Raw genomic sequence first — 53,834 nt, forward strand, 5'->3', positions numbered from 1 at the left:
GACCCAGGGATCGAACCCGGGTCTCCCGCATTGCGGGCAGATGCTTTTAACCTCTGGGCCAGCAGGGAAGCCCTATGAATGGGGTAGGTGCTGGCAATTAGCTTTGCAGAGGCAAAGCTGAGGCTCAGAAAGGTGTGTTTTGCACCTAAGGTAAGTTGCTATGAGTCCCAAGAACAAAACAACTTTTCTTGAGGGGCTGACTCCTTGCTAGGCCAGGAAGTCAGAGCAGGATCCATCACTAGGCAGGCAGATCCAGGAGACTTCCTTGAAAACCTCTCTCCTCTGCCCAAAACAATCACCAGGAAAGATGGTGCACTCAAGGCTGGGTGCCATCATAATGGGCTAGCTAGAACACTACCTGTCCTCTCCCTCCCAAAATGCCTAAGAATCATTCACGGAACCTCAGTGTTTTATTACTATTTCAGGCACACTGCACAATGGATTAGAACACACCAGCATATCATGACATCCTAGTAAAGACTGGCTAATCTAAGCCACTGTCTTGTCTCCAGACCTAACAAAGAGAAATGAGACTTTCTAGTTTCTATAAAGAGACCAGTTGAAAAGCCCTCACTTCCTTGCCTCCATCAACTCTTCCCAAGACCAAAATCCTTCACTGCTAAGAGTTTTCCATCACGGATTTTACCTAAATGTCTGTCCTCACGAGACACCTTATAGTCAGATGTCCATCAGCAGTGGAATGGATAGGTAAAGTGCAGGATGGTCAGACGAGACTCCACGGCAATGAGAATGAACAACCAATAACTTTGCACAGCAGTAGGGCTAAACCCTGTACTCTTGCCTGGAAAATCCCATGGATGGGAGAGCCTGGTGGGCTACAGTCCATGGGGTCTCTGGGAGTCAGACAGGACTGAGCAACCTCACTTTCACTTTTCACTTTCATGCATTGGAGAAGGAAATGGCAACCCACTCCAGTGTTCTTGCCTGGAGAATCCCAGGGATGGGGGAGCCTGGTGGGCTGCTGTCTATGGGGTCGCACAGAGTCAGACGCAACTGAAACGACTTAGCAGCAGCAGCAACAGCAGGGCTAAACCCTACAAACAACAGTGAGCAAAAGACTCAAGAGAACATGTGCTATAGGACTCCATTTAGACAAAGTACAGCAATAGCAAGCATCTATCTTGTTAGAAGTCAGGACCGTGGTTTTCCCCAAAGGGTGGAGTGACTGAAGAAAAGCACGAACAGCCTTCTGAAATGCTGATACCTTCATCTGGATATTAAACTTTGTGAAAATTCATCAATCTATAAACTTAGGCACATTTCTTTTTATATATTCTATTTCAATAAAGGGTTTGTTTTTTTTTAAAGTTACTGAATGTTTTTTCATGAATCAAGTACTAAAATGAACACATTACTTAATTTCAACAGGCGTTCTCTCATTGAACCAACATACATAGTGATGAATGGGTAGATGCTTGCATCAGCTTTGCAGGTAAGGAAGCTGAGGCTCAGAAAGGTGTGTTCTCTCCCTAAGGACACACAGTGCTCAGTTGCTCAATCATGTCTCACTGTTTGCAACACCATGGTCTGTAGCTCGCCAGACTCCTGTGTCCATGGGATTCTCCAGGCAAGAATAACTGGAGTGGTTTCTCATTTCCTCCTCCAGGGGATATTCCAGACCCAGGGATCAAACCTGTGGCTCCTGCACTGCAAGCAGATTCTTTATCCCTGAGCCACCTAGGAAGCCTTAAGAACACACAAGAAGTGGCAGAGCTAAACAACACAACCTTCCTTGAAGGGCTGCCTTCTTCCCTGTTATACTCGTCCTCAGAATGATGCTGCCTGCTCCCCATTCCTGCCCTGTAGGGGAGCCCGTGTCTGGTCCTTTACCTGCTTTGACGCGGATGTTGGGGCTCCGGATCTTGCCGGCAGCGTTCTCCGCGGTGCAGAAGTAGTCATTGTCGTGGATAAAGCTATTGAAGGCGGAGGGGGAGAAGGGGTAGAGCTGCAGCGTCCCGTTGGCGTGGACGTGCCGGATGTGCGGCACGTCGTAGATGTCGTCCCCCGTGGCCAGGTACCATCGAAGGGCCGCGCTGGGGGAGCCCGCGGCCGGGCAGGGCACCACCACCCCCACGGAGCTGGAGAAGGTCACCTGCTGCAAGGAGTCATTTACAAAGTAGAGGCTGGTGCCGACATCTTCAGGGCGGGCTGCAGGGGAGGGGAGAGAGGAGGAGAGCAGAGAGGCTAGTTAGTGAAGCTAAGGATACCCTCAGGGTCCACAAAGCCTGCAAAGGCCGGCGCTCATTCATAAGACGTTGGAGCACCAGCCATTCAGTAAGTACTGCTGAGCACTGACTATACACCAGGCATTGGCAAGGATGAGAAAGAGACAGTTCCCATCCTGCAGATGCTTCCAGCCTAGCACAGGGACAACAAAATATTGAAACGGCTCATTCTCCACACCAAGCCAAGTCCAAAGCCGTGGTCCACTCCCAGGCAGCCACAGTATAAGAGAGACGCTGACATTGCTTATATAAGAGATGTTTATTGAGCACCTATTAGACGCAAAGATGTTCACACCCAGTCCCCCAGTCCATCTTTATAATCCTGAGAGGGGCTGGCATGGTGTTATAGAAATTAAAATGGAGGAAGTCTTGTTCAGGCTTCAGAAGCAGGAGAGCAGGCCTCTGACCTGCCCGGACACTGCCCGGATTCTGTGCCTGCCTGGAAACACAACTAGTCAGGCAACATTTTGTGTAAGAAAGGGTGTGGGTCTTGGAATTCTTGAGCACTTGGAGGGCAGGCCAACCCCTTGGGGTCTAACAAAATCTTATGACTCACAATGTGAAACAAACAGTATTTTAAAAAGGTTAAAGGAGAACCAGAGCTGTATTTTTGTGCAAACTGATGATGATATCAGTTTGTGGCCCAGGGTTATAAGCAGGAACCCCCAAAACTGCAATTTGCAGTCTTACCTGTGGGGTGGACGCGTTGCCCAGGACCTTTTCCTAATCGGGACTCCAGATTGCTGTACTTGGGACTTCCCAGCATGCCGTTTTAAGTCTGAATGTTGGTCGGCCCAATTTGGCAGTGTACGTGTTGCTGTTGTTATTGCTGTTTAGCTGCTAAATCATGTCGACTCCTTGCGACCTCATGGACTACAGCCCACCAGGCTTCTCTGTCCATGGGATTTCCCGGGCAAGAATACTAGAGTGGGTGGCCATTTCCTTCTCCAGGGGAGTCTTCCTGACCCAGGGATGGAACTTCTGTCTCCTGCATTGCAGGTGGGTTCTTTAACACCGAGCCACCAGGGAAACCTGTATGTGCTGTTCGCTATTGTTTCTCTTTTCTTTTAATGACTGTACATTGAAATTAAGTTAAATAATTCTCTATTAAATATTGAAGTCATGTATTTGTATGTAATGAGTGGTTTCCTTTGTTAACAAATCCTTCAAACCTAAAATAAAGTAAAACTTTTGGCAAAACATATGGCCTCTTTTTCATCATTCCCTTTTGGAGGCTAAGCACAGTTACGTGATTTGCCTGAGATGACAGAGCTAATAAGCTATAGAATTGGAATCTGAACCCAGGGCTCTACATAGGATCTTAGCACACTTTCTAACACACCAGAGCCACAAGGTAAAAGGTCTGAGACCATGTTCTAAGAGGAAGGGATCACAAAGTAGGATGCTGCCCGGATGAGAGAAGGCTGCAGAAGACTCTGGGAGCCGTCTTTCCCCTCCAGAGATCAATTTGGAAAATGTGTTGTCCCAAGGGATGGGATGAGGACTGGCTGCACCATGAATAGATCAATCCAAGCTTAGGAATAAGAGACATCACCGCCTCCCTCAGGTTCTAAAACCATCCCTGACACTGACCGATATGGAATATACTTCCCCTCTCTGATCATCCATTCCTTCATTCATAAGATGGAGGGAGGATCCATGAGACTGCAAAGACCCCCTGAGTCTCTGACAATCGTCGTTGCAACACTCGAGCACACAGGTGAACATGCTCACGACAGCAGCTGCCTGACAACGTCAAGGCCACCTGACAAGGAGGACAGCTGTCTGCAACACTCAGCCCAGCACAGGACCTGTCTCGCCTGCCGTTGTGGGTGACAGCCCTGTAGGATGGAATCAGGACCTTCCCTCCCCACCAAGGAGCCTGCCTCCTTAGGAAGGGCCACCTCTCAGCAGGTGGAGGCAAACCCAGAGGAAGAGGGGCCCAGTCCCAGGTCTCCAGCTGGAAGCCACTCCTTCTCTACCAGGAAGATCAAGGAGCAACCAAACGATTCCGCTGCTTGTTTAAAGAACGTTGCAGGGGACCCAACTTGACCTCAATTTCCACAACTTTATCAGGAGGGGGAGGGCCTGCATCCAGGCCATATTAATATTCTCGGCTTGACTCTGAGCCGAGCCTCCAGGGAGAATATACCGGGCAGCTCGTTGAGGAAGGCCATTAAGGCTCATTGGTCAGAGCAATTCACATCAGCTCATAAAAAGCCGTGATGAAGCCATTAGCAGCAGAGCTGGAAAACACATCCCTGGGCTCCGTGCTGCGGTGTCAGGGGCATCCTCTTAGCAGCAAATGCATTTGCTGTCCCCACCCAGCACTGCACCCTTATTGGCTATAGGGGAGCAATGGGGTGAGGGGGGAATTGGGAAGCACAGCTTTCCTACCCACTACTCACTGCCTCCACTGTAACAGTCCTGGGGATGGTGGCTGAGCAAGTCTGCTCTGTGGAAGAGAAAAGGGACCCTCAGAAGCCTGTCCAATTCACAGGGGCTTAGGTGTTCTCCAAGGCCATGAAATTATACCATTCACAAGTAAGCAGGCTACTGCTTAGCAAGTTTCTTCTCCGATCTACTCTCCCCAGATTCCCAGAAGCCTGCTCACCTTCCAAAGGTTTCTTTACTGACCTTCGATCAACAATTATTCATTAAGCACCTTCTTCCTGCCAGGCCCTGTTGTAAGCCCTTTACTTGTACGACCTCTTTTCATCCTCCCAACAACCCTATGAGGGAGATACTGTTATAATTCCAGTTCACAGATGAGGAAACTAAGGCACTGAGAGATTAAAGCGACTTTCCCAAGATGACACGACTGGTAACCAAGGGCTCCAGATGCAGATGAAGCAATCTGAGTCCAGATTCTGATTTCTTAACACTCAGCTGATGGTAACCAGTGCAACAATAAAGAGGGGGCTTATACAGTTCTGGAAAGAAAAAAAAAAACCACCTGGCCACCAACTTCCCTATTAAGCTGACCACCACCAAGATTTATACATCTGCACACCTGTGTGCACACATGCATCCTGGGAGAGGGGCCCCTGTCAGACTCAACACTTCAGACAACGCTCAGCCTGTGGGAACAGGAACATCACTCTGGGGTTCTGGGTACTTCCTGAGACAACCTAGTTAATCAGACACACTCACCATGGCAGCTTTATGGATTTTGGAAGCCAAAATCCATCAAGAAAGAGAAAGACTCTATATTATGCCTGACAAATGGACTTAGGAAGCCGAGAAAGATCTCTGACAGAGAGGAATTCAGGAACTGTCTGATTTAAGGGGCCGGGTAAGAAAATATTTAAGGATCTGTGTGATGCAGCCCTCAGTGATAAGACCAGCTGCAATAATACTAGCAACCATGGATCTCACTACCTGCAGGCCAGGCTAGGTGCTAGATCTGTTATAGGTGTTCTCTCACTTAACCTCATGACTCTCTAGGTGATGTTATAATTCCCATTGTTGTTGTTTGGTTGCTAAATAGTGTCCGACTCTTTGTGACCACATGGACTGTAGTCTGCCAGGCTCCTCTGTCCATGGGATTTCCCAGGCAAGAATACTGGAGGGGGTTGCCATCCTCTTCTCCAGGGGATCCTCCCCACCCAGGGGTCAAACCTGCATCGGCAGGTGGATTCTTTACCAGGTACCACCTGGGAAATATTCCCATTGCACAGATAAGTAAATTAAGGCTCCAAGAAGTTAACTAACTCACACAATGTAACCCAGAGTGTAAGTGTTGGAGGGGGGCTGGGACCCAACTTTGCCTGACTTCAGAGCCTGGGAATGAAACTGCTCTATTGTATGAAACGTGCTGAAGACAAGAGGAATCAAGCCACAGAATCTGGTTTTCCAGGTTGGATATCGCTCCCCATCCTTTCTTCCCTCCCAAACCTACCCTAAATACACATTCCTAATCTCCTCATCCCTGCCTGCAGAGACAACCCCTGGCCCGGGCTTCCCTTGGCTCTAGGCTTCTGGAAGGACCATCAGCCACAATAGCAACAGCCTTCCTGCCCTCTGGGCCTTGGATCCTGCCAGAGCCAAGGACGTGAGGTTCTCAGAAACTACAAATGGGTGGATGTAATTGATGAATGGACTGGGATTGTCCAGCCACCTGTCAGGGCTGAAGAAACATCAGATTGATAGCAAAAGGTGAGTAGCCTCATATTTCTCCTACCCTGGGATGTGAGCCGCTGTCTTCCGAGTCTGGGGGAGCTGGGGAGGATTAGACAAACCATTCATTTCTGCTTACGGCTCTGACAGTGCATTGCCATTATGAAGCATCACCCTCAGGTGTAAAACAATAGCATTTTGCACTTACGTCGGGTTCATATTTTACCATCACAAGGCACCTGTCAGCCCAGAATGCAGAAGCCCTTAAATAAACATTAATTCAGCCTCACCCCATCTGCCAAGAGAAAGGAGTAAGCAAATCTATAAAGGGGAAACTGAGGCACTAACTCCCTCAAGTCTCCACCACGTGCCCAGATGGTGGTGGGCACAGTGAGCAGCAATGAGCACACTCAGTCACCAGCCATGGGAAGGGAGTAGTGAGGGCCTGGGGGCCTTGACCCCACCTCACAGTCTGGAGAGGATTTGATGGTGGTGGCTTTCCCTCCTTCTCAGGCTCCTGTTTGAATCTTCAGAGCAGTGACAGAGCCCCAGCCAGCTCTGGGGAGCACAGAAGTGTGGGACAATAGTCAGAGACCTAGGACAAGTCTTCACTCCTGGGGCTCATTCCTGAAGTGCTGTGTGACCTCAGGTAAACCACTTAGACTTTCTGAGCCTCCAATGACCTCATTCACAAAAGGGGGAGGACTGTACCATCTTACCTATCCTCCAGGTGAGACAGAATTTGAAAGTGATGGTTCCACATAATGAGGATGCAGCGCTAGGAGGGATGGATTGTTATTAGCTTCAAGTCCCAGAGATTCTCCGAGAAGACCAGGGAGATGAAAGATACAACAAAGGGTGGCCGGGGCCCAGCTCCCCTCTGCAGCTCTGCATTTGCGGCTGACTCCTGCGCCCTCCAACAATCTCCTCTCCCAGGTCCTTCCTGACTCGGGGCCAGGAGACACTCCTTCAGGAGGTCTTTACCCAGCACCAGCCATGTGCTCAACAGGACCCTAGGTGTGGTGAAGAGCATCGAACTCCAGAGAACGTTCCTGCCCTCCCCCCAACCACCACCACCATTCAAGAGCCTGCAGAGGAGACAGGAGCAGGAAAGGGTTAACCCTCTACCCAGGGCAGAGTCTGCAGAAGGGCTCATAGCCCTTTCTCTAATTTCAGTTTGGCTGTCCACCTACTCCCCTGAAGGCTCCCTCTGGCTGATGGTACAGAGTTCTCAAAAGAAAGGAGACTAACACTGATTGAGTGCCTACTGTGTGCTTCAGGGGCAGTTTCTCACGGAATGCCCACGTAGAGGTCCAAGGTGGGCCCTGTGGATCTCATCTCATGTGCACACTGTCACTTAGTTGTGCCCAACTCTTTGCAGCCCCCCAGACTGCAGCCCGCCAGGCTCCTCTGTCCATGGGATTTCCCAGGCAAGAATCCTGGAGCAGGCTGCCATTTCCTCCTCCAGGGGCTCTTCCTGACCCAGGGATCGAATCCCCATCTCCTGCATTGGCAGGTGGGTTCTTTACCACTGAGCCACCTGGGAAACCCAAGTCTCATCCTACAAGTGAGGAAAAAGATGGTAGAGCCAGGAGGCCACCAAGCCAACCCTCAGTCAAGGTCTGCCTGGCTCCCAAGCCTGAGATTTTTTCCAACATGACGCTGAAGAGTTCAAAGTTTGAGGCCTTATGAGAATTCTCTCTTTCATTTCTCCTCTGGAAGCCAGTCCTAATTTGGAAAGCAAATCCTTGGACAGGAAACTCCGACTTTCCCCTTAAATCTCAGCCATCTCCCCCAGCTCTTTCTTTCCTCTGCCGACAGAACCAGGCAGATTTACAGAGAGAATGAGAGGAGGGGGAAACACTTCATAAATAAAGAGAGAGAGATCAGATCAACAGCAAAGCTTCTTCTGGTCAAAGGGGGAAATGGATTTTTAATAGAAAATGGAAGTTATGGGCTTGGTTGTGATGTGACAGACGCCCAGACTTAAACCCATTTAATCTTCTCCGCCGGTTAACATTGAGCACCACCCCGATGCCGCATTTCATAAAACAGGCTCCAAATGGCTGGGAGATTAGAAGCGTAGAAATAGCACAGCAATATTTTTAAACCAGAAATCGCCCCCAGGCATTTGGGCTGCCCCAGGGTCACCCCTGAAACCTGAATATCCATCGTATCAACTCGTCCGCCTGCCCTGTGCTGTCTGGCCATTGGGATTAGTTTGGCGAAGGAAACTCGACACGCGTGCAGTCGACACCCAGGGGCCCCCACCCCACCTGCCTGACGGGATGGAGGTGTCTGGCCAGCTGAAGCTTCCTCCCAGGTGCACACTGAATGGTCCCCATGTCATCGTCTCCAATCACCATAAATGATAACCCGAGGGGACTGACATATTAATGCCTCACCACCTCCACCAGGAGAAGTGAGTCATTATTTTTTTTCTCTTCCTTTACAATATTTACCCATCTCTTTCACTGCATGTTTCATCCAGGAGCATCTGCCGATGCTGGGGCCCCTACCACCTGCCACCCCCTACACCCAGAGATGGACAAGAACCCCCAAGGGGAATCCAGACCTGGGCACAGGCAGTGGGGCTGGACAGGAGCAGGGAGAGGAGGAGTGGGCAGGGCTTCCCTGCAGGACTGTGAGCTGTCTCGGTCACCACTCCGTCCCCTGGGCCGAGCATAGCACCAGGCGCGTAGCACAGAGGTTAAACACCCAGACTCTGATGCCCTTTGCTCTTCCCCCTGACAAGCAATGTAACCTCAGGCAAGATGACCTCACCTCTCTCTGCACCTTGGTTTTCTCATCTGTAAAATGGGGGTGACCATATCTACTTCAGGGGTTGTTAGATTTAGACGAGTTAATATGTAAGTGGTATAGGTAACCACCTAAGTGTTCATTGCTGTTGTAAGTATTATCATGAGAGTGAGCAGACAGGAAGTATTTGTGGAATAAATATCCCTCAGCAAATACTTACCTCTCACCAACAATGATGATGACGATGACAACTTCAGACAGTATCTCCAACATTATTATGTGTCAGAACCACCTGGAGAGCTTGTTACACATGCGCACCCTTAGATACCAGATCCACCACGTCTGTTAAAGGGCCAGGGAGCTCCATTTCTGAGGCAGGTGGTCCTCTGTCTACACTCACAATAATACTCCATAGATCTGCCATACTGGATTTCTACCCACTCTCCCAACAACAGGCCGTTCTCCTGGGCTTGGTTGACAGTATCTTAGCCCTGCATTAATTTCCTTAATTTGGTGATCAAGTTAATAAAATAATAACGGTGTGATCGACAGTCAGGCCATTGCCATACCCACATCTACCGCAGCTCCCCCGGCCTCACACAGAGTTGTTGTCTTAATGCAGATGTGGCCCCTTGAGGTTTCTTGGATTAATTTGCAAGGTTGATTACTCCACTGCAGCTCCACACAAACGTTTTCATAAAAGAGATGTATCATTTGACTTCACTCTGTTCTTGTTCCATAGTTGGAAAAACAGATCTCAGAGAGGACCAACCAATGGGGCCTCAGCTCAACCACCATGTCTATCCAAAACTCAGCAAGGACCAGAGAGACAAGGTCCAGCCCACCGTCGGAAAGCCCCCCATGCTGTATTCACACCTTGGAGACAACCTGAGCTTAGCCCCTGAGGCGGAGAAGGGCCAGTCTCCCCAGACAGCATCCGAGCATTGATACTTTTCTGGGCCAGGATGGTGCAGCTGGGACCAAGTCCCATACCCTCTGTCCCCAAACCTGGCATACCTGCTTCATCTCTATACTCACCATCATCATGGTCACCATTGCTTTTTTTTTTTTTTTTTTTTAGCATTTATTGTGTGCCAGGCACTGTGAGAAGCCCCTTCCTTGCATTATGGTGCATTTAATCGCTACAAGCACCCTCTAATGGAGCTACTGCCCAAGGCCCCATTTTACAGCTGAGACAACAGGGTCTTCGAGAGATCAAGTAATTTCCTCAGTAGCACAGCCAGGGCTGGCAGAGTGGCATTTCCAAACTATCTTACACCCACCAGCTGCGTTTCTCTACGGGAGCATTGCATTCTACTCTCAGAATGTCTCCAAGATGTGATCATCCTTACATGGGGGTTTTCTGATGAACGAGAGCCATTTGGGGGATGACAATTCTGAATTATTTGGGGACCGCCACAGGCATCAGACATTTCATCCCTAATCATCCCTCTCCACCACCCCCCCACTATATACTCCCTACCCTCGTCACTATAACAATCCCAAAGCATCTCCCCCAACTTCCAAACAGTCCTAAGAAAGCAGTACCACCCCAATGAGAAGCAATGCCCCAAGGCCCAAGTGGCCACCTCTCTCCATTAGAAACATGGGGTTTTTTCTTTCCCCCTTAGGATTCTTAGCACAAACATAGGTCCTATAACCAGCAATCAGAAAGCTCTGAGATCCAGTAAAGATCCTTCAACCTACAAGGCCCCTCACCATCAGCTCCATATGGAACTCCAGGAGGAGTTATGAGCAACAGCTGACAGTCAAACAGACTCTAATCTTCCAGCCCCTCCTAGACAGGGCCTGTCAAAAGAAGGCCCCTTATGGCCAGAAAGGTCTTTCCCAGGAGTCAGCTCAGACAGCACAGTTGTCCCCAGAGATTCCTAGATTTAGATTGTTCACGCTGGAGGGACTTAAGAGATTATTTTGTCCAATCTCCTCCATTTACAGATGGGGAGAGTGAGGCCTAGAGAGTCATACACTCCCAGATACACAGCTGGCCAGAGTCCTGGCTGGGACCCAAGCCCTGTCTCCACCGATCTTGCAGTTCTGGCTGCTCCAGCAACCCAGGCATGAAGGACATCATGGAGAAAGGAAGCCACAGCACAAGAGCAAGCGTTAGAGGGGCCAGGGCTGCTGGTTGGCTGCCTAGAGGAGAGGGCTCAGGTGGGCAGGATATCTGTGTAACTAGTGGTCAGTGTCACCAAGTAGAGGATCCATAGATCCCGCCTCCATGTGGCCTAAAAGGTAGGAGCAAGAGTCAGTGAGTAGGAGGTCAGGACCAAGACAGAACTGGCTGATCACAAGGGTGAGCTCTGTAGACTCAGAGATGTCTGGCGGGGAATGGGGTGCCTTGAAAGGAAGGAGTTTCCTGTGACTGGAAGTGCTGGAGCAGAGGAAGAACATCGCTGGGAGGAAAGCGCAGAGGGGATCGGGCAGCTGATGAGGGGATAAATTCAGTGTCCCTGAACGTGACATCCAACCTGGAAGACTTGGACCCGTGGCAGTCACACCTTCAAGGCAGGTCCCCTGTCCTCCTCACCCACAGCTCCGGGAGGCCACTCTAGATTCAGATCCAAGGTGACCATGGCCCTGACTCAGCTGGGTTCTCAGGGCCTGTTGCTGTTCAGTCGCTCAGTCGTATCCGATGCTTCGCGACCCCATGGACTGCAGCACACCAGGCCCAGTCCACCATCTCCCAGAGTCTGCTCACACTCATGTCCATTGAGTCAGTGATGCCATCCAACCATCTTATCCTCTGTCACCCCTTTCCCCTTCTGCCCTCAATCTTTCCCAGCACCGGAGTCTTTTCCAATGAGTCAGCTCAGGGCCTGGACCTCAAACAAGGTCACACAAGATGTGACCCTGTGCCTACTCTCCTTCCCACATACACACACACACACACACACACGTGTGGATTCCCAGCAGGGAAAATACCCTCAAGGAAACGTCCAGAGGACTACGGAGTAAACAGACATCTAAGCATCTAGGGATGGAGGAGAGGTAAGCTCCTTCTACACCCCCAGGCACTGGGGCCACAGGGAATCTGCCAAGACTGCTCCAGGAAGATAGTTGCCAGCCCTGCTGGGTCTCATTGGCTGTTCCCCACGCTGATGAAAAGGCTAGAAAATTCTCCATATGTGGGGCGCCCAGGAAGGGGGAGAGAGCCACACACAGCTGTGAGACCTTCGCTGTTCCTGTATGATGAGATGACAGTAATTATACCTCACGTTTTGGCAGAGCATTTATAAGGCTAAAACTGGTCTGCTGTGGTTTTTCACACGCGTGTGTTTATATGTGGCCCTCGTCAGCTTACAGTGCATTGTCACATGCTCTACAATTGTATGGCTTTCATCCTTGTGCCCAGGCAATACCAACCAACCCCGGGGGGATGGTCAGGACCGGGATTATTTTGCCCGTTTTACAGATTAGGAAGTAGAGGCACATCAACTATTAGGTAACGTGCCTAAATTAGACTGAGCATAGTTTTCTAGGCTTATGAATAACGCTTCTTCACAGACATACACAGAGTGTAACGGAGATGCAACTAGCCTTTGAATAACTGTTCTTAATGAAGATGGTGACCTTGGAAACCGTCAACACAAGCATTAACGAAAGCAAGGGCATGGGGAAGTGGGGCAGGAGGTGGCCGAACAGATAAGGGGAGGGCAGCTGAACGGCAGGGGTGGTGCCCAAGGCTAATGCTATTCACGCTAAAGTAGCGTGGGACAAACATCTGTTAAACAGGGCACACCGGCTGTGCCACAGCACCACCCCCATTCGCGAGCCTGCAGGCCACAGCCTGCCATGAGCAGCACCTGACCTCTGGCTCACTGGCTGCCTCCCGGTGACTGGCTGGGTTATGGAGGGAGGAGTGGTCTGGGGATCCCCAAGGCCTAGGGCTGTCAGTTGTGTTCTCTCTACATGAAACTACCTGAAAACAGCAAAATCCATCTAGCTACAAGGTGGGCGGGGCGGGGGCTCACCCTGAGCAGCATATTTACACAGGTTTATTGCCTGGCAAATCCCATGGGAGGAGGAGCCTGGAAGGCTGCAGTCCATGGGGTCGCTAGGAGTCAGACAGGACTGAGCGACTTCACTTTCACTTTTCACTTTCATGCATTGGAGAAGGAAATGGCAACCCACTCCAGTGTTCTTGCCTGGAGAATCCCAGGGATAGGGGAGCCTGGTGGGCTGCCGTCTCTGGGGTCGCACAGAGTCAGACACAACTGAAGCTACTTAGCAGCAGCAGCATGGCATTAAATCCAGGCTAGTTCTTACTCTGTCCAATCACAGTCGAGATTTACCAGCCAACCCCAACCTTCCTCAGGCAAATATGAGACTGGCCTTTGCCTCACCCTCAAATCCAAATCTGGAGCCCACCTGTGCCCTCACCTTTTCCACAGCTGCCACTAGTTGTGGCTGGGGAATGGGAGTGTGCTGGACACCCGTCTCCTAGGGAAACCCAGGTGCCTGCATGGCCCCAGCTACCTGGCTGAGGATGGATCCTCCCGGCTACCCAACTGATAGATGATAGGAGGAGGCTGTGATGTTCCCTGCCCTGGACACCACTCAGTCTTCTTACTGCTACAAAATCTAAGTCAGTTGGCTTGGCCAAAACTGTGGCTTATTAGTACAACTGACAGAACCTAATAATCAAGCAGGAGATGTGGGTTTGATCCCTGGGTGGGAAAGATCCCCAGATCCCCTGGAGAAGGAAATGGCAACCCACTCCAGTATTCTTAGCTGGGAAAGCTCATGGACAGAGGAGCCTGGCGGGCTACAGAAGAGTCAGACTTGACTTAGTGGCTAAACAGCAGCAGTGGTGGGGTGGGAGTGAGAGTAGTGCAGAAAAAAAGGAGAGATCTAAGCTTTACTGAGAATCAGCTATACTCTAGCTATGCTGTATACATCATGTCCTTTAATCCCATTTCAGAGCTGGGGAAAGTGAGGCTCAGAGGCCAAATGTCCCCTATTAAGGGCAGAACCAGGATGTGAATGAAGGGTTTGCCTTGACTCAGAATATCCACCACACCATCGAGCTGCAATCTCATTTTTCTTTACAATTCTAATATACAAAATGCTCTGGTTGGAAGAATTGAGGGAGGGGAACTTGAAGCTCTGCCCACTGGCCTTCTCTCCCTCTAGCCAACCCCTGAGGCTCCACCCCACATCTTAGGGCTCCACCCCCACGTTCTTCAGAAATATCTGTGGGACCAGAGCCCTCCCAGATCACTGCCAGCGTCTGACTCTTTGCAACCCCACAACTGCAGCCTGCCAGGCTCCTCTGTCCATGGGATTCTCCAGGCAAGAATACTGGAGTGGGTTGCCATTTCCTCCTCCAGGGGACCTTCCCAATTTCCCAACCCAGGAATCGAACCCGCATCTCCTGCGATGGCAGGCACATTCTTTACCACTGAGCCACCTGGGAAGCCCCTCCCAGATCATTAGATGTGCAGAAAAGCACTCTGGGAGGCCTTGGAGCTGCACCTGCCAGGGTGGGATTTGCCCAGGGCCCTGGAAGTGCAGACAAAATAATTCTCGAAGCCACCTCCCTACCTTGGACCTCCCAGCTGGCTCTCTGGGAAGGAGCACAGTAGCTGCCACAAACTGTTGGCTCTTCGAGCATTACTCCCAGCTCTTTATTCATCAGTCCTCTGACCACAGCACCTGCCTTCCTACTGCCCTCCACTCCAACCACTGCATGTGACAGCAGGCACCTTAACGAAGGGAGAAGAAGAAGCTGGGGCCTCTTCCTCTCAGAGGCCACCACCCCCTCCCAGACTGGACACTGACAAACCAAGAGGGTGAAAGGGCATTTTGTCTCACCAGATAGTCCCTTCCCATCAGCTGCAGCTTCTCCACCTACTGACCACAGCCCTAAGCTGCCTCCATGCTGAGGGTGCGCACACCAGAAGGTGAATGTTGGCGCTGAATTCCCATGGCTGATGCACCCCTCTCTTTCTGCAGCACAGGTGGGACAACCCACACCCCAAGTCTGGTCCGCCTTCAGACATCTCTGCCACCGTCACACATTCCATCCCCGTTGCAAGCTAGAGGGTCTGCCTTGCCAGGAGGAGGACTCAGTGCTAAACCCCTGGGGGGCTAAAACTTGGAAGAAAGAAGCACCCTTGAAAACACCCTCCTTCTCCACACTCTTGCCCCACTCCCACTCCACCCAAGGAAAGAAGTCACTGCCTGGCTTCTACTGAGGCCAAGATCAAGAAGCTATCAAGATGCTACCCAAGGCTCCTGGCCTGGCTAGGTGAGCATGCAAATCTGTATGCAAATTACATGCAAATCCAGGGCCTGCCCTTGGGTCCCTGGCACCCTGCCATGTCTGCTGCCTGTGGCTCACCCCATTCAGGCACCTGGGTGGTGGCTAGAATCTACTGAGCTAGGGGCTGAGAAAGCACTTTGGAAGCGGGGGGCTTTTCTTGACTGCTTCCAGTGCCCCCAAGAAACACCTCCTCCAGGATCACATGGGAGGGGAGAATCTCTCCCAGCCTGGTACCCATTCCCCTGAAAAAAAAAAAAAGAAAGCTTTCTGAACATCCACCCTCCCTTCAACTCATCCATAAATAAAATCATCCTTCATCAGGCTGAGCAGGGGACCAAGCAAGTCACAAAGATGGAATCTCCGAAGACCAGGAAAAGGTAAGGGGGCCATGAAGTCTGCACCCCTCTGTTACAAGCCAACAGAGTTACCCTGTGTCCGGACACTCCTAGTCACTCTGTTGGTGGGGATGGGCTTGCTGCTTTAGCAAAGCATGGCTGGGCCAACCCCCACCCCTGCCGCCATTTGCTTGCCCACCTTCTCTTCATTCCTCAATCTGAGAAAAATAAGCCTCTTCAGCCAGTCTCCTGGGATCTGCTCAACTTAAGCACTGCCTTTGGGTCAACTGCTTACTTGCTTTTTGTTTCTAATTGAGCTCCCCAGTCTGCTGCAGAAATACATTCAAGGCAGCTGACTTTGATGCCCAGAAATACGAAACATCTGAAAGGTTTGTCAGGCATCATGACAACCCCATTCTCCCCCTGTGTTATCCAGGCACCCAGGGCTTCTCTGCCTACCTACCCTCTCCCCAGTGCTCATGGGTCTTTCACCTGCTTCCCGAAGTTGTGTTTGTCAGGTCGAGATTTTAAAAACACACTCGCTGAGTGCCCCCCCTCCCGCCTTTAATTAGACTCTGAACAGAGTGTTAGAGATTTTTCTTAATGGTTTGACGAAGCCTTTTAATTTGGTCTTCTCAAGAGAGAGGAACCACGAGTCCCCATCCAAGAGGTTGGGGTGGGAAATGAAAAAATCAATGCAACCCATTATTTTGGCTTTTAGAAAACAGGAATTTTAGTGCCCGGGAAGCTTGTTCTTTTGCACAGTAAAAATGCAAATGCAGGCAACACAGATGCTGGCACGCTGGATGGAACAACAGAGAGAGCCTCACTGGGGTTCATCTGGCTGCCCAAACCTGGATGCGTTTGGCAATAATAAGGTAGTTATTGGAGACTTGATAACCGATTATTAAAACACCTTCCCACTTTAGTTCTGGGGAATCAGTCTGAAGCTCAGGCTTCATAAAAAAAAAAGGTATTTCGAGAGGAATGGAAATAACAGAAGCTTAAAACACATTCAATAACTGCTTAATTCCATCCAGAGGACGCTTCAGCTCATCTTGTTTTCTCCTCTCTCTCCCTGCCTCCTCCCGCTCCTCACAGATGGACGTACAAATTATTGCAAGAGGATATTGTTTTCTGTAACAGGCTCGAACATTCACATTTACATTTTCCTTGGTGCCGCGGGGGTGACTGGCAACGGGAGAGAAAAATACACCAAACCCCATCTTCGCTGCTCTCGCCTCCTCAACATCTCCCCCAGCCGCCTTCGCCACCCCCACCACCTTGCCACCCCAAGCAGAACAGGCCCCCGGGACCAGCCTGGCACCTAAGATCCAATTAAGGCACGAAGGAAAAGAAAGGCCTGTCTGGCAAGTCGCCCTGGCGCCCAACACAGACGCTGGAGCCTCTGAATGGCAGGGGCACCCGGGGCTCTGCAGATCCAAGGCCACTTAGGTGTCGCCTCACCTGGCACCTCCAGCCTCCCACAGGCTCAAGGCCAGAGCGACTTCCTTCTCCGCTGGGAAAAGATTTTGCCCCTCGGGCTGTCCTGCCGCCTCCTGGGCCTTTCTCCACCCCCACCCCCATCTGCCCCTTCCCTATCAAATAGCTTGGGCTTCATTTATTAATGCCCGCCTTCTGAAAGGGGGAGGGGAGAGTCCATCAGGTATTCGCTAAGGGGCCTCTCCTTCGGGGATGGGCTAAGCGGGAAGAGGTCTCCAGAAGCAGCGGGGGCCCGGAGGCGTGTGTGGACCGAGCTGGGCAACAGTGTGGTAGCGGCCTGTGCTTTCTCGTCTGACAAAATGCAAAGGGGTGGCGGGTGGAGAGAAACCGAGAGAGAGAAAGCTGCTGCTCTTCACCTTATGTATTTTTAATATTAATGTAATTAAAGCTGCGAGCCGAGCCAGCCTGCGGGGGCGGAGGGAGGCAGGAAGAGCCTGGGGAGAGGGAGACTGGGGGGTGGGGGGGCGCGGTTAAACCAGAGGCGGGCTTCTGGCTCCATTGAGGTGATATGAGAGGGTGCTGTGCAGGGGCAAGGGGTTAATCAATCTAGACCAGCCTTGGTGTGTCACCCCGTGGACCCCAATGGGTCAGAGAAACTCAACTACTTTGTCCACGGTTCGGAGGCCGCCCCTCGCCCCGCACCCCGGTCTCCAGGCAAACCTCAGCAGCATCTCGGCCATCAATCTGGCTTTGACCCGGCGGTATTTACAAATAAGATAAGGGTCACCTTTCTCCCCCAAAGCCACAAGATACTGCACCCAGTTCCCGCAGGTTACAGACTCCAGACCACTGGGGCGCGGGCAATGAAGGACTAGAGACCGCTCCGGGAGCGCCAACCCTGGGCTGGATTGCCCTTCCCCCATCGCCTAGGGGTCAAGAGTTGCAGCTGGGCCAGCGCAGCCGCCTGGGCAAAGTGGGGGAGAGGCTGTCCCCCAGGGCGCGGAGGAGAAAAGTTGGAGGGCTGAACAGGTAAAGCTGAGCTCGAAGGAGCGAGCGTGTGTGCTCCGCCGCGCAAGGGCGCGGAGTTCGGCCGCCTCCTCTCCCGCCATCCGCGCGCCTGGGGGCACGTCCTCTGCGAACGCCTGGAAGTCCGAGTTCCGGGGACGGCCTGATGCCGACTTGGTGCCCAGGTGACTCTGGTCGAAGATGTGTGACCACTTCCAACCCCCAACCCCGGCTGCCTCGAGAATCAGGTGGACAGAGCCCCAGCAGCAGGTCTGGACATGCCGGACACCTGGACCCACCCCTAGCAACGCCTTCTCTCCGGGGAAAGCGACACGCCCCCGCCCCAACCCAAGTCTTGTCCCAGGTCGGCTGACCAGGTGCTGAAGCGTAGAATCTCGCACCTTGGGGCGCGCTGCCCGAGGTGGTCAGGTGGCTTAGCGAAGAAGCCGAGGCTAGTGCCCTGGGGGCAGGGGTGGGGGGTGAGATGGGGCTGGGAGAAGGCTACCTCTAGGGTTGCAGAAGAAACTTGGTATCCGAAGGACCCCAAGTCTCGGGACCCCTAGCTCTCCTCGCCCTGCATCCAGCCAGGGCAAGGATAAGCGCCATGCGGTGCGGTGCAGGGGGTCCGGGGCGGCGGAGGGGCACCCGGGGGCAGAGGGGAAGTAAGCCGCGGCCGGGTTCCACCAGGACTTCCAGGTGAACCGTCACGGCCGGAGGACCCCTCGACTCGGAGGGCACCCCGGGGTCCCAGCGCCACCCAGCCGCAGGCGGCGGGCAAGGGGCTGGGGGAGGGGTCCGGGCAGAACAGCGGCCCAGCAAGGAGCGGGGAGCTGAGGGGCTCTCTCATCATCACCCCGCCGGACGCGCCCCCAAAACGGCAGGCGCGGGTGGCTGGCCGAGCGGTCATGGGCGGACTCTCACCTGGCCGCTCTCCGGATGCCTGCCCCGCCCCCGGTGCAACCCACCCGGGGCCGAGGTGCGTCCCCCAGCCCCGAGTACCTGGAGGCCTCCCACCCAGCCACCCACCCCCGGGCACCCCGCCTCGCCAGCCTCGCGCACCCCGGCCCCGCCGCCTCCGCCGCCCTGAAGCCCGCGCGGGTCTCACCTTTGTGTAAAGAGTCCAGGAGCAGGAGGAAAGTTACCAGCCACATGCCATAAAGAGGCCCTATTCTCCGGGGAGGTGGTCCTGTGGCCGGCCGTGCGGCAGCGCCTCTCCCCCGCTCAGCGCGCTCCCAGCCGCCCGCACTCCGCGCCCCGCTCTCTCCGCTCCTCAGCCCAGCGCTCGGCGGCGGCGGCTCCTCCCTCCTCGGCTCCCTCGCTCCTGTCATCCGCGGGGCTGGGCTAGGCGGCCGCTCTCCCCGCCCCCCCCCCCGCCCCCCGGGGGGGGGGGGCCCCCGCGGGCCCCGAGCCCAGACGCCCCCCCCCCGACCCCCACAAGCCCAGGCACAGGGGTGAGGGCCCGGACCCCACGACCCGGACCAGGGTTCGCCGTCTGAGAGGCGAGGGGTCCCTGCCACCCACCGGCTCCCAGCCTGCGGTCGCGCACAGGCGTGTGCCGTACGTGTGCTAAGAGCCCGCCCTGCTCGGGCCAAGGGCGCCCCGGGTCTCCCCGGCCCGGTCACCTGGGTCCAAGGCTTCGTGCTTCCTTCCAACTCAGTTTACCACTTGGGTGGGGGAACCTGATTCTGGGAGTAAAAGCCACACGAAGATCCTTTGGTGCCGCCCCGGGTGACTGTCCATCTCAGAGCTGATAACTGCATGCCCTTCCGACCCCTAGTTCCCTCTGCAAGCCTGCCTCGTGGGAAGCCCTAGGTGAGCCCAGACACCCTAGCACTCTGGGAATTTTCCTCCCACCACGCACATTGCGATTACTCAGACATTATTTGCAACGAATAGTTTTTATGTCAGCTGTATCTCCTGTATCTTCCTCCTTTATCTTCCTCTATCTCCGCTACCCCACAGCTTTGTCACTAAGCAGAAACTGGTTTATTCCTTAGAGCAATCTGCCTAAAGTTGGCATGGAATTGACTAGGGCTTGAGTGAGGGTATCCTCTCAGTTATAAAATGAATGTTGAGTACCCACTGTGTGCCAGGCAGTGGGTTAGGCACTGGGGCCCAAGGCATTTACTTTTTGAAATACATTAACATCTACATGATATAAAAGTTACCATTTCGTTTCTACGTGGCATTCAGTACATTTGCAGTGTTGCACTACCATCACCACTGTTCATTTCCAGAACTTTTCACCATCCAAACAGAAAGGTACCCATTAAAAACTCTGTATTCCCCAGCTCCTGGTAAGCACGAATCTACTTTTCCGTCGCTATGAATTTGCACGTAAGTGGAATCGTACAGCTTTGTATCTTCTTTCACTTAGCATGATGTCTTTAAATTTCATCCATGTTGTAACGTGTCAGAATTGTATTCCTTTTCATAGCTGAATAATATTCCACAGTATATATAGACTCATTTTGTCTATTTATTTGTCAAGGGACACTTGTGTTGCCCCCAACCTTTGGCGATTATGGACAAGTGCTGCCTTGAACACAGGTGTACAGGTATCTCTTTGAGACTCTGCTTTCAACTCTTTGGGGAGTGGTAATTGCTGGATCCTATGGTAATTCTATTTTTAACTTTCTGAGGACCTGCCAGGTGCGTTTACTTTTCTCCTATAGTGCTTTCAGAGTTTAAAGAGCTCTCACCTGCAATTGCTGTGCTGTCCTCACAATACTGTTTGAAGCTTTATCACGCCCTTTTAAAACAGGTGAGAAAATGAGGCTTGGCTTGTTCAAGGTCACCCAGTTTGTATCACAAGCAAGACCGGAACCCAGGTCTCCTGATTCTGGGGCAGAAGTGCTTGCTCTGTGCGGGGCTGCCTCCCCTGGTGGCCCTACTCCATGACACCAACTCACCACTCCACAGAAGATGCTTTTTCACTAGGTGTTTTGCCCTCTGGAAACACAAGTATGGGCTTCCCAGGTGGTGCTAATGGTAAAGAATCTGTCTGCCAATGCAGGAGACCCAAGAGACACAGGTTCCATTCCTGGGTTGGAAAGATCCCGTAGAGTAGGAAATGGCAACCCACTCCAGTATTCTTGTCTGGAGAATCCCATGGACAGAGGAGGATGGCAGGCTACAGTCCATGAGGTCACAAAGAGTCGGACACCACTGAGTGACTGAACACACACACAGGTATAGATCAGAGACGAGGGGCAGACTGCAACAGGTGTTTGAGATGACACAGCCCGCCCTCCGCTGACAGGTGAGGAAGCTGAGACCCAGAGCGAGGAAGCGGGGGACCTGCCGGGGGTCAGGCAGCCACAGAGCCCAGCAATCTCCAGTCTGCTGGCAGAGAGCGTCCTTCAGCACTGCCAGCCTGCTGGGCTCATTCGTCTGCCCTGTTCCTCCCCTTCTGAAGGAGACCGTTGCCGACAGGAATCCAGTTATTTAAAACTAAGCCTATTGACCCAGAGCACCTGGTCAGGCCGTGCCTAAAATAAACTGCTAAGTCAGACAGGATGAAAGGGGCTGCTGTCTGTTGGGAGGGGCGGCCTCTGAATGGGGCCTGGGGGTGTCGGCACAGCTGCTTGGGCCCCACATGCTGGAAAGAGAGAAGGGGACCCCCTTCTCTCCATTTACCTGAAGTACCTCCTCTAAGCTGAGTGTCCCTTTTATGCTGGTTACACCTGAGGGCCTTTCAGGGATCACAGTACCCTGTGGAGAGTCAGGTGTGACCTGAAGGGTGAAGTCATTTGCTGACTGTCTCCTGAAGAGGCTGCGAGGATATGGGGAGCGGGGGTGGGCAGGTGAGGAGGGCAGACTCCCTCTAGCACAAGGAAGCTCTCTCACTATATAACGTGGTGGTTAAGAGAGTGGTTTTGAAGCCAGAGCTAAGATCTCAGCCCGACTCTGCTCCTCACTAGCTGTACAGCTTTGGGGAATTCATGGGCACTAAGCCCCTGTTCCCTCACCTGTAACATGGGGACAGCCACAGTATCCGCCTCAGAGAGCTATTGTGAGGATTAAATAAGACAAGCCCGGTGGCTGGCGTGTAGCAAGCACAGTAAATACGTCTATCGCTAATGTTATTGGCTTTGCTCAGAGGACCTTGACCTGTGCAGGGGAGGGGAGGGAAGAGCTGGATGGGAGAGGATATTGGGGTGACATTCTGCAATCCATATGGCAGCGAGGCCAGAGTTCAGGCGTTGTGAATCCAGGAAGCAGCCACAGAAACACGGAAGGAAGGTGCACTGGAGGCTGGAAAAGCATGGCGTGATGGTCTTCAAGGAAGGACCTGAAAACAGACAGTCCTTCTGCTTTTCGTATTTTCCATTTCCTAGGTTTTGTCCCTCAGTATTTAGGAAAACATCCTTGAAAGTGACAGTCTGGCTCCGCGATGTTCCGAAGTCCCCTCTTAACAGGAGATGGAGGTGGGGAGTAGCCTGGCAGAGTCAGCAAGAATCCAGCAAGGGAACCCCCAGGGAAAAGCGACAGGAAAGAAAGTGGGATGCGTGCTTCACCTCCGCCCACGCCAAACCCTGATGCTTTCCTCCCACAGCTGACATTTTGGAGGGACTCTTTTTTAATTTTGATAGGAGGGACAATTCCTTTAGAGTCCCAGCTTGGAAAGGAGCCCTCACACCCCCACAGAAATGTATGCTCACCGACGTGAGAACAAACACAGTTGCCCAGGCAAACATCCATGTGTACAGGTAAACATAAACACTTAATGACAGGCACACCTGTGCTCAGATGCAATTTGAATACAATCCAAAAATCCTGCATTGACACCTATGCATATGCCCTAATTTGTGGAATTCATTGCCAGTAGAGACACACCGTTCATTTAAAACCAGTGATTAATTTCAATATTTTATTGCATTAGAATGGTGGGTGATGAAGTAGCTGGTATGTGTGTGAGTGTTTTACCAATGCCAGTTAAAGCAGCTATATGAAGACGCTGGGAGATGAACCCTTTCCAATTCAGGTTAATCATGGATATTTTGGGGGGTATTATTTTGCCATGTTATATTAGGACTAGAGCCATCATGAGAAACCACAGATGTTTTTATTGTTTAATTCAAACAACAGCTTATATATTTTGGATACTTTTCTTCAAAAACAAAGGCATATAATTATTTTAGTAGAGCCTTTCTATGTGCCCTGAAATTCTTTAACAACTCAGTATGATCATGGTTTTCATAAAAGGAATCAATACTGAACCAGGTCAGTGGTACAAACTTGACATTTGGGGTTATATAGCTAATTCAGGATTGACCTTCTTAGTACTTATTCCTTGGTTGGAGGAGAAAAAAAAAAAAAAAAAAAAGGATTTCCTTGGCTTTTTTCCCCTCCAATCTGTAATTGATTTTAATGTTATATGAAGAGTTTTGGGTTCTAGTCTTATTTTTGCCACTGTAGTCAGCTGTGATCTTGGACAAGTCATTATCTTTCTGGGGCCTCAGTTTCTTCCCCTCTGCATGTTCTCTAATGTAGGCAGAGACAGAAACATGTATTTTCACACACAGATACTCAGAAGTAAACCACACAAAGTAAACCATTTTTGCTGCAAATGCATGCACACGTATCTAGAATACTTCTGTCTTCTTGAGACAAGCTTGTTGTTATTGTGCAGTTGCTAAGTCTGTCCGACTCCTTGCAACCCTGTGAACTGCAGCATGCCAGGCTTCCCTGTCCTTCACCATCTCCCAGAGTTTGCTCAAACTCATGTCACTGACTCGATGATGCCATCCAACCATCTCATCCTCTGTCTCCCCCTTCTCCTTTTGCCCTCAATCTTTCCCAGCATCAGGGTCTTGAGACAAGGTGAATCATTGCAATTCATAGACTATGATGCTTATATAAAAAGGCAGTACTGTCATTAAATTACCTGGGCATTTCTTAAACCAAAATTCTATATGCTTAACTCTGAGGATGTCTAGGTACATTTTGTCACTTACCCTCTCCACATCTTGTATTCTAGTATCATGGTCCTAAGCTCTCTGAACAAAGGGCCCCAATCTTTGAGGCTTCCCCCTGCCGACAGATGGCACCTCTGGGGGCCTGCAGACCTTGTACAGGCCACAGTCTTAGGAGGCTTGGTCAGAGGGTGCAGAAACCCCCTCAATAACCTCAGCCGCTTCACCGTAGTCCTCTCTCTGCTCCCCACTCTGAAAATGGCTAAGAAGTGAACCCAAAGAGGTTCCATGAAGCCCAAATTCTGTGCAGCTGAAGGTCATTGCCAGCTCTCTCTCGAGGGGTGGGGGTGGGGGAAGGTGGGAGGAATCCAAACGAAGAGAGAAAGAAAAACAGGAAAATTCCATGAGTGGGAGCTCACTTTGCTAGCTTCCCAGGTTATTCTGCAGCTTTCCTGACCCACAAGGCACTCACAAATGTGTTCATCAAATTGTACGTGAACATCTCTCTGGAAAGCCTGAGTGCGATGTTTTTCACTCCTTCCTCAAGGGCCCGGTGCCTCTTCTCCACCTGTGTGAGCCTCCCTTAGCAGCAAGGCCTGGTCAGGCACCCCCAGCTCTCCCCAGCCAGCACGGGTCAGCCCTTCTCTGGACTCTGCTTGCCCCAGACTTCTCCTTGGCCTGTGGCTCTTACCCCTTCCTCCCGCATTGTGGCTACTACTTATGTACACATCTGACTTGTCTCCTCTGTACACATCTGACTAGGCTCTGAACCTGTTTGGTTTGTACCTGCAGAGCCTGATGCTTCCTTGCACTAAGAGGCACTTGATGCTGATTTCATGACCAGGCAAGCTCATTCTTACAGGGCTGCAAATACCCAATTATAACTTCACAGGTCATGCCTTGCAGCAGTGTGTCCTTTAACTGGAATCAAAGCCTTAAGCTTTCCCCTTATCAGATGAGAGTTTCTGGCCTGGACAGGTGAGCACCAGAGATTCAAGAACTCTGACCCTAAAGCCAGGTCTCAGCAGATCCCTGTGCAGCCAGCCTCACTGTGGTCTTTCTCATGTTCATCATCACGCGGGACTTTGGGGATCACAAAGGCTTCGCATTTTCTTTCATTTCAGATCCTTGTCCATAACAGACCAGATGAGGCCAGAAAGGTCTTGTTCACTTTTCAGATGAAGAAACGGGAACTCCGAGAGGCTTGTGATGTGCCCAGAGGCAGAGCTACCGTGAATCTAATACAACTGATGTCCCAGAGTTCCACAGGGTCTCGGCAATGAGTTCACGTAGTCAGATGGTATTGGGAATTTGGTAGAATGCTACCGTTGATCTGCAATCAATGATGGCTTCTGCTCTTTTCCACTCTGGTGTGCATTTGGGGATCTGACTCAGGATCCCCCAAAGCGAGTGAGAGATGAACCTATAGCTCACTCATTAGATTTGGGATTGGTGAGGTATGTTTTTTTTTGCAGCCATCCCAGCATAGGGAATGGCTGTAGGAATACGACCACCCATTGCATCAACTTACTTGGCTTTGTGACACAAAGTTGCAGGGCCCGAGTCGGATCACAGTATGATATGGCCTAAGACGTCTATACTAGAAATGTGTGTCATGGAAGAGAAACCAGGTCGGAAATGTATGGAGCCAGGAGCTGGTTGGTAAAATTGTGAGCAGAAAAATTGTTTAAGAAAAATGCTTTTAAGGCATTATAGACGTGTGTGAGGTAGTGAGTTCACATAAATATTGTTATTTCCCCAGATTGTGTGATGTCTGTGCTATTTGTCAGTTGTTTCAGAATTTATAATTTGCAGCAATTTTTCTTTTTAGCATCCTAAATAATCATGTTTGTCCCTCATTTTGTATTCATAGCTGTGTATTGTTTTCCCAAAGGAGGGCCCTCCAAATGGTCTAAGCTTCAGGTCCTACAGAGCCTGAGTCCATCCTAGGGGGTGGGTCACACCATGGAGGCTGAGATGAGTCAAGAAGCAGGTTTTTTGGATTCTGGCACAGGAATCCAGGACTGGATTCCCATCACAGTCCCTTGCCTCAGAGATGTCACACACCATCTAATTTATGTGTTTGTCCAGTGCTACACGCACAGAGGACACTTTGAAAGGCCACAGCCCCTGAAGAGATTGTCCTCCACTCTGCAGGGGAGGTCAAGGTCCCAGCCGTGGAACTGGCCCTGACTTAGATGCTCAAAGCCCTCTTCCTAGGAAATCTGGCCACTTCATTCTCAGACCGGAGGATCTCAAGGGTAGAAGGCCGCTTAGAGTCCCCTCTGCACCCTCTCTGGGGGACAATGCCCCTCCCATCCCTGGGGTAGGGCCACCAGCATGGAGGACTGAAGTGCCCCTCAAAGCCCAAGGGTCATGGAAGACACCAGGAAGCCCCTCCAGCCTCGCTGAGCACAGAAAGTCCACGTGCTGGCGGGCAAAGTCACAGAGCTGGAGTGCTGTAGCAGTGGGTAAAATGCTGTTTGGGGTTGCCAGGGGAAATGGCAACATTGTGGGAATGGTGAGAAGGGTGGAGGGTGCCAGCCCAACAGCCGTAGACTCGGCGAGGGGCCCAGTGGTGCCTGAGAGCCCCCCTGAGCAGCCCCACTTCACACCCACGTGCTCTCTCTACACCACCAGACAGGTGCTGACAGTCTGGTTAAATTCTTCCAGGATGAGGGGCTCCCTACCCACACAGAAGTTCATCCTAACGTTATCCTCTGTGATCACACTCACTCTTTTCTTTATGGAGCCTGCTCTGCCTTAGCCCTCTGGAGTTCAAAGGATTGGCCAGATGACAATTTTGCAAATATTTGAAAAGAGCCTCCACAGCGCCCTCCTCATCTCAAGCCTTCCTTTTGCCAGGCTAAATATCGCAGTTCTGTCCATCTCTCCTGTTCCAGCATAATTTCCAGAACTTTCCCTCCCCTGGTCTTCCCCTTTGCACATATTCAACTTTCAAAACATCTCCTTTTTAAAAAAACTTTTTATTTTGTACTGGGGTATAGCCGATTAACAAACTGTGTTGTAATAGTTTCAGGTGGACAGCAAAGGGCCTCTGCCTTACATAAGCATGTGTCCATTCCCCCCCAAGCTCCCCTCCCCTCCAGCCTGCCATGTAACATTTAGCAGAGTTCCCTGTGCTATATAATAGGTCCTTATTGGTTATCTACTTTAAATATAGCAGTGTGTGCATGTCCATCCCAAACTCCCTAACTATCCCTGCATGCGAGTTAAGTCGTTTCAGTCATGTCCGACTCTTTGTGACCCCATGGACTGTAGCCCCCCAGGCTCCTGTGTCCATGGGATTCTCCAGGCCAGAATATTGGAGTGGGTTTCCATGCCCTCCTCCAGGGGACCTTTCTGACCCAGGGATGGAACCCACAGTTCCTGGGCCTCCTGCACTGTAGGCAGATTATTTACCACTAGCACCACCTGGGAAGCCCCTAACTATCTCTGCATCTCCCTTAAAAGCAGAATGGCCCCAATGCTCCAGATGAGGTCTGAGCAGTTTTGAGGACAGAAATTGACACTCCCTAGATAGGTATTGGACCTTCTCTGTTGCCCAAGATTTGATTGGCTCTTTGGGGCTGACACACCAATGATGCTGGACCTCTTTCCCATGAGCTGCTGCTGCCCTGTGACCCTGGTGTGGATTATTGGGGGTTGCAGGGCATGACTAGACACTCTTTTTGCAGAATGTTTGGAGACGAAATGCTGCCTAGGTCAAATGGCATCATTTACACACACCGGGTAAGACTCTGCGTGTGTGTGTGCTAAGTCACTTCAGTCGTGTCTGACTCTGTGCGGCCCTGTGGACTGCAGCCCTCCAGGCTCCTCTGTCCATGGGATTCTCCAGGCAAGAATACTGGAGTAGGTTGCCATACCTTCCTCCAGGGGATCTTCCCAACACAGGGATCAAACCAGTATCTCTTAAGTTTCCTACATTGGTAGGTAGGTTCTTTACCCGTACCACCACCTGGGAAGCCCCGGTAAGACTCTGAATAACCCCTGAAGGCCCAGCCGAGTCCAGGGTGGGTCGCAGGCTCAGCTGAGAATGTAGGCATGAGGAGCGGGAGGCCCAATCTCAGACCACATGGCATTGAAAGTGTAGCATCTCTACCACATGTGATCGTACTTAAACAAAGCCAGCTGACAAGGCAGAATGATCTTATAGCGCATTTCCCAAGAGTTTCATGAACAGGAAATAGGTGATATGCAAAAACTGAGTTCTGGTCAAATAGGCTTGGAAAACACTGGCATAACCAAGGCAAATAGGTTTCTTTCACTGCAAGGACTTCCCAGAACCATTCAAACACTGTAGGAGGTATTGGGAACCTCCAAGTTGTGGATAAAGTGTGGTATTTGGGGAGGTTTCCCATTTCTCCTAGTCTGGAATCTCTGTCCTTTCACTGGCCACTGCTCACACTCAACTCAGAGGAAGCATGTGTTTTCAGCTTATTTGCACTCTCAGCAAGCTTTTGCCTGGCCCTGTGCAAGGAGCTCCCAGTGTCCCTGAAAGCCCCAAGGTGGGTCCCTACCCTGGTGAGCTTGCACTCGGTGGGGAAGGAGACAGAGAGAGGTCAGCATGCGGAGGTCTGCACGCTGACCCTAAAGGTCAGAGTGGGAAGGGGTCTGGAGGCCATCTATTGGGAGCGCCTTGTGTCACAGAGGAGGAAACTGTGGCCGTGCAGGTGAAGAACATCCAGGCCACATGGCCTGAGGGTCAGTGGCAGCTCTTGCAGGCAGGACTCCTGACCCCCAGGCCTGCTCTCCAACTACTGAGGCATTCAGGACCCAGGTTGTATTGTCCTCTGTCTCCCGCCCGTCAGCTGGGTAGCCCTGCCTGCCACTCTGTCCTCCACAGCCATCGTGTTCAGTTAGAAGACATTTAAGATTCTACCTAGGGCTGAGATTCAATGAGACTGTGAAGACAGATGCTTCAGCTCAGAGAAAGGAGTGGTTAAGAAAAATCAAGGCAGGATGTGAGTGGGCTTTGTGATGGGAAGAGTCTGGAGAGTAAAAGCTGGATAGAAATAGATGTACCAGGAGTTGGGACATCTCAAACTCCCTGTGGGGGTTTCATGAACCTGGCTCTGTGGGGTGTGTTTGCCCGTCTGAGATATGGGTGTGTGAGATACCCACACACCTGGCACGAGGTGGTTTAAGGCTGAGTCTTCCAAGACTCATTGGTCAGAACCTGAACTGAATTGGCCAGTTGTTTGTCTGAGTCAGCCAAAGTAGCTTTTTCTTTTGGCAAATTATAACCAGAGCCATGGACTCCTAATAACGATTATTATCATTAAACCCTATTATGGTCCAGCACTATGCCAAGTACTTTAGATGCATAATCTCAGTTAACCCTCCAAACAACCTGTAAGACTGATATCATTATGATCATCCCCATTTTACAGACAGTGAAACTGAGACATAGGGAAATTCACACAGCTAGTAAGTGTCAGAGGCCCAAGCCTTGAGCAGGGCTGGCCACAGGGTCTCCTTCCTCTTTATTGCCATTCGTGGAGGTTGGTAGTATCTCTGTTGTCAAGTTTTCAGAAAGGTTTTAATATGGACATTTTCAAATGTATCACAAGCAGAGAGAAGAGTGTAATGAACTGCCCTGCGCCCATCTTCTAGGGCAAGCAATTGGTGACTCGAGGCCAATCCTGTCTTATCTGTATTCCCCCTCCACCCTCACTTCCCATCAGCAAGGACATTTTTAAGCAAATCTCATGCATTATATAAGTTCATCTGCAGATCCTTCAGTGTGCATCTCTAAGAGATAAGGCTGAATCCTCATTCTCAATCACTACACTTGATGCTGTCCTGACTGAGAAGTAGCTTAGACCACACATACATACACACACACACGCGCGTGCGCACTGCACTTCAGGCCAGCCACTGCCCAGAACAACTGAGCTCGCAGAGGTCTGTTCCAAAGCCCTCAGCTCACAGCCTGGCCAAACAGCCTCCCTGAGCCTCCTCAGAGGGTCTCACTGCAGCTGCAGCCCCTGCCATCAGTCTAGCTTCTCTGGAGATGGGGAACACCAGGTCTTCTGCCTGGCGGGGTTGTTGCCACTAGGACAACAGTCTAGACCAGCCTGGACCTGGCCCCCCAACTCAGGCCATGCCCCTAATCCCAGTTCCTATTCGAGGTGGTTTAGGGTGTTCTCCTGCCCACCCTGCTCAGTCTAAGAGCAAGAGGTAAGGAAGAGATGGAGCTGAGCAAAGGACCTGGAATCAGAGATTCACTGTGCCTAGCAGGAACTCACTTTCCTCACCTGTAAAATGGGAGCATAACACCTATCACGTGGGGTGGCAGTGAGTGTCCAAGGAGACAACATTCCCCACGGTTGTTTGGTGACAGGATTGTGCAGTACCTGATATGGCCAGCAGGTGTCACCCAAAGACTAGCACCCGAAACCTTGGACTGGGGCAGGGTGAGGTGGGATGGCCGGTGCCCCATTGAGGGGATTGTTTTTCCATATTAGATCTGGTTGAACTTCAGGGAAGTGGATGACAGTTCGGTCTGTGGGATTTCTCCTTGGAAAAGTCAGGTCTAGCTCTATGCAGAATTAAAAAGTAGAGCTTTGCAGGCTTTAAAGCATGCTCCCTGGAAGACACCAGTGAGACAGCTATCAATACTCACATTTTACAGATGAGGAAATTGAGGTTGCAAGAAGCAAGTGCCCTGCTAAAGGTTAAGCAGTCACTAAATACAGAGCTGAGACTCCAGCGCAAGTCCTCTGCTTCCCTAGTCTAGACGCTCTGCTGAGGCACCTCCTCAGAGGACAAGCCTTAGAGGGGACCTGGGACTGGCCTGGCCTCTGATTGCTGTCCTCTGAGAGTGTCTCCCTCTTTGGGGCTCAGATTTCACTGCTCAGCAAAGACTGAACTAGATCAGTGGTTCCTAAATTCAACTAATCAACCACACACACACACACACACACGACCATGGAGACAGACAGAAAGAGAGATCCAAGACTACAGAAGCAGGGATCTGTATTCTACATTTCCCAGGGGTTTGAATCCCAGCTGCTCAGCACAGGTATTAGGACTGGCATTTAGGAAACAACAGACAGGCAGATCTATGGGTTTGTGTTCTGCAGTTTCATGAACAACTTCCACTTAAGCTTATTAAAATACCTAACATGGTGCCTGGCACATAACTTGATATTCAAATATCCAATACATATTTTGCTGAATTATATAGAAATGCATGTAATCACCCAACCCAGTGAAAACCTTGATTGATATTGCTTCACACTGAAATTAAAACCCACATTGCACTTCTGTAGTGCTTTATGGCTTACCGATCTTGGGTTTTGTAATATAATTTTTATTTATTTATTTTATTTTTGGCTGCCCTGGGACTTTGTTGCTGCAGGTAGTCTTTCTCTAGTTGTGGTGCCAGGGCTTCTCACTGCTCTTGCTTCTCTTGTTGCAGAGCACAGGCTCTAGGGTCTATGGGCTTCAGTAGCTTGTGCCTCCCAGGCTCTAGAGCACAGGCTCAATAGTTGTGGTGCAGGAGCTCAGTTGCTCTGTGACACGTGGGATCTTCCCAGATCAGGGATCGAATTCATGTTTCCTGCATTGACGGGTGGATTCTTTACCACTGAGCCACCAGTGAAGTCCCCGATCTTGTTTACATAGAAGATCTCGCTCAATCTCTTTAATGCATTGGGCATTGTGACCCCCATTTTGCAGATGAGAAAACTGAGGGTCAGAGACACTAAGGAATGGGCCCCGTGCTGCCCAGCTAGTCAGTGGCAGAGCCAGGCTCCAGACCCAAGTCTGTGCTCCATCACCCTCCACACCTCTTCCGCTGTAATTCCTGCTCTGATCGTTTTCACTGCGTGGTTTGAGAGGAGGACAAACATCAGATCGAGAGGAGGGCAGGGCAGTGTGAAGCCCAGGAGCCGCCTCCCCCTCCCTCTGCCTGGGCCCTGGCAGCTGTGTGGCTCTGGAGGGGACAGCCCACTGTCTTAGCGCTGTAGTCAGTCTCCAGTTCCCTGTGGACACCCCCATTTCCAGCCACTGCACAGGGAATCTGGTTATCTGCCTCCCCCTAGCGCCACAAGAAGGGACGGGGCAGGCTCGGGTTCTCCACCACATGGTCGCCCCTCACCCCAAGCCCTGCCTCACAGTGAAGCTGGGCTCCATGCTCACCCCCTGCCTAGCTATGTGCGTGTCCTCTAAGAACCACTGGGAGTGATGAACATGACCTCCAACCCAGCCCTCATGCTCAGCTGAGGGGTCGTGGTCCAGAGAGTGGCTGGCAAGGTGGAGCCGCCTGTTCCCCATGCCCCAGATACTGGGTACAGCCTCTTGGGTCCACGCAGGCCACCCACCACCTGGCCTGTCTGGCTTCTCCCCAGTTCTAACATACAGGCACACATGCATGTACACATACACTCACACACACTCACACTCCCAACACATGCACAAAGTTTTTCCACAAACCCTCCCTGGTCCCCATACAGCAGCCATTGACCGCCCTCCACTGATCTCAGGGGAGCTGGTAAGCCCAGTCAAGCTGGCAGAGGGTCCAGGCGGTGGGGCCTCCCAGGACGGGTCAGGCCACGTCCACACTGTGGCCCAAATCGTGCTCACGGGGGTCGGGCTGAGCATGGACTCAGGGCCTCTGCCTCCTGGCCCTGAATAGTGTCCTAGAAGAATGCACTGGCCTGTAGGCATTAAGGACAAGGGCTGGGGTGCCTGCAGAGTTCAGGAGCCCCAGGTGTCCACATTGGGAGAATCTTCGAGAGTACAAACAAAGCACCCGCTGGTCAGCGAGGACCAGTCTGGAGCCCTAACTCCTCGAGTCAGACTTTTCTCCATCTGGGGGAAACTGAGATTGGCGGTGGGCGGGGACATAGCCACCATCCCATAGTTCACAACTGGTCAGGCCAGGGCTCACATCCAGGCGGGTTGCTTCCAGAGCCTGTGATCTTAACTGTCTCATCAGGGACAAAATGCTGGCTGTCACTAGGACAGGCCCCTTACTAGGGGTGCACACAGACACACCACCGGCCTCCTGACCAGACCACAATGCCCAGCAGCTCTCCCTGCCCCCTGAGAAGCTGGGAAGCAGCAGCTGCGGGAGATCACTAATTCGTTCCTCTGGTCGGCCAGTCATGAGCTCAGTCAACAAGCATTCACTGAGCGCGTACTACACGCCTCTGATGGGCGCGGCGCTGGGGACTGGTGGGTAAACCATTAGATGCCGCGCCCACCCTCATGTGGTTTGCAGACGGAGGCAGACAGACATGAAGGAATGGTCAGAGTCTCAAGAGACGCAGCATCTCCAACAGGTCCCCTGGGAGCAGGGTTCAGGAAGGGTCTGGGAGTTGATGAGACCCCGCGGGGCCCATCGCATCCTGCTCAGGGAGGGCGACTGAGGGCCGAGGCCGCTCCCCAGTGATGTGACTCACTGCTTCAGGAGCAGATGGTCCATGGACAGGAGACCTGAAATGTTATTTACTTCAGGGCGGGGGCCACTCGGCTCCAGGCAGCTGGGTTTGGCACGACTCTGTTACTGATTGATAGGCCTTTCAGGAAACAAAGACCACGAGAGAATGCAACACACTCCTGGCTCTGGGCCGAGCCAGCCTCGTCTCCTCTGCTTTGTCAAGAGTATCTTTTTTGTCTGCCTTCATCACTTGCTGGGCACCTCTGTTTTAACTTCTAGGAGGGTGTGAGCGTGTGTGTGTGTGTGTGTGTGTGTGTACCCCCAGCCTCCCTGGGCACTGTTCATCTAGGGGCTGTGGGTAACAAGGGGACCAGCTACAGGTCCCACTTACCCCTTTCTAGAGCCCCTTGACTCTGAAGTCAACACCTGCAATTTTGGTCATGCGTCTGCTTTTTCCAAAGCCAAGTCCAGAGACAGACAAGGGTGTTTTAGGATTACACAGGAGGCAGAGGCCAAAACTGGCAGGGAGACCAGCATCCCCAGCACGGACGACACTGGGCTGCCGATGAGGTTCTGGGCCTCAAACTGCTGCCCCCGCCTGAAACTTCCCCTCCTCTAACCTCCCCTTGGCCACCTCACCTGGGGAATTCCTCCTGGTGATATCAAGGAAGCCCTTCGGGGAAGCAACAGCAAGAATTTCTTGAAACAGGAACCAAGTTTAAGAGCTCCAGAGGCCAACAGCAGCCAGGAGTGCCCCGGGGCCTCCAGGGGAGTGGGGAGGTCACGTAGGGTCAGAGCAGGCAGCCTGAAATTCTGCCCTAAATAAGTTACTGAATCAGAGCCTGGGGAGCCACCACCCTGGGTGCACTGGTTCCAGTGCTGTCCAGGCATGAGGCCCGTCCACCCCTGGGGAAAAGCCCCTACCTGGTTTCCTATGGCGACCTTCCTAGGCGCCCCCCACCCCCGGAGCCCCCAGAGTCAAGCTGAGGTCATGGACCCCAAGGTCCCAAGTTCTAAATAGGATTTCTTCCCACGCCCTCAGCCACTCAACTGCAGAGGATATTGCGTGTCCCCAATGGGGGCGGGGAACACTGAGGCCGAGTTGAGGGTTTCTTCTAAGGCTGGGTCACTCGGGCACCTCCCTGGCTGTCTCAGCACAGTCCTTGGCTCTGTGATTCCCCTCCCAAGGCCCTGTGGCTGCTGTGGCCCTGGCTCCAAGGCCCGGGCCCAATCCATCTTCCCAGCCAGAGGCTCACTGTGACGACAGGACAAGGCCAGGCGGCTGTGGCATTGGCCTCTGATCTCCCCCTCCCCACCACCCCCACCCTGGGGTTTGTCAGGCGGACGATGAAGAATGAGCGCCTGGCAAGGAGCAGGTCACCACCGCGCAGAGCCCTGCTGAATTGCAGTTCAGACCTCAGCTGCCTGGAGCCGAGGATCAACAGGGAGGCCATTAATCTCTCCAGCAGGGGTGAGTGGGAGGAGGGCCTGGGCGGGGTGGGGGGGGGCCTCAACAGCCCCCTCTGCCCTGGACCCCTCTTCAGCTCAGCACCCCCAACCCCACCCCATCCCTATCGGCCCAGGGAACCCACCCCCTAGGACAGGTTGGGGCCAGTGGGGATGCTCAAGGTGGGCTCGTGGGGACTCCCCTTTCTTGCTTGCCTCTCTCCAGGTCCTGCTCATGAGACTGATTAAATCAAAGTATGTAGTTAGAGGCTACATAACTACCCCAAGCCGAGGAGTCCGTGCAGGCCACAGAGGGTCTCTACCTTCCAGGAGGAATGAGGGCTCAAGACCCCAGAGCAGGGCAAATTACACCGGAGGGGTGTGCACCCAGAATGGAAAGAGGCCAGGGCGCTCCTGGGAAACCAGGGCACCGGGTAGACCCGGAGGCCTCTTCTTCCGGCAAAGGACGCCCAGCCCTTTGTTCAGTCGCTCCTTTGTGTTCAACTCTTTGCGACCCCATGGACTGCAGCTTGCCAGGCTTCCCTATCCTTCACCATCTCCCAGAGTTCGCTCAGAATCACAACCGTCAAGTCGGTGATGCCATCCAGCCACCTCATCCTCTGTCTCCGTCTTCTCCCAGCCCTTAGACAGTTGAAAACGCCGTTTGAAAAGGATTCGGGGTAAGACACATCCTCCCTCTGGTGGTGACAAACGGAATTGCATCCCCTCAGACTAAGGCTGTTTTTGTCGCTGTTGTGTGATTAAAAGTAATTCATTCAATTACGTCCCAGTCTTGGTGTTTATTTGTAACTTAATTTGTGTATGAATTGTGGAAAATCCCAAAGTGAAGTGAAAGTTCAGTAGCTCCCATTCCTTGTGACCTTCATGCAGAGGGAGGGGGAGAGTGTTCATGAGGACATTGAAGGTTACCTGGATCTGTGGCCTTCAGCAGCGGCTGCTCTCCTGGGCGCTGGTTAAGTAACAGCTGGCATGGGCCCACCCCAAGGTTAATATTTGACAATTCTGGAGGGGACACTGGGTAGTTTGCACAGCACCCCAGGTGCTCCAGGGTGACAGCCTGGGATCCAGGGAAGCCTCATGGTTCACGGGGATGGAGGGCTTACAGCGGGGGTTAGAGGCCGAAGTGACTCACCCAGGACCAGCCCCCTCCAAGGCAGCTGGGTTGGCAGGCTTGGGGCCTGTGTACAGAACCTTCTAGTAACACGACTCCTCTCCACAGCTCTTCTCCTCAGGTGAGCCGCAGGCCTGGAATACCCTTCTTCCTGTTTGCCTTGCTGCTACATCCAAGAAATTTCAGGAGCACCCCCTCCCTGAAATCCCCCATGGCTGGACCTGCCCCATCCCATTCATTTCACCCACTGTTGCGGACAGCTCCAGTGTCTTGGAAATCCTGAATTCTATTTAGGGGGTTGGCCTGTCAGGATTTATGTCATCCGTGAGCCCACATTCAGAGCAGGATGTCACAAAGACCTTGGCCCTGAGTTGCAAGAGCCAAGTTTTCCATCCTGTGTCTCACGGGAGTGTCTCCTCCCAACCCACGGGGTCAATGAGAAGGACTCTGAAATGGAGCCAGAGACCTGGGTTGTCACTCTGGCTCTGACACCGGCTGGCTGTGTCACCTGGACAAGTCGCTGCCTTTCTCAGGACCTCAGTTTCTCTTTCTGAAAATTAAGAATTGTCTATTTTGGTCCCTACAGGCCTTCGGTGCCAAAGCCTTCCGTGAATCTGTGAGGGCTGGTGGTCCTGGGGACAGTGGATTAAGACAAAGAACTCAATTCTCAAGCCGAGTGCGGCCTACACTGCCTCCAGTGCCCTGCTTGTTCATTTCAAACTCTGCTGACTTGCTGTTGTCTTGGTTTCCCAGTCCAATCTCCCCCGGCTTCCTTTGGATGCTCAAAAGCTCAGATGAGGAAATGGACACTGGGTGGTGCCATGATCCCACCATCCCATCCAGCCTCAGAGCCGCCTCTCCCCTCTCACAGAGGGAGGGGAGGGAAAGGGGAGACGGGCTCCTTCCAGAGGGCAGAAAGTGCCGAGGCGGGCAGCGCGCTGTGCTGTCTGGGGGCTGCGGGCATCAGGAAGTCAGGGGCTGGTGGGAGGGCCAGCCTGACACCATCTCGGGTTGAGGTAGGGTGGAGGCCTACCAGCATGGACAGGGGGCTGGGGGAAAGGTTACAGAGGCCCTGCCCTCACTGTCCACTCTCTGGCCTCTGGCCCTGAAATTAACCAAGCCAGCACTGAAAGAGGTGGATGAGATTAGGTCAAACTTGAGGCCCCCTGGCCCCAAGAGTGGAAAGGGCGTGACAGGAGCTCAGCGCCGCAGTTGGGGTTGAGGGATGCGGAGAGAGCTTGTGCTGAGGACGCCCCTGCCCAAGATCCCTAGACCCACCCATCCTGGCATGCCGGCGCACCTGGAGAAATGTGGGCAGAGCACATAACGTGCCCACAAACAACTAAAACAGGGGCAGCCCAGGGCAGGGCCGTGGCAACTCCCACTGGAGAGCTCCTACAGCCACACCCAGGGCCCCGGGCGACCCAAGGGCTTTGAGCCTGTTACCTTCCGGCCGGCTTTCTCTTTGCCTGGCATTCGGAAGGCAGGCTGAGTCCTCTGTCCCGGGGCTCTGGGCAATTTGGGGGGTGAGGAGAGGCCTGGAGATGATGGCACGGAACTTCTTACTTTCATAGGTGCGGCACGTGAGCAAATAAGCGAAAAGCCAGAGACCAGGCTGTACTGACTCCAGGTTGTAGGAGTGGATGGTGACAGTTACAGGACAAAAGGAGCGAGGGAGGAGGCCAGGGAAGGAGCCGTCTCCGAGGCCGGCTTTATTATTAACACGGGGTGGAAGGAGGTGAAGCCCACCCAGGGGTCACGTGGAGCCCGAAGCTTCCTTCAGCCCGAGGGCTTGGCAGTGCTGGGACAGAGGTCTACAGCTCAGGAAACACTTCCAAGCAGCCCTGGTGCAAGGGTGGGCATGGCTGGCTCTGCAAAGAGAAAGGCAGGATGGGGGCTGTGAGCAGGGCTGCAGAGGCTGGGACTTCCGTTTCATCCCTTTTTCACCTTACCTTCCTCTGGCCCATCTCTGCAGCCTCCCTTGGTCACACATACTACGGCATTTTTTTTTTTCTGTTTTTTTTTTTTTTTTGGCCAATATTTTTAAAAGGTGGGAATAGAGACGCAGACACAGAGAACAGATATGTGGACACAAGTGGGATGGAGCGGGTGGGACGAGCTGAGAGAGTAGGGTTGACATATACACACGACCATGTGCAAAGTAGATAGATAGCAGGAAACTGCTGTGGAGCACCGAGAGCTCAGCTCCGTGCTCCGAGATGACCTAGAGGGGTGGGATGGGGGTGGGGGTGGGGGTGGGAGGGAGTCTCAAGAGGTGGGGGGGATATATGTATACTTCTGGCTGTACAGAAACTAACATATTGTAAAGCAATTATACTCTAATAAAACTTTTTAAAAACCAACAAGGAAAAGAACCACACGAGGGTGACAGAGACCTGCCTGATGGGTGAAAGACCCGGAAACTTTCCCGGCCGAGTCCTTAGCTTTTCCTTATTATCCAGAGCCATTGCCCGCTCCTCGCAAACCTACCTCTCCTCAGAGCCCATCTTCAGGAATTTGCCTGGGATGGAGGAAAGCAGACAGGTAAGAAACGGTAGTGGGGTGGAGGGGGCAGGGATTCAGGGCTCCCTGAGGTTGGGAACCCTCCTCACCAGCCTGAGAGGCCAATCCCTCCACCGGCCCCTCCCACCCTCATCAGTCACCCCGGCCAGCACTCACCGGTGCTTCTTCTTGGCCCCGCAGCGGAATCTTTTGCCTTAAAGAGAGAAACGAGGTTAGTTTGCCAAGGAGACCCTCTCTACCCTGGAGGCCTCAGCTCCGTAGCCCCTCCTTCCCCCCCTCGTGCCGGCGCTGCTCCGTGTCTGCCTCAGAGACCACAGCTGACTGTCTCTCTTTATATATGGCTGGACCATAAGCATTCAGAAGTCCAAGTCAGCCAGCTGGGCAGTCAACAAAGATTATTGTGGTGGCGGCTCCATGGTGGACTGTGTGTGTGTCTGGGTTGGTCACTCAGGCGTGTCCAGCTCTTTGCGACCCCACAGACTGTAGCCCGCCTTCTCTGTCCGTGGAATTCTCCAGGCAGGAGTACTGGAGTGGGTTGCCATTTCCTTCTCTAGAGAATCTTCCCGACCCGGGGATCGAACCCTAGTCTCCTGCATTGCAGGCAGATTCTTTGCCGTTTGAGCTACAGGGAAGTCCGTGGCGGACTATGAGCGCGATGGAAATGGTGCTGAGACTGAGCCGTCACAGCGTGCCCCACTCGACGCCCCACTGGGCATGTGGAAGCTGCTCGAGAAGAACGGCAGGAAGTCCAGGGCAAAGGCCACCGGGAGCTCAGCCACAACACAGCAGGGCCCTCAGGGAACCGCCAGGGGAATGGGGAGGCTGGCCCTGTCTGCAGACTGGAGCCATCAGGTTGGGGGGAGGGGGGTGGTGCACCATCTAACACCCCATTAGAATTAGAATCCCAGGACTTGGAAGTGGATGTGCTACATTCCGCATCTTCTTTCCACCAGCGTGTTTCTGAGTATTTGTCTTCTGGTTGCACCTGTCCGAAAGCACTTATTAAGCCCCTGCTGTGTGCCTTGGGGCCGGGATAAGACAAGGCGCTTTCTCTCCCCTAGAACCCCCCACACCTACACTGCTCCCTTGGCTGTCGCGTCTTTGACTGCCAGCCCTAACCTTGTGAGACAAGAGGGAATCATCCCCATTTAACAGATGAACAAACTAAGGCCCAGGGAGTAAGGGATCCACGGTAAACCAGCAGGGAGCCTAAGGCCTCGGGCTGCCAGGGGTGCTTGCCTTCCTGCAGCAGGCCGGGGTGGGGGTGAGGTGCTTCGAAACCCACTCTGCTTCCGATCTGGCTGCGGCACCTCAGGGAGGCTGCTGCACCTACCACTGCGGGTCTGGTTTCTTCATTAAAGAAGTGGCGACAGTGGCGGCCATCCCTCAGTTTGCCGAGAGGATTAAATGGGCCAAGAAAGCGCTCAGTTCTGGGGGAGGGAGCGTCCAGTGGAGGCTGGTTCCCTCCCTTCCCCTGCCCCGAGAGCACTGGAGCCTCCGGGGACCACCAGGAGCCGGTTCCCCATCTCGGCGGCACCCCTCGGGTCCACTAGAGGGCGCACTCGAGGAAAAGGGCATCTCCTGGGTGGTCTGCGGGCCAGCAGCCCCCTCTGCATCAGGGTGTCTGTCCGTTCTCGCATCCTCTGTGGGAGAGGCGAGGGCGCCCGGGAAGCGGGTGAGAGGCTCTCCCCTCCCCACCCGGGAAGCCAGTGTGCTCAGAGGCTTTGAGGAGCTGTGCCCACCTCAGCACCCCCTTATACAGGACGGCCCCACTTACTGAGGATGATGACGAGCCCCACGATGAAGGCCAGGGCGGCGAAGATCAGGCCCCCATTGCGGACGGTCTCGTAGTCTGGGGAAGGAGAGGGCGGGGAGGTGGGATGGGTGACCTAGACCCTTCCCCCAGCCCCACAGTAATAACTCGGGAAGATGGGGCACATGACCCAGGGCTGGGAGAGGCCAGGAACTGTGGATGCGTGGTCGGGGGCGGGGGGTCACTCAGGAAGGGTGGGAGGAGGGGCCCGCCAGACTCACCGTAGTAGAATGGGTCCTCGTTCTCCTTGGGGCTGCCACCTGAGAAGAGAGCCAGTGGTGGGTGGGGGTGAGCCACAGAAACAGGGGCACTCCCGTGCTTGCAGTCCCTGCACCCCCAGAGGTTCAGGGGGGCCAGGGGAAGCTGCTGGAGGGACATACCGGGAGCAGGGGCTGGTTACACCACTGCGGGTGACACCATCTGCCCTCGGTGGCTCCTGAGGGTCGGCTTGGGACCCACCACTGAGCTCCAAAGTAGGGACCCCCCGTGCCTGGGGGTGGGGTGGGGCTGGCACTTCTGGGAGGCTACAGAAGCATCTTCCATAAGCTTCAGCAGCAACCTCTCTCCATATGACTAATCAGCCACAAGGTATTGGGTTCTTCCATAACATCTTACAGAAAAATCCAAACACAATTTTGGGGCAACCAATACTTGGCGAATATTTGTGACGTGAACCAATGAATAAATAAATAGAACCTTAACGTTCACCGAACAGGAGGAAACCAAGGCCCAGTCTGAAGACTTCTCTAAAGTTCCGGTAAAAGTTGGAGGCACAAATCAGTCTTGGACCCCTGTTTCTAGATCCTTCTATCCTACATTGCTATCCTTAGGGGAAAGCAAATTTATTTCAGAAACAGTATATTGGCATGTGGCAGACTGAGGCTAACAAAGCAGTAGCTCATTTAACCATCGTAACAATCCTGTGAGGCATTAATAGTATTCCAATATCATCCATGAGACAATGGAGGCACAGTGGGGTTAAGCAACTCACTCAGAGTCACACAGCTAGAAAAGGGCAGAGTTGGGAATGAACCCAAGCCATTGGTTGTTAACAATCGAGGTGCTTCACCCCTTTGCTGTGCTGCCTCTCACATGGTCAGGAGGAAGGAGACATTTCAAGACGGGTGGTCCCAGCCAGTCTGCAGCCCCCAGCAGAGGTCATGGCTCTGCCCTTCCGCCCTGTAAGCTGAGCGCACTTGCTGGAGGGCAGCTGGAGGGCACCCGGCCAGAGCTTTTCTGTCATGTCTAGTGGTGGCCCCTCTTCTCTGCCCTGCTTGAGCCCCTTCTTGGCACTAGGGAAGCAGTGCCCAAGGTCAAAGAAACGCACCAGTCCTCACCTCCCAGGCTGTGCTGGCCTGGGCCCTGGGCGGTGGGGTCCGGTGAGCCCAGCTCACCCCCTTGGGCCAGGAGAGTTTGGGTTAGGAGGGGCCCACTGAAGGGCCTGAGGGGCCCTTGTCCTGGGACAGGGCCCAGGCACCTGTCCCCATGCAGAAGGCCTCTGAGGTTGTCTCCCAGTTTCAGTTCAAGTCTTGTTCAAGGTCACACGGGCGTTAATGTCAGAGCCATGATGGGACTAACCACTCCCCTTGCCGCTCCAGGAAACTGCCTCCTCCCTGACCACCTTGTCTTGAGCCATTGGGAGAGCCCACCCTACCCAAAGACCTCAGCTTTTCTAGATCTGGTTCAAAGACCACCACAGTCCACAGCGGGCCCACTAGATTCCAGACCCGATTGCCCTTGTTCGCAGGATGCCTTCTAGGCATGTGTCCTGAACCTGGGGGCTCTTGCCCTAAAGCCAGGCTGAGAAGGCTGACCGGGGGGCCCACTGCTGCCCCGCCTCACCCCCATCCGCCTCCTGCTCTCGGTTTAGTCCAGAAGATGCATGCTCACCACCCCCCATGCCCCAGCACCTCCTACTTGGCACCCACATTTCCACCATTCAAACTAGATTGCTTTGGCGTTAAGGTGGGATCCTCTTTTAAAAGCAGATTTTCTTAGAGAGGAGGCTGGCTGGCACGCACGGTATGAGAGAGGGGTGCTGGGTGCTCTGGAAGGCAGGGATGCCCGGAGACGGAAGAGGGGGTCGTGTTCACCCTCCAAAGATGGTCCAAGCACCTCCTGCTTCACATACACGCATGCACACACACTCGCACACACACGCACACACACTCGCACACACATGCACTCACCGTCATCTGTCAACTCTGCCATTTCCCCCACAGACCAGGCCTGTGCCCGCTGCCCTCTTCCCGCGGCCTCTGCTTCGAGGAGACTGCCCGGCTGTGGGGTGGCCAGAGATGGGGTGGGGGCATTAAACATTAACAGTGCCAGGTAATATTTACCCTGGTCACAAGAAAAGCCCGGGTGTGGACAGTGGGGCTCCCGCTGAGGCGTGAGGAGGGGCAGGGAGGAGCTGGCCGTCTTTCCAAACCCTCCCAAAGGAAATTTCCAGAGAGAAGAGCCACGGAGTCCACCCGCCAGGTGGAGAAGTCACAGCTGGGGCCATGACAGTAGGGAATTGGGGGTTTTGAAATGCATTCAGCGTGTACTACAGCTTGCAGGGGACAAGGTCTGGGGTCCCACAGAGGCCCTCGACCCTAGCAGCCGCCCACATCTCCCACCACTGTGCAGGCTGCTGGTCCGGCTGGTGCCTGGCATTCGGGGCTTTCTTGAGGTGATCCCAGGGTGCCTGGCCCCTCAACCCACTCAAGCCCCCACCCCGCCCCACCCCCTGGTACACTGTGCGTGCTTCCAGGCTTTCATGCCTGGGAACACCCTTTCCTTTGTACCTTTTTCCTCCATCCAGGCCACATCTAACAGCTCACACCTTGGTCAGAAGGGCTCCAGTCATCCTTCACTAAGCCCTCTGTCCCCGCAGCCTCTGGCACGTCCTTCTCCAGCCATGAAGCCCAGCTTCCATGCCAGTCCCCACGTTACAGCACAGGCTCCTTTGGGAAGGGGCCAAGCCAGACCACAGAGAGAACACCTTGCTTTTATGATTTGAAAAGCATGTTTCTAACTGTTATTCCCTGGTACTTTGTGTTATTTCCCCATTTTATATATGAGGCATCTGAGGCACAGAGAGGATATGGCCTTGGTTCAAGGGCACACAGCTGGTGAGAGGCAAGGTGAGAACTGACAGGCAGGCCCTCGCTTTGGGAGGCAGGGACTCCTCCCTCTATTGTGGCCCCATTCACGTTGGGGACCCCGGTGCTAGGTCCTCCATGGATGCTCATATTCCTGGCTGAGTTCTAATCAATCAGATTGGCTTCCAGAAGAAGCTGATGCTCAACTGTAGCTAAAAGGCCAGGTTAGAGGTCATTGTCCACCAAGGGCAGGTTAGTCCTTCAAAAGGACTCCATCTATTAATCCTCTTGGAGCAGTGACAGGGGATCAAGGTTTGAGTTCACTTCCTGGCTCCTCCACTTGCTAAGCATGTGGCCCCAGTCAAGTTATTTAATCTCTATATGCCTCAGTTTCCTCATCTGTAAAATAGGTTGTTGTGAGGAGAAAGTGAGATAATGCAGTGAAGGGCATGGTGGGGGGCCTGGTACACAGTAAGTGTCATTATTGTTAACTGTTATACACTGTCACACCAAGAAAGCCACCCACTTTCCAGCAAAATGAACATGGGGGTGAGATGGAAAGACAGACTGTCATGGCCTGCAGACCAGAAGCTGAGACATCCATTCATCTCTTGGCTTCCAAGGCCAAGTGATGGAAATTCATGGAAACACAACCGAGCTGACATTTGGCAGGCGCTGAGCATGTGTCAGCCTCTTGCACGCACTGTCCTGCTAATTCCACATTTGCCCCATTCCACGGGTAAAGAAACTGAGCTGGTCATTGCCCCTGCAAGGACCCCTGGAGCTGGCCCGGGCAGTGCCATGAACCCCAGTGGGCAGCCCGGGAAGACTGAGGGCAGGGAGACTGGGCGACTTGCCTGAAACACCCAGTCAGGGACAAATCCAGGGCTAGAAAGCCAGACCCCCATGACTGTGCTCCCCAAACTCCTGGGGCTCTCCACACAGACAGTGATGCCCCCTTATTATATATTATCTTGCTCCCTTAGTACATGTTGTCTATCTTTGTAAGCTACCATGCATTCTTTCTGGAGTATAAAAATAGGTGGAAAGTTCATAGACACATAGATAGCTACATACATAGCTACATAGATCAATGGTTATGCTAGATAATAGGTAGATAGATGGGCAGGAGATAAAAGAGAAATAGGGAGCAAATCAACAGCTACAACAGCAAATCAACAGCTACATCTACAGTAGTTACATTTTTAACTGCGTGTGCATGACACCGTCCTAAAGACTTTATAAAAACCAACTCATTTAATCATCACAGCAACTTGATGAGGCAGGGAAGGCATTACTATCATCCCCATTTTGTAGATGAAGGCACAGAGAAGTTAAATAACTTCCCAGAGGTCAGGTGGGTGGAAAGTGGGAGAACCAAGCTCTGAACCTAGCAGTCTGGCTTTAGAGTTCCTACAGCTGGACAGACAGATGACTGACAGAGAATGAGGGCTGTGGGACAAGTTGCCTTCCCAGCTCTTGACAGCTCAGAGATGCTGGGAGCAGAGATCACAGCACGCCCAGGTCCCCAGAAGGAATTGCCCTCATTTAGAAATCTTGCCTCTCCCCATTGCTGCTTTCCCTATACTCCTGGGGAGCTGGGGGTGCTCTTGAAAGTGATGGGGTGGACACTTGTGTCAGAATCCAGGACAGTGGACGGGTGGTGGGGACGGGGTTCAGGGCACTCACCCAGGTACCACCTGTCCATAGCAGGAGCTGCTGGCTGTGTCTTCAGAGGATGAGAGAGTCGTGAGGTGCTAGTGACCCAGGGCCTGAATGCGAAGAGCCGGCCTCCCTCTCTCCACAGCCCAGCTGAGCCCACGGGCAGGAAGAGACAAAGGCAGGGAGGAGGGGCTGGCAACGGAGCCCTCACCTCGTGCCTGCCTGCCGGGCAGGCTGGGCTGGGCTCCACGTGAGAAGGGGGCAGATTTTCTGACCTCCAAGAGCACCTGAGAAAGGGGGGAGCTGTGAGTGTCCACAAACAAACCACAGCCCCCATACTGGGGTGAGATGCCTCCGTGTAGCCCGGGGCGTCTGCAAAGGTCACCAGGAGCCAGGAAGTCCCTGGCCAGGGCCTCAGCCCATGAAATCAGAGTCCCCGATCTTCCCCTGTCCCTGGGCTGGGGTCCTCTGAGAGAGACACTCAAGGGCACGCAGGGGTCCCCCTAAACCTTTCCCCAGTGACACCTTCTTCCTCCAGCTCAGTTGGCCTTGGCCCTGATGTATGCGTCCTCAAGGGCCTGTTCTGGAGCCCAGAGTCCCCTGAAACTGGACAGGACGGTGGGCAGCCCCTTGGAAGCTGCCCCGGGTGGGAGGGAGTGCTTGCTGGCCATGGCGCTGGGCCCAAGGCACCGTCAGCCGCCTCCCGCGTCTCCCCAGGAGCCGGGCGGAGATGGGGAGCAGCTGGGGCTGCGAGGAGGAGCGGATGAGGAAGCTGGGCTTCCTCGGCTGGGACCCCTCACTTGGACCCCAGGGTCTGAGCTCAGGCTGTGAAGTCAGACCTGTCTGTCTGTCTGGAGACACCAGCGGCTTCATGAGGCCCCAGAGGGATGCCAGTTGGTGCCACAGGGAGGGGGCAGCCGGAAGACAGCACTTAGTGGGAGGGCCCATCTCCCAGCTGGAGCCAGGAGCCACTCGGGGGAACCGCAGGGCCAGCAGTGTCCCCCACCCACCCCGGCTCAGCAAGGCCTGTCCTCTGGCCACTGGGGCCCCTGTCAGGGCCTGGAGGGAGGCTGCAGTAAGCAGTCTGTGAGGCTCACTGGGGACCACGGGCTCCTCCTTGGTCCCTCGTGGGTCGCCCCAACAGACAGTGAACAGCAGGGTCTGCGAGGTGCGGGTCTGGCCTGGGCTCTGTTCAGATGACACCCACCGCTCTGCCCCTCCTTAGCAACACTTCCTGCCCCCAGGGGATGACTAATGTACCCCCAGAGAGCCACCTGGACTGGAAAATACTTCGGAAACGGAGACAGGCAGACCTGGGGGGCGTTGTCTGGCTGGTATAAGATCTGTCCTGGGGAGCCATACCCACCCCAGCAGGCAGCCCTGCCTCTGGGCTTCTTCCTCTTTTCCCCACCACCCAGAAGCCTGCCCAGGGGCCTAGCTGCTCACCAGACGCCGCCCCCGCCCCACACCCCCACCCCCTGCCCCTGGTCACATGCTGCCAGTGGAAACCTTCGTGCTCACAGCCCAGAGCCACAGCGCAGACATCCCCCAGGCTGGGAACTTGGAGAAACTCCTGAATCTCAGGACCAGATAGGCCTTTAGAGGTTGCCTGGTGCAGACTTATCAGTGGCCCTGAAAGAAAGTAGAGACGTCAGCCAGGACCACTCCCACCCTCCCCCACCCCCAACACACACACACTCTCTCTCACACACACACACACTCCCAGACACGAACACTGTGAAGAAAGGCATCTCCATCCTAAATGGAGACCCTGAGCCCCGTGTCACTGATTAACTAGAAAGAGCCTCCCAGGTCATCCCCCCAACTCCCTCACTTTACCAAGGGTTCCCTCTCCTGCTCACACCCCCTGAGGACTGTGCATTCGTGCATGCTCAGTTACTCAGTCGTGTCCAACTCTTTGCGGCCCCCTGGACTGTAGCCTGCCCGGCTCCTCTGTCCATGGGGTTTTCCAGGCAAGAGTACTGGAGTGGGTTACCATCTCCTCCTCCAGGGGATCTTCCTGACCCAGAGGCTGAACCCATGTCCTCCATGTCTCCCGCATTGCAGGTGATTCTCTACCGCTGAGCCATCGGGGAAGCCTTAAGTAAAGGCCAAAACCTTTCTTGTATTCTAGAGGCCCTTCTGCATCTGGCCCCAGGGACCCCTCCAACCTTGTCTCAATGACTTCCCTGCCCCTTCTCTCTATTCCAGCCATATTGGTCTCCTTGATGATCCTCTGACCCTCTAGACACACTCCTGCCTCAGGACCTTTGCACCTGCTATTCTCTCTTCCTGAAGACACTCCTTCCAAAAAAATTCCTTGGCTGAACTTGCTCAGGCAATGTCCCTTCCTTGCATCCTAGCCTATAATTTACACACCTACTCTGTAATATTTCAAGTCCCTTCTTAGCCTTATTATATTTTTTTCACATTTATTACAGTGGATAAATTCTATATTTTCCTTAAGTTGCTTCTCACTTCTCTCTCAACTAAAACTAAATTCCAGGAGAGCAGGGATTTTTTGTTTGCTGTGCTTGTTTCTAGATCCCCAGTGCCAGAACAGGCCTGGCTCTGGGTGGACCCCTGGTTTTGTTAAATGAATGAATTGGTTCCAGAAGTGAAATAATTCTGCCGGTGGCACAGGCAGACTCACAGTGTGCCTGATGCAACCTCTCCTCATGACTCACCTGCTCTCTAGTAAGTAGCAAGAACTAGTTTGTCCCCACAGAGAGACAGTGGGTGGCCAGCTCCCCCCAATCTCCCACCGGCAGCTCCCCTAGAGTCCTTCCTGGGGAGTTCCCCGTTCCTGCCCCTCAACTCCCCTCCAGCGCTTCACTTGGAGCCCTGCAGAAATTTTCATGAAAGTGTTCGCCTTGTGCATTCAGGGGAAGCCAAATGTTATAAGTTAAGGGGGTCCTCCCCTCTCCCCTCACTCGCACCCAGCCCTTCCTTGTCCTGACTGAGCTCATCAGCCTAGCTGACACTGAGACACCCTACATTCTTCCAGGGAGGTGTTGGCTCCTTCGACATGAACCATGGCCCACCATCCCCCAAAGAGAAGACCAGGGGAGCCTCTCCCCCTATATATCTTTTCAGGCAGGTCAGGGGTCCCTGCAGGCACAAACACCCACACTAAAATCCTGTGCATCCTTCTCCCATCTGTAAAATGGGGTGATAGCACCTACCTTGCAGGGCTGTCGCAGGAATAGAGGTGATGTAGGAGAAGGCCTGGCCAAGAGGGTCCTAATAGGTGCCACCTTCACTACCCTCACCCTAGGCAGGCCTCCAGGTGACAAGGACACTCAAAGTTAATCTCTTCCCCAGGCTGTCCCCAGCAGAGTGATCTTTAAAGTGAGCTCTTGGGGCATATTTCTGCCCATGACCCTCAGTATGTTCTCTGCCAGCCAACCACCCACCCAGCACCCCGAAACTTCCCTTCCTCCCCTGACACCCCACACAACATGGCTGTTCCCTGCTGGCATCTGGCCCCTTTTCTTGTTCTTCCAGTCTCTTCTGGGGTATGGGGGCAACTGAGGTGGGAACACAATTCTTTTATCCAAAGACTACAATGCAAAGACCACCCCCAAACCCCTCTTATCTGTTGCTCCAGGCTGGAGCCAAAGAGGGGCACACTCTGCTGTTTTCCCCAAGACCCAGAAATCAAGGAGCTCTTTGGGAGACATGGAGAGGTGGTCCCAACTCCCAGACCCCACCTTCAGCACTAGCCCATCCAAAGGCACAATGTTCTCAGCTGGTGTGCCTCAGCCTCCCGTCTTCCCTAGCAGGCCTCCTTCGGCCCTGACTCCTCAGCCTCGGGCAGCCGTCTGGGTTGGTCATGGTTGGGCTGGTGGGTGAAGAGTTGAGAGGCTGGGACATCGCCTGAGCCTTGTCTCCAGCATTGAGGCAAAGGCCCTCATTGCCAGCCTCCCTGGGATAGGCTCCTCCAGATCCACCAGCTCTGGACCTGGGGGCTGCATGGCAGCGGGCACAGCCTTGGAATCCAGGCTGCCCACCAGTCCTGGAGGTGGCTCGCAGTTGGAGAGAAGCCAGGAGCCCCTAGAAAGTCCGGTTCCCGGCTCAGGTCCGTCCTCAGCCATGTGGCACGCACGGTCGCCTGGCAGGGAACGTGGTGGCTCTCAGGCCACAACTGTGCTGCCAGAGGTCCCAAACCTCAGGGAACACTGGCTCCTGCTGCGGCTGTGGGTGCCAGGGTGACTAGGGTCTTATAAGGCAAGGCTGGGAGGAGGTGGGCCCTGGAGGGTCCATTCCTTAACAGTTGGCATCAAGATGGCCTGAGCTGTGGGGCACACAGGTCCTGGGAGCCGCCAAGGGGCAATGTACTCAGAGTCAAGGTCACCCAGGCCTTCCTGCTCCTGAGCAGGCGGGAGCTGGGGACGCCCTCTTCTGTTTCTACAGCTGGTGACAAGGGCAAGCCCGTTTGACCCACCTCTCCCGCAGTGAACACCCTGGAGAGAAATGCATTCTTGACTTTTCTAAGAACTTGCCTCTGCACTTGAACGAGAACAAAGGCTGTTTCTCTCCAGTGGCAGACAGTCTCCTTCCACATTCCTCCTTATCTCTGAATGGCTCCAAGCTCACCACCTCCAGGAAGACCACCAGGAGCAGACCCACCCCCTGCTGTTCCTACCCTTCCTCCATGACCTTCTGGATTCCACTGCCATGGCCCAAATAGCTCACATCTGGCTTTGTAATCATCTTTGTCTTTGACTTCAGAGACTACCAAGTCTGTCCTGGCTTCTTTGAGCACACAGATTACCAGGTCTGGAGTCTGGGCCCCATCTCTGCTCACTTGGTAGCAATTCCATCCATTTTATCATTCTCAACAGTTCTGAAGAACTCTTGTCTCTTTGTTTCATTCATCCCACTCATCCAAGCAGGTTTTGTGATACTCATGGAGAAGGAGACTCTCACGGTATGTAGATAAGTTAGAACTTGAGCCCCAGTCTACAGGACAGAAGGGGAACCCTGCTATCACAACAAGGGCACAGAGGACCTGAATGGTAATACAAATATTAATAATGTGGACCAAAAAAAAAAAATGTTGCCTGCCATTTCAGTAAAGAATGCTGCCCTCCATCAAACCAGCAGCCACTGCTGATGACAGTGCACCCTGAGGGAATTCAGGGTGGAGAAAAACAGCGTATTGGCCCTAGATAGCTAAGATGCATATCAAAGGAATAATTTCAATAAGCCCAGAATCTTGCATCTTCCCATACATAGAAAGGTACTAAGGTCTTAACTTGGGATGCCTGGTTTTTATGATTAGCAGTAATCTTTTCATGTTTAGCTACTTTTTTTTTTCCCCAGTAGAAACTCCTATATATCTTGGTTTCTCCCTTACCTCTTTGGAACAGTTCTACTACTTGAGAGCTACACCAGAGCTACCTGAGAGGCCATCTCCCAGACTACAGTCCTCAGTAATTTTTCATTGTTGCTCAGTTGCCAAGTTGTGTCTGACTCTGTTTGACCCCATGGACTGTAGCATGCCAGGCTTCCCTGTCCTTCACTATCTCCTGGAGTTTGCTCAAATTCATGTCCATTGCGTCAGTGATGCCATCCAGCAATCTCATCCTCTGTCTCCCCCTTCTCCTCCTACCCTCAATCTTTCCCAGCATCAGGGTCTTTTCCAATGAGTCAGCTCTTCATATCAGGTGGCCCAAAGATTGGAGGTTCAGCTTCAGCATCAGTCCTTCCAGTGAATATTCACAGTTGATTTCCTTTAGGATTGACTGGCTTGATCTTGCTGTCCAAGGGAATCTCAAGAGTCTTCTAAAGCACCACAGTTCAAAAGCATCAATTCTTTGGTGCTCAGCCTTCTTTACGGTCCAACTCTCACATCTGTACATTACTAGAAACACCATAGCTTTGACCTCATGGACCTTTGTTGGCAAAATGATGGCTTTTTAATAGTCCTCAATAATACCCCCAAATAAAACATAATCCTCAACTTTAAGGTTGTATGCTTTTTTTCAGTTGACAATAACATAATATATACATGTAAATATTTCAGTATTTTTATGTCCATAATCTCACTTTGACCCTGTGAGGTAACAGGAAAGATACTGATGGACCCATTGTGCAGTTGAGGAAACCAAGGCTCCCAAGACTACACAGGAGCCCAGCTTACCCCATGGCTAGGAAGGACTTCATTTTGCAGAGATGGAAACTGACAAAGATGCTGGGGTCTAGCCCAGATCACACAGCTGGAGGGAACACAGGGGTGTCCTGAGGCTTTTTCAGTTTCAGCAGGCACTGGCTGGGAGGCAGGAACCCCCTCTTCTGGACGCTGCAGAGGGCCAACTGCCTGGCAGCCCCTACCACTGCGAGTCCTTCAGGACACCCGATCGCAGCATCACCTGCTCTGCCATCACTGCCTTGGCCGGTGGCCTGCTATTGTGCAACCAGGCACTGGGCTGGGGCTGGCTCCATAAAATCAACAGCCAGTTGGCTTGATCTGGCTGATTCTGCCCCACTGGAGTTCAACTGTGACAGCAATGATTCAGGCTAATGGTGAGAAGTGGCCGTTCTTCCTCTCTGTGGCCTGGAGACAGGTATTTCCAAGGCTCCTCCCCTGGCTCAGGCAAACACACCTGACCTACCTGTGCCCCGCCGCCTCCTGCCCCCAGTCTCTCTCACGCTCTCTCCAGGCCCAGGTTGAGGCAGAATAGCCAGGGACAAGGTGGGGTGAACCAGACAGAGCTGGACAGCTCTCTCACCCCTGTCCCGCCAGCCACCCCTGCCAACCTAGGATCCCGGGGAAGGCAGAGCTCTCCTTCCCACAGGAAGAGAAGGTGCCCAGTGACCTTGGCGTGTGCTTCAGCCTGGAGACCCCCTCACCCACCCCTCTCTCCCTGCTGCTTGCACTCTGCCTCTGACTCTCTTCCAAGAACAACTTGGCAACTTCCAATCCACAACCTGCAAAAAAAAAAAAAAAAGTGATAGGGGAGGGCCACAGGCCAGGGTAGGGGTGGGGAGCAGGCAGGTTGACCTATTTTTATGTGGTGCTAAGTAGCATAAACAGCTCATGCAAATAGACTTGAAAATTGTTGGAGTGGAATTCACGGGGAGGTGGGGAGCAGGGGGAGTGGCTGGGAGGTGGAAGGTGTAGACAACTGAGATTTCTGCCTGAGACCCTTCTGGGAAGCGGCACAGCACGGCAGCTTTCCTGTTCAGTCCAGCTTTCCCGTTCATTCCTTGTTATATTCAACCAAGCCACAAATATAAGCCAAGTGCCCTAGAGGCTGAGTGGACAGGCGAGGTCCTGCCTGCATGGAGTACGAGTCCAGAAGGAAGACATGCCTGGACTCTGGACTCCTCTCCCCTGGCCCGCGCCCTCCAGCTAGACTGTCTCATCCATCCACTGGTTGGCGGGTGAGGGGTCCTCAGTTCAGGCCTGGACACTTAGGTCATTCTGGGTAGGTTCTCGGAGCCCGTCTTGCCCAGACGATTCTACGTGCTGGTCCTTTTCCTTCACCTTGAACACTTCCAGTGACAGGGAGCTCACTCCAGTCTTGGATCATCATAACCTGGGAGCTAAGGACTTACTCACTTGAGGCCAAATTTTGCCTTTTTGCCTCCTGCTCCCATCCACCTGATGGCCCTGGGTCACTTCCTCTGAATCACAGGGTCACACTGCCTTAGACCTGCATGGGCCTGGCCTAGACCTTGGCTTTGCCAGCAGCAGTGTTACTCAGGCAGGTCCCACCGACCCTCAGCTCCTCATCTGTCACATAGGGATGCCATCATATATAGCTGTGAGTTCTAAATGAGTTGGAACCCATGAAGACCTCAGCCCAGGGTTTGCACATAGTAGGTGCATGGTAAATGTCAGCTGTCTTCATTCATTCATCCATTATTATCATTTTGATCATCAGTTTCTTTGTTCATGTGTCTTGCTTCCAGACCACTCACTTCCCACAGGACCCTCCTCAGAGCACAGTTCAGCTAGTTGATGCCCCAAAGGGATCTCCAGGCTCCAGCTGCAGTCTCACCAGCCCAGACCACCCTTTTCCTCTGTCTGGATGCCAGCCTCCTGAAGAAGGAAGCCAAGCCACGTGTGTTCTGTGAAGAACTTTGGAGACAGCCAGCCTGCACCCAACGCCTAGCTCCTCCATCTGCCAGTCATGTGGCCCTAGACCTGTCACAGATTTATCAGAGAGGCTGTAAAATGTGAATATCTAGCTCAGAGATCATGCAAGATCACCAGAAGAAATAGGTAGGTGCTCAGAGTCTGGCAGAGTAGAGAGAACCATCTTATTTTATGCTAGAGATGAGAACTACTATTTTCTATTGTTAATATAATTATTATGAGAAAAATCAGAACCTCCCCATTGGACTTGCTTACACTTGTTTTTATTGTTTCATATGTTCTTTTCAATAATGAATGTGTGGAGAAAACCAACTTATAAAAAATTAATCTTATTTATTTTTGTTTATGGCGGTGCTGGGTCTTTGTTGCTGCACACAGGTTTTCTCCAGTGGCGGTGAGTGGGGGCTCCTCTCCAGTGGCAGTGTGCAGGCTTCTTATTACGGTGGCCTCTCTTGTTGTGGTGGTTTCTCTTGTTGCGGAGCTTGGGCTCTAGAGTGTGCAGGCTTTAGCAGTTCTGGCGCATGGACTTAGTTCCCCC

The 53,834-nt window shown here is 52.9% G+C and overlaps 2 protein-coding genes and 2 long non-coding RNA genes across 6 annotated transcripts in view; 2 read left to right on the forward strand and 2 right to left on the reverse strand.

Annotated features, from left to right (window-relative positions):
• Nucleotides 1-19,522, reverse strand: part of LOC120876103 (Down syndrome cell adhesion molecule-like protein 1) — a 26,927-nt gene extending 7,405 nt beyond the window's left edge. Inside the window, exons 1-2 of the mRNA XM_040257792.1 lie at nucleotides 19,300-19,522; nucleotides 1,852-2,169 (exon numbers count right to left, since the gene is read on the reverse strand). Of these exons, the coding sequence (XP_040113726.1) occupies nucleotides 1,852-2,169; nucleotides 19,300-19,522 (541 nt within the window). The remainder of the gene's footprint in view (nucleotides 1-1,851; nucleotides 2,170-19,299) is intronic.
• A 15,374-nt stretch (nucleotides 19,523-34,896) lies between these two features.
• Nucleotides 34,897-36,778, forward strand: LOC120876309. The gene is made up of 3 exons (XR_005724148.1): nucleotides 34,897-34,995; nucleotides 35,197-35,650; nucleotides 36,211-36,778. It is a non-coding gene; the product is annotated as an uncharacterized LOC120876309 (long non-coding RNA).
• A 928-nt stretch (nucleotides 36,779-37,706) lies between these two features.
• On the reverse strand, nucleotides 37,707-46,796 carry FXYD2 (FXYD domain containing ion transport regulator 2). Of its 3 annotated transcripts, XM_040258086.1 has the most exons (7): nucleotides 46,696-46,796; nucleotides 45,214-45,473; nucleotides 40,660-40,698; nucleotides 40,403-40,477; nucleotides 38,782-38,818; nucleotides 38,593-38,623; nucleotides 37,707-37,973 (listed from the first exon to the last, which is right to left on the reverse strand). In XM_040258086.1, exons 2-6 carry the CDS (start codon nucleotides 45,230-45,232, stop codon nucleotides 38,599-38,601), a joined length of 195 nt encoding a protein of 64 aa, XP_040114020.1. In that variant the 5' UTR covers nucleotides 45,233-45,473; nucleotides 46,696-46,796; the 3' UTR covers nucleotides 37,707-37,973; nucleotides 38,593-38,598. The 3 variants fall into 3 exon arrangements, with proteins under 3 accessions (XP_040114020.1, XP_040114017.1, XP_040114018.1); XM_040258083.1 differs by lacking the exon at nucleotides 46,696-46,796 and having other exon boundaries at nucleotides 45,214-45,690; XM_040258084.1 differs by lacking the exons at nucleotides 45,214-45,473; nucleotides 46,696-46,796 and adding an exon at nucleotides 42,628-42,735.
• A 4,873-nt stretch (nucleotides 46,797-51,669) lies between these two features.
• LOC120876308 lies at nucleotides 51,670-53,626 on the forward strand. Its single transcript, XR_005724147.1, has 2 exons — nucleotides 51,670-51,758; nucleotides 53,110-53,626. It is a non-coding gene; the product is annotated as an uncharacterized LOC120876308 (long non-coding RNA).
• Nucleotides 53,627-53,834: the final 208 nt, after the last annotated feature.

Source organism: Oryx dammah, unplaced genomic scaffold (assembly GCF_014754425.2).
Source record: "Oryx dammah isolate SB20612 unplaced genomic scaffold, SCBI_Odam_1.1 HiC_scaffold_17, whole genome shotgun sequence".
NCBI classification, from domain to species: domain Eukaryota; kingdom Metazoa; phylum Chordata; class Mammalia; order Artiodactyla; family Bovidae; genus Oryx; species Oryx dammah.

Excerpts from the sequence above, each read along its gene's own strand:
- FXYD2 (XM_040258083.1), bottom strand. The coding sequence starts at position 45,523 with ATGGGGGCTGTGGTTTGTTTGTGGACACTCACAGCTCCCCCCTTTCTC. Across the intron at positions 40,478-40,659 it reads CGAGGACCCATTCTACTACG|ACTACGAGACCGTCCGCAAT; the intron begins GTGAGTCTGGCG and ends CTCCTTCCCCAG. Across the intron at positions 38,624-38,781 it reads GGGGCCAAGAAGAAGCACCG|GCAAATTCCTGAAGATGGGC; the intron begins GTGAGTGCTGGC and ends CCTCCATCCCAG.